Genomic DNA, 59960 nt, shown 5'->3' on the forward strand with positions numbered 1-59960 from the left:
TTTTACACACAAGAATCCCATAGTCTAAAAATAGCACAGGGTGCTGCGAAAAGCAGCTCTGAACTTCTCAGGATCATCTTTATGAAAACCATAAAATTAACAAATAATCAGTCAAGAAATAAAATATTTGTTAAATCTTGCTATAAAACAAAATCCAATAATTGTCTTGCCTCAACTTTAAGAACCATTAACGTTAATGGCTGGATTTTGGGACGCTGAATAATGAAAAAACAGATAAACTAAGTATTATTTCCTGTAACCTGGCTAGAAACTGTACCAGGCTGTTTTGAGTTAAAAACTGGTAGTTATTTTCCTAAAATAAAAATAGATAAATAAAAAATGAAAGGAGGGATCTTGCATTTGGGATAGATTGTGCCTAACGTTTAAAACCTGTGTAGAACTGATTTGATGATTCAGAACAAATTGTGCATAGGAAGTAGTCTAGATTTACCTTTGGGTCAATAAAGTCGACTAATTATTAGAAACCATCGTTGATTTTGATTTGTAAAAAGATAAAGTTCTGTCATTTCAATCCAATCAACATATTTAAGGAAAACGTTTGCTGTGCATTGTGGTGGGCATGAACTTTACTGGGTGGGCCTGTCACAACCAGCTGCGAAGAATGTTTGGGTCTGACTTCTATACAAAGAGAACCTGGAAGCCCTCACCAAAAGCTGTGACTTATAACATCAAGACGGGGAGCACTACAGGATGGACAAAGAGGCAGAAACTTATTTGCCCTGCTGCTGATGAAACAAAGTACAAAAGGGGGAGCATGTGTGCTAACATGTGAACTTTAATCAATGACGGTGGTCATCCTGGACTTACAAAGAGAGGCTCAAAAGAGACTGTTTCCTGTGGTTACACCCAGTAAAAGAGTGCTTGCTGCAGTCAGGTAATGAACAAGGCTTTTTGGCAACAACCAGTTGAATTGATGAAATGTCAGAACTGTGGAAAATTTACTAAACTACTGTAGAACATAGTTAACTGAGAAAGTTAGCCTAAAAAAAGATAATAATAATATCAATAAATAAATAAATAATAGGATTAGTAACCTGGATTTCAGCCCAACTCACCATTGGACGTCAATATAATCTTTATTGTCCTAGGATTCTCAGCTGCAGCGGACATGCAGTAAAGCCTTATTTTCTTTTCAAAACGGAATACATCAGCGTCATCACTTATTTTCATTGGTTAAGGAAACGGTGTCTATTTATAAGTCTAGGAGAACGCTTTAGGCTTCAACAGTTTTCTCCTTCGAGCAAACATGCGCAAATTTCCGGACAGTTTATAGTAACGTTCCATCCCATTCCATTCATTGCATAAAAATAAACATTAAATGAATAATTTGGCATTCAGCTGACTAAATGATTCATGGAACATCTCATCCGAGACAACAGTGTTGTTTCAGCTCCGTTGAGTTTCCCAACAGATCTAGCCAAACCTAGCTGATCCTATATTTTTCTATCAGCTGTAAGTTCTAACGTAGAAAATAATGTTACAAAAATATTGAATAATGGTACCCCTCATTTGATAAAAATTATGTTCACATTTTTATTCTGTGAAATCTTTAACATAATATTTTTAATTGGCCTTTTTGACGACAATTGGCTAAAAAGTCTTTAAGATTATCATCACAGGATGGCATGATAAATAAGTAAATAACATAAATAAATAAATAGACAAAAATAAGAGAGAAAAAGCAAAATTAATTAAATGAAACGTAATAGTAATAAAACGTTAAATTGATCTAAAAGCTGTCATTCAGCGCCACTGGAAAAGGAAGAGGATAGGGGAGTATTTCTTAGCACAAATCACGTTATTGATTTAGCAATGCAGCTTAATTTCAGATGCTTTAAGGATGATACTAACTTGTGTTATAGATGGAGGAGTAGCACAGAAACACTTCTGGATGAGGAGATAAGGAAAAAACTGCTGATTACCAATACTATGCACAAACAAACCTGTAACTGCAGTTTCGTTATTTATGAATTAACCTTAAGTAGTGAATTAATTCTTAGGATTTCTTGTGCGAGTAGTGTTCTTAAAAAAGAAAGAAAGAAAGAAGGAAGGTAAGAAAGACAGGTAGTTTAGGTAAGGGACAACCTGAAACTATTTGGTTGAATTGACAGTAAAATTGGTTGTCCTAATTTCTAATTGGAGAGATCACACCGCAACATGAGTTTAGAACGGCAGTTATGGGAAGTTTTGTTGGATTAATTTGATTACACGCTTTAGGTCTTATTTTTTTCTTTCCACTGATTTAGCGTTAGGTTAAGTGTTTTCACACTTTCGCTTCAGTCTGACATTTGCTTGGTGTGTGAGGGCACAGAGACGTGTATGGACCGTGTGTTTGACTGTGTTTGTCTTGTTTGTTTGTTTATTTATCTATATAGGCGTGGCTGAGCCTTGAGAAACATCAACAAAGCCATTGGGCTATTCTGAGTAAATTGACCAATTCAAATTCAGGATCCTGAAACAATTTGGCTATAACCTCTAATTGATGAAGGACATCTTAAGAATTCATTGTACAAGGCTTCCTCTCCAGTGTTGCCAGAACTGTTATAAAACCCATGCATGGTTGTATATTTTAGTTTGATCATTTATACTCATTGAATTATTGTTGTTTGCTTTATGTTTTAATTTCTTTGTAATTTTTTCTCTGTGACACAGGTGGAGATGATGGTGGCGAAGTGGATCCCACTCGTTTCTTTCTCCCACACACATTCTTACTCTCTCCCTCTCTCTCTGTGTATGTGCATGTGTATGTGTTTGTGTGTCTGTGTGTGTCCATGTCGTGATGTCACTGTACCTTTAATTGCGCTTGCTGTTCGTAACTGTATGTGTCTGATGTTGAAGGTATCAGAGGCTAGGGTCAGTAAGAGCTAGGACATTTTTGTGCATAACCTTTAATCCCTAGGCGATCGGTTCGGGGAACTTCTGGTCCGGCCGGAGTGTGAATCTTCCTACCAACTATCTGCCGAGATCAATTGGACTGCACAAGCCGAGAAAGCCTTCATTGGACCAAAACCACACATGAAGATACTTCGCCTTCGGTGCCAGGCGTCGTCTGGGTCCTGCTGAAGGTCACCAAAAGAAAGTGGACGGAACCAAGGTGGACCGGGCCATACAGGATCACGGAGAGGACGTCACACGCTGTCCGACAGGACGGGAGGATCCTAACCTGGAAGAGAAGCAGCCGACATCTGCCTGACCAGAAAAAGTACCCAAGGATCAGGACGAGAAGCAGCTGACATCTGCCTAACTAAAAAAAAGGATCACAGACTTAAACCAGGAAGAGAAGTAGCTGACTACAGTAGCGTGCCCAGCTACCAATTCTGCGGGACGAGGTAGCATGCCAAGCTGCCACCACATCCTGCAGGACGAGAATTGTGATATCATCACCCCCTGCAGCTGCCTGGAGCCAGTGGAGGGACCTCAACAGGGGGAAGAAGTAACCACCATACGAACATTCTACAAGGGTTATATTTTACACCCTCATTTATTTTACAAGGATTGATCACCATTGCCATCTCTCCTCCACCTGCTGACCCAATTATCCAGATGCCCTTGTTACTAGCCAATCCTAACATCTATTTGGGAGGGGAACCCTCTGATGACAGTGATGACTCTCATGATGAAGAAGATGATGTTAGAGTGTGAGAATGTTCAGTGATTTATGTAACAATCCCTTCACCTGTTCATTTCTATGAGTTTTTTGATTGTGTTGTTTTTATTTTTTGATCATTGATGACCTAGGCATGCCCACTCTGTGCCAAAAGGCGATCGCTCCAAAATGGGGGGACATGGGGGAATTTTCCCTATTTGACGTACGATAATTAGGGTTTTTCGCCCTCATACGGTGAGCATGTGATCCATACATGTTGTAACATGTTCAGTTGAAAGTATGATCATGTTTTTTGTATCAGTTTACTGCTAGAAATATGAGTAAATGTAATCTGATTGGTTGTTTGTATTGGTGTTTTAAAACTCTGCTTATTATATTCTTTTTGATGAAATTTGGTGTTGTTGTTGTTTTGATTTCCTACATCTTTGTTGAACTCTTAACAGAGTTCAAAAGGGGGATTGAAAATATACGTATCCACATTATAAGCTTCTTTTATATATTTACCTTATAAAGCTCATTTGTATTACTCTGTGATATGTACACTTGCTCAGATACTCAAGGCCTCTACACAAAGATTTACAGCAGCATGTTCTGTTCTGCAACCTTGTAGGGAGCGAGTACATTCCAGCTCCTCTCTGTACCAGTGAATGTATCTTCTCCTGTCATGAATGTATCAGGATGTTCCTGGTAATCTCAAGCTGCTAACAAGGCTGTTATTCTTTACCTGTCATAATCATTGACGTATGTACATGGCAAACTACGTATGTAACATTCCTGTAATCTTCAATAAAAATCAGCCGTTTTCAGCAGAACGGCGGAGAGTCTGTCCAAAGCAGCTGGCAAGAGCAGGTCGCGGGACCTGCTGCAAAAGGGCTCTCCCCCTCTCGAGCGGTGAAACAGTGACTGGACTCCTCTGATCATTTGTCTCCTCATTTCTACCAACTCAAAAGGTGTTTAACTCCATCTTCTCCGTACCCGTGCTTGGTCTAACAGAAGAAAGGACCAACATAACACACGTTGTTCGTTTTTATTTCTACATGTTTTTTTACTCACAAAGATTGTCAAGAAAGCGTGTTTGTCATGTTCATGTCAAATTAAACTGATCTCAAAACACAGATTTACTTTCTTTATTTTGTTTTCCTCATCAAATCCCTGTGTGTCCCCCCTGCAGCACTCCCGAAGGATAACAGGCAAGACAAAAAAGTCTGACGTGTTGTGTAAAAACTGCTATTTTTACGATATTTTTAGGTCCGACGTGTTGCTACCAGACGTACAGTGTAAGCAGTCAGGTTGCATCCGAGAACTGGGTCATACAGTGTGAGCGCCTGGCTCGTGAGATCTGCCCTGCGACGAAGTCGTAGAGTTTGAGCTGAAGCTGAGTGCTACGAGTGAAAAAGTCACACAGTGTCCGCCCAGCTTAAGGCGAGAGGTCCAGACTTCCCTCTCCCCAGGCACTTGGGCCAGCTCCTCCAGGGGAATCCCAAGGTGTTCCCTGGCCAGGTGAGAGACATAGTCCCTCCACCATGTCCTGGGTCTACCTTTAGGGCTCCTCCCGGTTGGAGGTGCCCGGAAAACCTCACCAGGGAGGCGTCAAGGAGGCATCCTGACCAGATGCCCGAGCCACCTCCACTGGCTCCTCTTGATGTGGAGGAGCAGCAGGTCTACTCCGAGCCCCTCCCAAATGACCGAGCTTCTCACCCTATCGCTAAGGGAGAGCCCAGCCACTCTTTGGAGAAAACTCATTTCATCCGCTTGTGTCCGCGATCTCGTTCTTTCGGTCACTACCTAAAGCTCATGACCATAGGTGAGGGTAGGAACGTAGATCGACCGGTAAATTGAGAGCTTGGCCTTCTGACTCAGCTCTCTCTTCACCACGACAGACCGGTACAACGCCCCCATCACTGCAGATGCAGCACCAATCCGCCTATCGATCTCACGCTCCAGTTTTCCCTCATTCATGAACAAGACCCCGAGATACTTAAACTCCTCTACTTGGGGCAGGACCTCGTCCCTGACCCAGAGAAGGCATTTTACCCTTTTCCGAATCAAGACCATGGTCTCAGATTTACAGGCGCTGATTCTCATCCCAGCTGCTTCCCACTCGGCTGAGAACCGCTCCAGCAAAGCTGAAGATCACGTTCTGATGAAATCAACAGGACCACATCATCTGCAAAAAGCAGAGACCTGATCCTCAGGCCACCAAAATGGATACCTACCACACCTTAGCTGCGCCTAGAAATCCTGTCCATAAAGGTTATGAACAGAATCTGTGACAAAGGGCAGCCTTGGCGGAGTCCAAGTCTCACTGGGAACGAGCCCGACTTTCTGCCGGCAATGTGGACCAAGCTCTGACACCGGTCATACAGGGACCTAGCAGCCCGTATCCGAGGGCCTGGTACTCCATACTCCCGGAGTACCCGCCACAGGGCCCCCTGAGGGACGTGATCAAACACCTTCTCCAAATCAGCAAAACACATGTAGACTGGTTGGGCAAATTCCCACGCACCCGCCAGGATCCCCCTAAGGGTATAGAGCTGGTCCAGTGTTCCACGGCCAGGATGAAAACCACATTGCTCCTCCTGAATCTGAGGTTCAACAATCCGACAGAGTTGTTCCAGTGTCCCCCGTCTCCCCCGAAACATTTTGGGAGTTCTGTCGAAGGTGGGAATTGAATCTCCTTCTGACAGGAGACTCTGCCAGACGTTCCCAGCAGACCCTCGCGATACGTTTGGGCCTGCCTGGTCTGACCGGCATCCTCCCCCCCCCCACCTGAGCAAACTCACTACCAGGTAGTGGTCAGTTAACAGCTCCACCCCTCCCTTCACCCGAGTGTCCAAGACATTCGACCACAGGTCAGATGAAACAACAACAAAGTTGATCATCGAGCTGCAGCCTAAGGTATCATGATGCCAAGAGCACATATGGACACCTTTATTTCTGAACATGGTGTTCATTATGGACAATCCATGACTGGCACAGAAGTCCAATAACAAAATGTCACTCGAATTCAGATCGGGGGGCCGTTCCTCCCAACTGCACCTCTCCAGGTCTCACTGTCGTTGTCGACGTGAGCGTTAAACTCCCCCAGCAGATTGAGAGAGTCACCGGAAGGAACACTTTCCAGGACCTCCTCCAAGGTCTCCACAAAGGTGGGTAGTCTGTGTTGGATAAATTATGGACACATCATTTTATTATTTTTTAAACGAAAGCTTCATCCGGTTTATTTTCGAAAGCTTCATTCAGTCTATTTTACTCTGGCAACAGACAGGCGTTTGACCTTGCCTCTTTCCAGTCCTGGCTTATCAGTAAGAACGCCCTGTGCCCACACCCGTTGTCTCCCTGCTCTCTGAGAGTCTAAAGGAATGTCAAAGTGTGTGCGCCAATGTTTTAGTGTGCAAATGTGTGCACATTTTACCATTTTGTGTGTCATTAATAAATACTCTTGGAGGGCTTTGTCTGATGAGAGTGAACTGACAACCCTTGTGTGGTGTGTATTTGTTTTTGCTCTCCCTTTGCAAAGTGTAAATTGTTTGGTTGTTGGTCAGTTATATGTATGGGTCATTGATCAGCTTATGGGTTAATCGATCGGCTTATTAATATAACCCCTGCGTGTTGATCTTTCCCTCAGGTAACCCTGGATGGGAAAATTAAATTACCTAACAGTGAACTGTAGTTTGGTGCATAAGCACAGACCACAGTCAGAACCCATCCCCCCACACTTAGGCGGAGGGAGGCTCCCCTCTAATTCACTGGGGTAAACCCCAAGGTACAGGCACCAAGATCGGGGGCAACTAGTATGCCCACCACTGCTCGGCGCCTCTCAGTGGGAGCACCTCCAGAATGAAAGAAAGTCCAACCCCTCTCAAGGAAACTGGTTCCAGAGCCAGAGCCATGCGTTGAGGTGAGTCAGACTATATCGAGTCGGAACCTCTCAACCTCACACACCAACTCAGGCTCCTTCCCCACCAGAGAGGTGACATTCCATGTGCCAAGAGACAGCTTCTGTAGCCAAGGATCAGACTGCCAAGGTCCCCGCCCTCGACTACCACCCGTCACACACTGCACCCGACCCCTTTGGCCCCTCCCACGAGTGGTGAGCCCATGGGAAGGGAGACCCGTGTTTTCTCTTCGGGCTGTGCCCGGCCGGGCTCCATGGGTGAAAGCCCGGCCACCAGGCACTTGCCAACGTGCCCTGCTTCCAGGCCTGGCTCCAGAGGGGGGCCCCGGTGACCCACATCCGGGTGAGGGAACATGGTTTCCATTCATATAATTCATCAGAAGAGGTATTTGGGCTGCTCTTTGTCTGATCCCTCACCTAGGACCTGTTTGCCCTGGGTGACTCTACCAGAGGCAGAAAGCCTCAGACAACTTAGCTCCTAGGATCATTGAGACATTCAAACACCTCCACCATGGTAAGGTGGCAGGCCAGGGAGACAAGTAGACAATTGTGATTAAAAAATGTAAAGAAAGAGAGAGGGTAAATAGAAAATAGGGAAAGAGGGAAATCAGTGAATCCTGAGGAAGGTGGATAGGTAGGGAGAGCAGAATAAGGAGAGGGTGATGAAGGTCACACCAAAACCAGCTTGAACAAGTGAGTCTTCAGCTGCTTTGTAAAGGAGACCACCGAGTTCACTGATCTTAGGCTCAGGGGGAGAGAGCTCCAGAGTCTGGGGGCCACAGCAGCAAATGAAAGAGGTCATGTTGATCTACCAGCCACTAGAGGGCACCATTGTGGTGCCCTCTAGTGGCTGGTAGATGTGAACTAGTGGTTTTTTTTTTACCATTGTGGTAAAAAGTCCGCTCAGCAAGGCGAGGCTGGGATTGTGTGAAATGGCGGACTTGACAAGTCAAGCAGTTGATTCTGAGCCTAGAAGATGTTCTAACGGTAAATATGGTTGTAAAATAAACTTAGTAGAAATTAGTTCTTCTCTACGATTTATCTCTGAACATGGTGCTGGAACTTGTCAGCAGTGAACCAATATCCCAACGGCTGGAAAATTGGTCATGTTGTTTCAATACCACCTCTGAACAAAAGAGTCCACCAGATTATTCGTGTTCCATAGTCAACCTTTAAGTAATGCCCATTTATATTCACCTGTCTGCTGGACACCTCTTAACCCTCCCACTGTCCTAATGGGTGACCCCGCAAGGAAAGTTGACTATTGAGCAGCGTAGGGTTTGGTAAATTGAGTACTTTAAGAGCTCAATATCTATTACCTCTACTTATGACCAAGCTGTGATACTCTATCTAAATATAGAATATCAACCTGCTTGGTCTTTACTGTATTTAATGAGAAGATTCTAGGATTCTTTGTTTTATTAAGGGATTGTACACCCTTCGTTTTGATTCAGAAAAGAGTCAGGTTTGTAAAAGTAAGAATTTATTTTACAAACAATTAAAACATGACAGGTTAACTAACATTTACTGTGATGGATGGAACTAGATGTGATGTATGAAACCTATGTGTGAATGTCATGTTATCAGAACTTCCGTATCTAGGAGAGCTGAGTTCTGGATGTAAAAGAATTATGTTTGCGTTAAGCTATGAAGTTGATTATTATCAAAAACTCATCAGACGCAATCTGTCATGTCTACATACCCACTCGAAGACCCTCGTGATAGATCCGGAATGTCGAAGTCCTCGGACTTCCAGGCACTCTTAAGGAGTCGAACAATATCAGCTTGTTCTGCAGAAACTGTTTGCTGTATCAGCTTCGCAGGGGCAAAAAGATTTTGACGATGTGTCAAAAGCTTTGATGGGTTAAAGAGGTCTTGCTTCAGATGGCCGGTCTGAAGCTTTTCTCAAGAACTGATGACCACCAGTGTGATCCAGTTTTAATGTTCTCATGTTATTATTTGTGTAGCCAACCAGACATTGACAAGTTGAGAAATATTACCAAGACAACTCAGAAACATGCCTTCTTTGATCCGGATGCTCTGCTCTGGGGTAAAGGACTATCTATGTGTCACGCATTTAACTTAAATTTACTTTGTCCTGTGTGAGTGCAAATGGTGATGACCTTGTCATATAAACATGCAGAAACATATATCAATCAATGTAATCATAACATAACATTCATTTCAAACTTCAGTCATTGAGCACAGATTAATGAAAACATTTCCTTATACTATAATTATTATAAGTCGCAATAAACAAACGTTTATTTAATGATTATTTAACTTATAAGTTTTAAAAGTTCATATTTAATTTGAGAAACCATTCTTTGATTTAGCAACTAATCCGAGCTGCGAGTGTTCCTTATTCGGAGGTATGAAGAGTCCTGTAGGACGATAAGGGAAGCTTGAACTTTGAACCTTGAGGAGAGAACATTATTGTTGACAATTCATTATCACGTGTTCAGAGCTGCAGAGAGGCTCTGAGCTCCAGCTGATGGGATGACGGCAGGCTGATTTATAGGGAACACATGTAGGCTCGTGTCTCCGTTTTGACCAGATGTTGAATGGTGTAGCGTAATGGTTCTTGGCTCTTTTATGAAAGATGAACCATTCTACATAATAATCTGGAATATTAATTTTAACAAATTAATAACCAAATGTTATAGAGATAAGAAGACTCAAAGGTTGTTTTCATCGATAAACTGACGATCATATCTGTTTGTGTTTCAGTTCAATGAAAAGGCTAGTTTAAATTTCAAGAGATTTATTTCTTCAATTTAAACTAACGATTTGAAATGACAATCATAGGAAAAACAATCAACATTGGCAACCTTTTTGGACAATCTTTAACAGTTGATATTTTAAGCTTGCTCAAATAGACCTTGTGTTGGATGTGCTAAGATTGAGGATGATGGAATTATGAATGCGTGCATGAAGGTGTCTGAGATTGCTTCAGGGAGAGGGAAGGTGAACTGAGTGAAAAATGAGGTTTTGCAATTAAACTTTAGTTCTTATTAGAAAAACAGCATCAGAACGCTATCTGGTCGTGTTCTGCCTCACCGCACTTAGGACCCTCTTTTAGATCCGGACCTCAGGAGGGTGTGTTCCCCAGATGACACCTTGGCTGACAGAGAAGACAAAGGTGTGCGACGGTCCAGTCCAGAGTTGACCTCGGTACACATTGCTGAAGCGTTTCGGCAGATGCGCTTTCTCGTGTTTAAATTAACTCAGAAATCAAAAGACTCTGGGACGAGTCTGCATTAGCGGGTTGCATTTCAGCTATTCTGTCTGGCTTGACAGAAATAGCGTGGTGGGAGAACAGGAGCCTGCAGGGCTCCTTTCCCCGTGGCGTTCGTTCCGCACTTCAGCTCTCTTCCGTACTGCCTCCTTACCGAAAAACTTCTCTTCCCAAAGCAAACGTGCTGTGCGTCAGAGCAAATGTGTTTTGAAGTTACTGTGGATCCAGACCTGTATGAGCGGGTGTGAAGGTCATCGCTAAACATCTTCAAAAACATTATTTAATTAAGTATACTGATTCATTATAGTGTGGGCTTTTTCTGTTATTCTTAAAGAAAAGAGTCGGAGAGAGTTTTTCAGTCAAGAACAGCGTGGTCTTTTATTTATCTTCTCACATGTCAGGACAGCTGAAAAGACCCCGACAAAAGAGTGGTTCCCCTTTTTATAGCTCACATCTCTTCTGTGGAAACTGTGGGTGGAGACTTCTGTCTGGGACCCAGCAACACTTTTGGAATCACATCAAGTATTTAGCAAGTCAGATAAGCCTTGAGCAATTCTACTGGAAGCAAGCAGAGACCAAAACAGGAAATTCCTTTGGAGCTGATGTTGGAACAGCACACGAACTCTAGCCAGAAAACACTTTCAACCTAAGAACTCAGCTTTAACTCAATACATTCTGTAGATGACCTCTTGACCTTTTTGGCGCCAACAGTCCTCCCTTTGGTGGACTTGTCCACCACACATTACTATTGTAAACAAATTAGCAAGGTAGGGTATACCAATAAATGAATGCTTAACTAAGTAACAGAACAAATGAGCATCAAATAATGATAATGTAACAATATAACCGAGGATAGAGACAAAAGGGCATAACATATGACCTTGAATCAAAAAATGCATAAAGGAGAACCCATGCCAAAACACGAGATGATTTTCCAGACTAACACAGCAGCGTTAACACGTGTATGTAATGAACAATGATTAAGACACTGAAAAACAACCAATGGGTTCACAGCTGAGACAATGAAAAACTATGAAAGAATACATGAAACATGACATTAGCATTAACTGAACCCATTACTTCGCGGATGTATTGCATGCGCGCTCCGTATGGAGGCAAAAAACCCTGCCCGCTGTACTTTAACAAGGAAAATTCCTCCATGTCCCCCCCGACCCCAGGGGCGAACACCACGGCACAGAGCGTGCATGCGAGGGCATTGGTGACACATGTCCTCGTCAGTGATCAAAAGAAAAAAGCACACACATATCAACAAAAGCACATGAAGATAAACAGGTGACAAATATGATGAATAATGAACGATTAGCTTTAACGAAGACGTAATGAAACAGTAATAAGTCCGGTTTAAAACTTCATTCAAAAGAATAGAACGGAAAATACAAGTTCAGCATCCCTGTCGGCGTTGGAGGCCTTCTGCTGCAGGAGGGCTTTATGTGGACAAGTGTCCTTTATTTGTCAGGAAAGCAAAGGCATAAGTCCTTGGCTCAGTCCTCCCTTTGTCCATCTTCGTGCAGCGCGGTGGTGCCGACTCCATCCTCCCCACAGCGAGCAAAACACAACATGTCAACAAGAAAAACTTGAATTAGCACGCCAATTGCCTATAAACCCATTACCACAAAAACTTCCTAAATATTAGACCCATAGACAAAGCATCCATCCCCACATTCACACCCCCTTTCTATACTACTCACTATCCTAAATTAAAGAGCTAGTTTGCCAGCACGGCATGCAATGATTCACTCAAACATTTCCGGGCTAATGGTAAAAGCAAAACTCACCTGATTGTCTTGATAACTAGGAGTAATGTAAATGGCCGCTCGGTAAAACGACCAGAAATAAGTCCTTAAAACCAAATTTAAAAGTCATCCAGCCAATTCGACCTAAACTCAATCAGAATCACCTATTCTGATCCTCAACCTTCGACACCACTGTCAAACCCTTCATGCAACATCCACACACCCTCAAAAATGAGCACATGCTAACTCATCACTATAAGAAAACACTAGTCAAAACATGACATCCAGCACCCTCCAGAAGATCTGTCCCACCTGAAATGGAGTACTAACAGTCATGGTTATGTTATCACACTAAGTTAAAGAACTTAGACACAAACGGGAACAAAAATGATGTGAAACCTAAGAATATATGGTAAACTCATATGTTGGGTCACCTATCATCAGTAGTTCTGAATCCCCAGCATACGAGGAATTAATCCGCAGCATTATGACCTATACCAATGTCATTAATGTGCTCTAAGCACTTATCCAGAAACATGTTAGTTCTGGGCCCATTATTGGTAGTTTACCAGGAATACACACATGCTATATTCTGTCAGGATTCGTCTCTTTATTACCTCAGATCTGCCTGGCCCCTCCGGCCCATGCAAAAGCTTTACGTACACCTTAAACCCATAACCTCCCCTCGGACAAATAAAACAATCAAAGTTGTAAAACTGGAACAAAAGTAATTAGACATCAGCTAAGTGACGCCGTCATTGTATGGTTAGTGAGACTAGTCAAGTCCACGCATCTACAGATGTGACTATAATGACGTGAATGCAGGTATGGAAACCAGTCTAGGGTGTAGAGTAGTTGCATTTTACTCATCTTTCATTGTAAACAATTCCTCTATTGGTGTCGTGGTCGTCGGATGGCCTATAAAACGATGATACATTGTGGTGATGTCTTTGTCCTCTTGTTATGCTTGTCCATTGGTTATCCTCTTCACCTCCTCCAGCAGAAACCCCATTGTAATTAATCATGGATGGTTCCTAGCGGCATTCAAGACAAGAACCATACAAGTTCAGCAAACTTCTTCTTAATTTAGTTAAACTAGTCCCAGTAAAGTGAGAAGCGACACTATCCTTTAGCCTTCATCTCAGGTATCGACGTGAGTCCACGAGAGTCCAATCTTCATCTTTTTCCATCCTCACCCTTGGTCACCGTGCAACACCAGGAAGCCTTGCACTCCGGTCGGACCAGACGTCCCCCGAGCCGATCGCCTAGGGATTAATGGTTATGCACAAAAATGACCTAACTCTTACTGACCCTAGCCTCTGATAACTTCAACATCAGACACATACAGTTACAAACAGCAAGCGCAATTAAAGGTACAGTGACATCATGACATGGACACACACGGACACACAAACACATACACATGCACATACACACAGAGAGAGATAGAGAGAGAGCAAGAATGTGTGTGTGGAAGAAAAAAATAAGTGGGATCCACTTTGCCACCAGCATCTCCACCTGTGTCACAGAGAAAAATTGCAAAGAAATTAAAACATAAAGCAAACAACAATAATTCAATGAGTATAAATGATTCAACTAAAATATACAACCATGCATGGGTTTTAAAACAGTTCCAGTAACACTGGAGATGATGCCTTGTATAATGAATTCTTAAGATGGTCTTCACCAATTAGAGATTATAACCGAATTGTTTCAGGATCCTGAATTTGAATTTGAATTGGTTAATTTACTCAGAATAGTCCAGTGGCTTTGTTGATGTTTCTCAAGGCTCGGCCACGCCCATATAAATAAAGGAACAAACAAACAAAACAAACACAGTCAAGCACACGGTCCATACACGTCTCTGTGCCCTCACACACCAAGCAAATGTCAGACTTAAGCTAAAGTTTGAAATTCCTCATGCATGTTAGTAATCACATCCAGAGCTTCCTTACACTTCTTAAACACCTAGATTATTTCTGGAAAATGCTCAAACTGCAAGAGCGGGACACGCACAACTAAACTACTTATTCTCTCAAGTCTGTGTCTCCGCTTGGTTTAAATGAACCGAACACTAAATCAGTGGAAAGAAAAGAATAAGACCTGAAGCGTGTGATCAAATTAATCCAACAAAACTTCCCATAACTACTTTTCTGAACTCATGTTGCGGTGTGATCTCTCCAATTAAAAATTAGGACAACCACTTTACTATCAATTCAACAAAATAGTTTCAGGTTTTCCAATGTCCCTTACTATTCACCCCAATTATGCACCTCAAGGCAGAAAACGTGACGAGCAAATATTATTCCCTAACCAGGTTTGAATTCACAATCTCTAGGAGCCAAAACTATCTTTCTTTCTTACCTTCTTTCTTATTTTCATTCCTTTTTCCTTTAGCCAATTGTCGTCCCTTTCTCATCCCTCCTACAGCAGTTATACTCTGCTGCTGGCGCTGTCAGGCTGCACGTACGCAGCAGCTGGGCTGATAAGCAGAATGTCAGTTCGCACGTACACAGAACACTGCTTTTAGCTCCTACACTCCAATTCCCATGCAGCATGAATATAGCTTCGTTTACCTTCAGTGACACCTAATTTAAGTCAAACCAAAATTTCAGTTTAACCAATTTTCGGCTGTAGCCAAATCCAAATGTTCTCGCAACGCCATTCCCGCAAAAGGCCAATTAAAAATGTTATGTTAAAGATTTCACAAGATGAGAAAATGTGAGCATAAATATTATTGAATGAGAGGTACAATTATTCAATATTTTGTAACATTATTTTCTACGTTAGAACTTACAGCTGATAGAAAAATATAGGATCAGGTTTCTAATCCTATTTTTTTTTTTTTTTTAAGGATAACTTCCTCAGTTAACTATGTTCTGCAGTAGTTTAGTAAATTTTTCCCAATTCTGACCTTTCACCAAGTCAACTGATTGTTGCCAAAAAGCTTTTTCCATTACCTAACTGCAGCAAGCACTCCTTCACTGGGTGTAACCATAGGAGACAGTCTCTTTTGAGCCTCTCTTTGTAAGTCCAGGATGACCACCGTCATTGATTAAAGTTCACATGTTAACACATATACTCCTCCCCTTTGTCTTTGTTCCATCTGCAGCAGGGCAAACAAGCGTCTGTCTCATAGTGTCCATTTTACGGCACCTCCCCCATCTCGACGCAGACACACAGCTTGTGGTGGGGACTTCCTGCTCCATTTGTGTAGAGTCAGATCCAGGAAACTTTCATTTGCAGCCGGTTTCCGTCTTTTTGACAGGCCAACCCAGTAAAGTTCATGCCACCACAGTTCACAGAACATCTTCCTTAAATATGTTGATTGGGTTGAAATGACAGAACTTTCTGGTTTACAAATCAACGATGGCTTCTAATAAATAGTCGACTTTACTGACTCAAAGGTAAATCTAGACTACTTTCTGGGCACAATTGTTCCTTAATCATCAAATCAGTTCTACACAGGTTTTAATCATTAGGTGCAATCTAACCCAAAATGCAAGATCCCTCCTTTCTTTTTTTTTTTTTTTTTTTTTTTTTTTTTTTTTTTTTTTTTTTTTTTTTTTTTTTTTTACCTATTTATTTATCTTGTTTTGGGAAAATAACTACCAGTTTTTTAATCCAAAGCAGCCTGGTACAGTCTCTAGCCTGGTTACAGGAAATAAGAGTTAGTTTATCTGTTTTTTCCATTATTCAGCGTCTCAAAATCCAGCCACTAATGTTAATGGTTCTTAAAGTTGAGGCAAGACAATTATTGGGTTTTGTTTTACAGCAAGATTTACAGCAATAGTTTTACAAAACCTATACTAAATATTTATAAATGGATGTAACTGAACGTTCTAGAGCAAATACTTTATTTCCTGACTGATTGTTAATTTTAAGATTGGATCATATGATTCTAAGAGGTATGAGAGCTGCAGAATGCAGCACCCTGTGCTATTTATAAACTATGGGATTCTTGTGTGTAAATGTGGGTGGAGTCAGGCCCTCAGACAGAACTTTCAGTATCATTCTTCCCTGGCCGTTCAGGAGAACAGGTCTCACGGAGGCCAACCATGGACTAAGAACTAAGTCTGGACTAAGAAGGTATGCCCAAAACACCAAAAATATCTTTTCTAAAGTCACAAATTGCTTAAAACTGCATGTTACAGAAAGCAAGCAAGCCTTGTTTCAACCATGTGTGTTTGTGTATGCCGGCAGTAGAAAAAAGAGGAAGAGAGAGAGAGACTCAGTTACAACACGGCCCAAAAGCTGATAAAATACTTCCTTTGTATAAACACGACCATGCAGCTTTTATATTTTAAACGATTTCCTTGTCATCGTACTAACCACAAGTTCTTTTTCTATTGTTTTTCAGTCGGGCAAAGCTGGACTACGCCCTGCTCTCTCCAGCAGCCCCCCCCAAAAAAGAAACTGCGCCACTCAACAGAGCATCCAGCCAGAAGCAGCATCCACCTCTCATGCAAGAAACACTCACTCACAGAGGCACAGAGAACACTTTTTTTTTCTGTTTGTCACAGTCTTAAAAAAAATAATAAATAAGTCAGTCTGTCACTTATTTATTGTCTTTATATACATAAACGTCTGTTTTACCTTATCTTTTCTTAATCTCTTTGTTCCAGTTGGACTATTATTATTATGTTTCTCCTAGTTTAAATTTAACTGACCCAAATTGGCACTTACTTTTCCTACTTTACACCAAATTGACAGGACTTCCTTTAACGGCTGGTAATTTTCCGAACTTAATGCCTGCTTCTAAGCAAGTCCTATTCAACCATTAGAGCAAGTCAAATTGCAGTTTTTGAGAGCGCTCTGAGAAACAGTCCACATATTTATTTTCTACAGATCTGTTTCGATCTTACTGTTTAGCAGCTGCCTGACCTTCAATAAATGTATATCTGCTCCCTTTTACTCTCCAGGCCACTACACATATATATGTTACTTTAAACCCTTTTATTTATTCAAACATTAAATTTTTAGCACTGCAGTGAACTTTACATATGCGAGTTGCAACTTTTAGAGCTCTTATTTATCTTATTTATTTTCCTGGTACCGCATCAGGCCCTCACATTGTGGTTCTCACTATTCAAACCCCCACCTCCCCGATTCCGAGAAATGATGGGGCGCTACTTCCACCTCCTAATATGGTCAAAAGTAGTTGAGACTTACATAAGCTGGACAGATCAACATGTTTTTTGGAGCATGTAATCAGCAGCTGGGCTGCCTGATAAGAATTTGCACAGCACGTATGCGGCTGGAACTGATAAGCAAAACACGTCAACATGCACGTACACAAAAACACCGCCCTTATCTCCTACAACACATCCTCCAGCGCTGATCACCCACCCACGGAGCTCCCAGACCTCGGCTCTGCTTTTTTGCACTCTCCAAGTGCTCAAAACTGAGAGCCATACGCAGCCTCTCGCTGCAAACTCAAGACGTCTTCTCACAGGCCTCACTACTGCTTTGCAAACACTCTTAAATTTGTTACTCCTCGAGGACGAACCGAACTCAGCAAAGACTTCAACTTCTTATACAGGCCTCTTTTTCTCTTTTTCCTTTGCCACAAACTCTTATTAAATTTACCAAACCCCAGGGGAAAGACCGAATTACAGGCAAAGTTCATTTCTCACAACTTCAGCGCTTTTTCTTCAGGATCCCCGTCTTCTGCTCTTACCGAGTCAGGAGACTGGATTTCTCAAAACCTTGTCAGCTTTTCAGATTCTATTCCAATCTGCTGTCCCACCTTTCAATTTGACACTTAAAATTTGTCCGTCATCAAAATGACACAGCTGACTTCACACGGTGTGAATATTTTACCACTGTCCGACATGAATCCTCTCTCCAACTAATATTTATAGTATTATCAGAACAGGAGAACACCCCTGCCCAGTGACAGAGGCCACAAAAATGAACAAAAACATGCTCACCTGGGCCCTTAGTACGGACCTCAGCCACTGGACAGGAGCCAAGGGACGCCACGGGAAATCCTCGCTGTTCACCCATCTGGTGTGCCAAAATGTGGGCTTTTTCTGTTATTCTTAAAGAAAAGAGTCGGAGAGAGTTTTTCAGTCAAGAACAGCGTGGTCTTTTATTTATCTTCTCACATGTCAGGACAGCTGAAAAGACCCCGACAAAAGAGTGGTTCCCCTTTTTATAGCTCACATCTCTTCTGTGGAAACTGTGGGTGGAGACTTCTGTCTGGGACCCAGCAACACTTTTGGAATCACATCAAGTATTTAGCAAGTCAGATAAGCCTTGAGCAATTCTACTGGAAGCAAGCAGAGACCAAAACAGGAAATTCCTTTGGAGCTGATGTTGGAACAGCACACGAACTCTAGCCAGAAAACACTTTCAACCTAAGAACTCAGCTTTAACTCAATACATTCTGTAGATGACCTCTTGACCTTTTTGGCGCCAACAATAGTTCATTATGATTACCCAAAGCATAATAATCATTCATTTGATTAAAATACATTCATAATGAGCAAAGTGATCAAATGATTATTTAACATTAATAAAATAAAGAAAGCTTAAGACTCTGTTTTATTATGACTAGACTGTGTGTGAAGTCCTTCTTCTGGAGAGCAGGTGTTCGGATGTTGTGGAGTCCTTCAGACTTGCTGGCAGCTTAGGTCTTAATCTGTGGGTGAAGGTGCTGCATGACCCAGCTTTGACCCAGCCGGGCAAAAACGACCTTTGGCACAGAAGCCCATACTTCCTCATGTTACAATGGTCAAACTGTACTTAAAAAACTGACCATTGCTGGACGTTACATAACCTCCCTTTTCAAGGGCATGGGGTCCTGGCGGAAACCACGGGTCGTTGAACAATCCCAGAGGCCCTATGGACTCAGTCAAGGAAGCAAAGGTTAGTTCCCAGGCAAGCGCAACAGGAGTGAGGAAAGCAAACCCCCACACCAGAAAATAGTCTCCCAAAATTTTACTCTCAAACTTGAAAAGGTAAATCCACTTACAATCCTCAGGAAGGAAGCAGATGAGCAGGGACCGGAGCAGACCCCAGGCGAACCGTAGAACTCCAGCACCCACGGCAGGAACAACAGGACGGCTAGACCCAAGCGAAGTGGACCCTCAGGCAGCAGGCAGCCGAATCAGGGGATGATCTAGAGAGGTCCTCCCTGGAAGCGAGGACCACAGGCGAACCCAGGAAAGGAGAAGAGCACACATGCAGGGCACTTAAATGCAGACACGTATAGATTGCATCAGATGTAAAATAAATAATAAAAATCAACCTAGCACTATATGTACCTATATGTGCTATGTGAAGCAAATTATGTGAACGGAGTTCAGGTGAAAGAAATGAATGCAGGAAACTACGTGTACTGGAAAAGTGTTGCAAAAAAATTTCACATAACCCTATAATATATTTAAGGGAAAATCAATGATTTGGAGCAAAACATTTTATCAAAACAGAAGGGCAAAATAATCTGTAGCCCATAACTGGCAAAAATCAAAATAAAGTAGATCATAATAGAAATGACGAAAAGGAATCAGCTGTAATGAAATTATGTAGAAACGTATATCTGTGAATATATCTTTTAAAGAAGTAATAATATAATTACTAGTACTATAAAGAAGAAGAACCACTAAAATGTCAGTCAGTGAAGTTAGTAATCAAACCTATGTGTGAATATACTCCATAAGGAATTATACATTAGTACATAAGAATAAAAAATGAAATTTGGATAAACGCAACAGTTTGTGGAATACTTCCTCTAACTGTTAAGACTTAAAGGGGCATTATGGAAGTTTGACAGCCAAAACATGTATAGAAATAATCAAATCAAATCAAATCAACTTTATTTATAGAGCACTTTCACATGGCCAGAATGGACAAACAAAGCGCTGTACATCAATAAAATGCCACACAATAGGACAGAGATATGACCATTAAAATACATTAATAAATCCATTAAAATACACTAAAAAATCCCTGTAAAATACCGTAATAAATCCTATAAAAATACAATAAGAAATCCATTTTAAAATACAGTACAAAAACCTGAGTGCCAGTTCACAGTCCATATCCGGCCTACTTCCCCCAACTTCAACGTCCAAAAGCCAGCGAGAACAGATGTGTTTTCAGTCTTCCTTTAAAGGTTTCTAATGACTTGGCCTGTTTTACATCGGCTGGCAGCTCATTCCAGAGACTGGGTCCAAGTACTGAAAAAGCTCGACTACCACGAGACTTCAGGCTGTACCTAGGCACAGTTAGTAATCTCTGGTCAGCTGACCTAAGGGAACGCACCGGGACATGCTGGTGGATGACATCGGAAAGATATTTAGGAGCCCCTGTGTTTAACGCCTTGAACACAAACAGGAGGACCTTAAACCTGATGCGATAAAAAACAGGGAGCCAATGCAAGGCGCGTAGGACTGGTGTTATATGTTCAGACCTCCTGGTAGATGTTAACAACCGGGCTTCAGAGTTCTGAACCGCCTGGAGGCGTGCTACTGGAGCTTGTCTAAGCCCCGCATATAGCGAATTACAGTAATCCAGCCTGCAGGTAATAAAGGCATGGATTACAGTTTCCAAATGATTATGGGACAGAAATGGCTTAATTTTCGCAATGCGGCGTAGATGAAAAAAGCAAGATCTCACAACACTGTTCACCTGAGCATCAAATCTAAGATCTGCATCCAGTTTTACCCCTAAGTTAGAGACCACCGCCTTCTGATGCGGTGCCAGAGTGGCAAAATCAAGCCCTTGGGCACCTCCTGGGGTCTTTGGTGGCGTGAACAGAATAACTTCAGTCTTGTGTTCGTTGAAACACAAGAAGTTCTGAGCCATCCATTGCTTGATGTCCTCAAGGCAGTCCAACAGAGGTTGAATGGTGCATAAACCACCACGCTTAATTGGAAAAATGACCTGGCAATCATCAGCATAGAGATGGAATGACACATTGTGTTTACGAAATAGTTCACCCAGGGGTATGAGATATAAGGAGAAAAATAGTGTGGCCAAAATCGATCCCTGGGGAACTCCCCATGGCAGCTCAGCCAGATCGGAGGAACAGTCCCCCAACCTCACACAAAAACTCCCCCCAGTCAGGTACGATCGTATCCACTGAAGTGCCTGGCCCGTAATGCCAACAGACCGCTCCAGCCGTTTTACCAGGATGTTATGATCAACGGTATCAAAGGCTGATGACAGGTCCAAGAGCACCAGAACCACAGCATCACCAGAATCATTTGCCAATAAAATGTCATCAAGGACCTTAAGCAGCGCCGATTCAGTGCTATGAAAGGGTTTAAACCCAGATTGAAATACTTCTCCAATTTCCCGTTCCTGAAGAAAAGATGTCAGTTGGTTAAACACAGCCCTCTCTATGATCTTTGAGATGAAAGGGAGTGTAGATACAGGTCTGTAATTGGACAAGATTGTGGGGTCCAACCCTGATTTCTTAAGCAGAGGTCGTACCACCGCCTGTTTTAGGGGACTAGGGACTTCCCCAGATATCAAGCTGCTATTTACAATTTGCAGTACATGTTTACCCACTACAGAAAAAACTTCTGTCAGTAGCCTTGCCGGGAGAACATCAGTTACCGCCCCTGTCGGCTTAAGTCTCACGACCAGATCCTCAAGTTCTGCAAGAGTTAATGGTTGAAAACCCTCCAGTGCCTTAGGAACACATAGATCTGCATAGGGGGCGTGCTTAAGTGGTGGAATAGAGGCCCTTGTCACCCTTACCTTGTCTACAAAGAAGTCTAAAAAGTTGTTACATGACTCAGTGGAGTACTCAATCGCAAGGGGCTCATTGACATTTAAAATAGAGTCCACTGTCTTAAAAAGTATCCTAGCATTCTGAGAATTTAAGGAGATTATGTTTGCAAAGTACTTTCTCCTTGCATCCTTCACAGCCTTCTGATAGCCAATCCAAAGACTTCTCACTTGGTCAAGCGAGCTCTGGAGCCCATCCTTTTTCCACCTCCGCTCAGTCTTCCTGCACATCCTTTTTAGTGCTCGAGTACTCTCAGTTAACCATGGCTCCTTTGTAGCTTTAGGCTTCTTTACCCGTACTGGGGCAACCACATCAAGCGCCAAGGTGCATGCTGAGTCAAAATGTATAACAAGCTCATCTGTGGTCCAAGCTCCGTAGTCTTGCTCTGCACACCCCATAGAAAACACTGCGGCAAACTCAGCAGCTGTAGAGTCTTTTAACATCTGACAACGCTTCATCGGAGCATATTGTTGCACCCGTTTGTGAGTCCAAACCACATCAAACAATACTGGCCTGTGATCTGAAAAATAGGCCTCTTGGACCTGCATTTATTACATTTATTCATACATTCTCCTGCAATGCCCTGGTCCTGTAGAATGAGCCCTGGCATTTTTACTGTGATTGCCTGTTTTTCTGTAAAATCACAGAAAAAGAGAGCTGCTCGGGTCAAGCAGGCTGCTTCATGCGCGTTCACGCTCAGGCATAGCCCGTAGCGTTTGCTATCAGTATCTTTAGCAGCAGAGAGTGAGGTAATGCCAACTCAGCGACTTTGTCGCTGTTCCCAATGCCTAGTGATGAATCTAGCTACATTTCTGAGGACCCTTAGCTACTTTCTTATAGATATTTCCTGCAAATTAGCAACAAAATAGCCATTTTCACTCTGAACCGTTCTTTGAACATTGTTTCAGCTGTCATCAAGGATATAATTGTTACAGATACGAAAGACGTTACTGGCGATTCAGCTCAATTAGTAAGACGATGTACTCCTGTGCAGAAGACCCGGGTTTGATTCTCCAAGTGAATACGGTTTTGTCAGAGTATAGTTTTCACATTAATGGTATAGTTTTTTACAGTAAGATGCCCAAATTTTTATTTGAGACTCGCCAAACGGCATTGAATTCACAGATAAAAAAATATGTGGGTTCAATTTTTCAAGCAAGGGAAGGGAATGGTCTGAGCATGCAGGAAGACTGACCCATCATAAACCTTTGTCGGCTGTGCTGAAGAGAAACGAACCAAATTATTTAATTAATTAGCTGAGTGTTCTCCTGTACTCTGTCCTCCGGGCCACACACACACACACACACACACACACACACACACACACACACACACACACCCTCAGCTTCACAGAGCTTCGTCTCAGCTGTTATTTTCGTTAAGGAGTGTGCACGAGCCTACTATTAAAGCTGCCATTACGCTTTTGGCCTGAGGGGGGCAATCGCGAGCATAAAATTTCAAAACTCCGTAAAGTCCTTTTAACCATTACAGAACTCCAGGAAACCACAGCAAGGCCATCTCAAGTCACCCCAAGTCTGCACATCATGTATGGACAGGAATTACAACCATGCACACACACAAACAAACAAACTTGTGCAACCTGAAACAGGGAACTATGGGACAGACGAACCTGGACAATAGAGATCACCCCCTTTTTGAAGTTGAAGGCCTAACCGAAGGCCCAGGAGGTGCAGGCGGAGGCACAGGACCGGCCGGTGCAGGTGGAGGCACCTGTGCAGCCGGGGCTTCACGAACAACTGGTACGAGAGCTCAAGATAGGTGGCCACCGACGTTGCGGACCGAGTCCCTTAGAGAGGTCAACCGTGTGGAGAAGTGACGAACAGGAGCCATGACAACCCCAAAGACAAACAAAGGTGTAGGCATGCAGTGAATAACACGACAGAATCAGCGGAGGACCAGGAGTAAGACACTGGTTGGAACCTGAGACCAGGATCCGCCGACAACTCACGCAGCACCCTGTTAACCGCACCAACCCGAATCATGGTCGGACCATTGAATGTAACACGATCCACCGTAGCTGGAGAAAGAGCAAAGGAGATGTTATCATAAAAGGAGAAAACTCCACAACAGACTTATGCTCACTAGGATCCAAGTAATATAGGGAGATCTCACCTACGTGGACCACAGCACTACGTGGAACTGTCACCCATAGGGTTTGAGACGGAAGCGCAACACATGTGGACACACCATGATGCTCACAGAAAACATCCGCTTCACGAGCAGGGGTATTAACTAACCAACGTTCACCACCAACAACAACAGCAGTAGTTTGAACAACATGTGAACGTGAAGTCACAGTCACAGGACATTTAGAATCTCCTGACAACTCATGTATGCCAAACACACCAGTGGCACTGCCACACAGAAAAGGTGTGCCTGGACACAAGAAGTGTGGGCCACGTGTGAGCGAACGCACGTGCAGATCCGGAACCAACCGGACGTGTGGCGTGTCCTCATGGAACGCGACGACAGGAGGGGTATGTAACTTCACGTGAGTGTCGTCAACCCAATTACCTACATTTACCACATCTTTTAGTCTATAGATGTCATCTGGAGACACAATAGGTAAGTTGATGATGAAAGCGAGTTCTCCAGCATCTGGATTGACACATAACAGGATAGCACTGCCCAATGAGAAAGCCAAGTGAGTCTGAAGGGCCATCAGGTCCATCGATGTCACTCGAGCAATCGCAGACAGGACCATGGCCAGGGACACAAGGTACGAAGGAATCCTCCCCATGAGGAGAGTGTCAATCGAGGCACTCACGTCCTGACCATAATCGGACAGGCAAGTGGTCAGCATCTGTGTATGAGCATAATCTACATTCACAAAAGAACGCAATTTGTTCACAGCGGAAGTTGGTTTATGCAAAATGTCGCTATGAGTGTTGAGTACCACCATAGTCTCTTCAGACGTGCCCAGCTGTCTCAAAGCACCCCGTTGCTGCAGTACCTGCTTAAGCTCTTTTAAGCTTATCAATGTGTCGACGAACTGTATTAATCTTGATCAAGTTGACTGAAGAGAATCCGAAATTTAAAAGAGAGCCAATTGTACTAGCTACTGAGAAAAATCCTTCTAGAAAACGCTTCGGTCTAATGCTGGTACCTGAAAGATCACTGTTCGGAAATGTGAATTTAAGCTCCTGGACTAGTATGTGATGGACATCAACTTCGGAGTGCTGCATCAGGGTATTAGTCCAGTGGGTTCCAGTTTCCGAGAGGTTGCCAAAGGCATTCATCATCTAATCAGTACACGCCATAGCAGGGTCAAATTTAACAAAAATATTTTGCGTGAACAGGCGATAGTTCGTCATTAACAGACCTGGGCGGTCTCGGAGCATGATACCCGAAGAGGGCTCAGGTTCGTACAGACGTGTTAGGGGAGGCTGAGAATGAATCTCAGCTGCAGTCGACCTCAGACCGATGCACGCAACTAACAAAACATATTTTGTCAGACCTGGAAACAGAAACCAAGGACGTTTTGGACTGTAGACTGGCGCGACCTTGCAAGGGTTCGGCGCAGGTGAGAGCTCTGGAAGGTCCTTGGTCGATGCACAGGTGAGGTCAGAGAGATCAGGGTCAGCCAGTAGTGGTACAGGGTGCCATTCAACCCCCCATTTGGTAGGTCAGTTACCAACCTCAGGGCATGAGGTCACCAGTGCCAGCTATAGTGGAGTAGGGTCAGTGATGTCATCAGCCCCTCCTTCGGCAGGTGGGGTTCCCACCGCAAGGTGCTGGGCTTCAGCCAGAGCAGCCAGAGTCTCAGCGCCACCATCCCCCCCCCCCCCCCCCCCCCTTTGGCAGATGGTGTTCCCACCACAGGGTGCGGAGTCTCAGGTGGTGTGTCACTGCAACTGCCAACTCCCCCTAGGGTAGGTAGTTTTACCATCACAGGGTAAAGTGGTCCTGCTGTAGAGATGACGCAGACACTGTGGATGTCACTGACCTCAGAGGTACTGGATTGACTGGTCAGTCTGGCAGCGCCCTTGTAGTTAAAACACCTAAAGAGGGAATGAGGTCCTCAAGAGGCGCCATGGGTGTTGGTTGAGTCAGCCGAGTTCGGAATGTCCAATCACCGAAGGAAATGACAGCCTTAAAGCATTGGAGCAGGTCCTCCCCCAACAGGAAAGGAAAAACTTTGATGTCAGCTACAAACACTGGATGGCTCACTGGCATGTATCCCAATTAGAAGTTTAGGAACACCACATCCGACAAGGTCAATTGGCCTGAACAGTAAGGATGGATGTTCACGGCGCAGGACATGAGTTGTAAGACACGACCCTGTGCAGCTGCAGCCAAGTGGACATGCTCCCAGAGAGAAATGGACATGACTGTGAAATCTGAACCGGAGTCCAAGATTCCCTTACAGTCAAGTGCCCCCTCCAGGGTCACCGGAATGTGAGGTTTCTCATTAGGACCCTCACGGACGATATTGCAGAGAAACCTTAGGGGAAGTCTGACCGGTGAGGGTTTGGTGGCAGGTGCTTCGGATGCTAGAGGACCAGCGCTGACGGAAGCGACCACACCAGACCTCGCCGAGGTCAAAGGTGTCATCGGTTGTGCCGTTGTGGCAGGCTTCGCCTCTGCAGGACCTGCTTCTACGACCAAGTCACATGCTGGTTCAGGAGGTGGAGGAGGGTCTGCCAAAAAGATGGACAGAACCGACCCACATGCTGATGGATCTTTCAACAAGGCCCAAAGTGCAGAACTCAGTGTGGCGCGAGCCGTTCAAGGAGAATAGCTCCTAGAATCAGTTCTCGGCCTTGGGGCAGGACTGAAGTCTGTGCGACCACGAAGCGGTGAATACCGGTCAGAGGGAGATCAACGCTCGCCTGAGCGAGACGTCTCTCTCCTAGAGGAGTATGATGGACCCCCCTTTTCTCTAAAAGAAACACAATGTTTGTCACAACCAAGTTGTGGTGACTTAGGGTCCCATCACCAGCCGATGGGGGGCTCCGAGCTCTGGCAACTCAGAGCTCTGAGACCTGTTAGTAGGAAAGCCTTGCGTCTTGGAGTTGTTGTAGGACTTCTGGGCCTGTGATTTAGCACCAGGTCTGCGGTTATTACCTTTATGAGTCCGTGATGTAGTCCATTCGAGTCACAGCGTGGAGGGATCTGCCTCCACCGCCAGGACCGAAGGGTTGTCCTTACTTGACTCTTTGAACCGCCTGAAGCTATAACTTGCCATTCTCCTGAGACCGTCCATGGTTTTGACTCGAAGGTCTACCGCACACATATAGAGGCCATACTGAGGATGCAAATTGTCAAGGAAAAGCTCTTTAAAGCCTTTTTCATTTTCCATCCCCTTCTTACATTCCGAACCAAAGTACGCATCTAAGAGGCATTGGTAGAAAGCTTGTGGGTCTTCAGAAGGACCTTGTTTGACTGACAAAGCTAACTTTAAACCACCTTCTTTAGCATTGTAAGTATATTCTCTTCAAATTGCAGCTTCCAGCCGGTCATAATCATTTGCAATCACATCATGCTGGTGATCAATGAACAAACCCACTGCATCGGCGGTTACCCTTATCTAAAATATCTTGTCCTCAAGAGTCACTCAAGGAGATCTCTGAAAATAGTGGCGAAGGTCAAAAGATACGTATCAACTGGGTATGACCTGGTGTAACGTGAGGAAATATGGGTTTTCTGTCACAAAGGTGGTGTTGGACTCAGCTGGGTCAAAGCTGGGTCGCTGAGAACTTTCACCCACAGATTAAGACCTGAACGCCAGCGAGTCTGGGAGGAAACCATAATATCTGCCACCTGCAGTACCAGAAGAAGGAGTTCTCATGGACAAGTAGTCATAACAAGTCTTAAAACTTTGTTTCTTGATTTTAATGTTTAAGTAATCATTATCATTTTGCTCATTATAAATGTGTTTAATCAAATGAAGGATTCTTATGCTTTGGGTAATTATAATGGATTAATGAATCCACACTTAATTAGATAATGTTTGAGGATGTTTGTTACTGACCTTCACACACACACTCAAACACACCCACACACAGATTCTCACAGTAAACTCCAAAACACATTTGCTGACGCACACGTTTGCTTTGAAAAGAGAAAGGCTTTTGGTAATTTTCAGTCTTATGATTTCAGTTCGTTCTTGACAACGAAAGAGAGAGGACCTGAATAAACGCTAAAAGGGGGGAGCCGGTTGGCTCATTTCTCCCCCCCCTCACGCTGTTCCTGTCAGCCAGACAGGACAGCTGAATCGCAACTTCTAATGCAGACTCATACCGAGTCTTTTGATTTCTGAGTGAACTAAACTTAACAAGCGCATCGACAAAACGCTTTACCATCAACGTGTACCGAGGGCAACTCTGGAATGGTTCCGTTCGACACCTACGTCTCCCCTGTCAGCCGCTGGTGTCATCTGGATGAACCATCACCATCCTCCACGGCCCGGATCCGAAAGAGGGTCCACAAGAGTTCGGTGAGACAGAACACGGTGTTTAGCGTTTGATGCAGTTCTCTGATAAGACCTAAGTTTATCCAAACCATCACTTCACTCAGACACCTGTTTCTTCCTGAAGCAAAATCAGACTCACACACGCATTCATATCACAACATTCTCAATCTTCATAAATTCACCACAAGGTCTATTTGATCATATCAACTGTTAAAGATTGTCCCACAAGTTGCCAATGTTGATTGTTATTTCCTGTTTGTCAATTTCAAAATCATTAGTTTAATTTGAAGAATTTAAACTTTTAATTGTCAAACTGGTTTCCTCATTGAACTGAAACACAGACACACAGATATTATCGTCAGTTTATCGATGAAAACAACCTTTGAGTCTTCTTAACAATATAAAATTTGGTTATTGATTTATTAAAAATTAATATTCCGAATTAATACGTAGCATGGTTCCTCTTTCATAAAAGAGCATAAAACCACAACGCTACAATATGGCTGAGCCAAGCCAGTTTCTCCTACACCTGGGTATTACCTGGTCAAGGATTGAATCTCTTGACACTATGAGACATCCTATAGATGTCAGCCATGGTCACAGGTGAGTGTTGTTGGGCTGGCTGGAAATCTGGCGCTGACATTGCAGCAGCAGGTGGATAATGTTGAGCTGGTGGTGGGTAATGTTGCTGAGCAGCAGGAAGGTATTGTTGAGCTGGCTGGAGAGCTGGTTCAGCCACACCACCAGATGGGGGCAGTGGTGCTGGAGGAGGTGGGTGTGGTTCAGTCGGCTGGAGAGCCGGCACAACCACAGCAGCTACGACGGCAGTGGGAGGAGCAGCAGGTGGAACCGGGAGGGTTGAAGGAGTCCCCCTTCTTTCTACAGTGAGCTCAGAAATCTGTGATTTTAAATCAGCAATTTCAATATTCCGCTCTCATATGTCATTCCTCATTTCTAAAAGATCACCCTTCAGAGCATTTTTCTCATCCTCCAAAACAGCAAATTGACTTTCTGCTCTCAAATGTTTATCCAACAACACTGCATTCTCCCGTAGAGCTACATTCAGCTCCTTCTTGCTAGACTCATCGTCAGAGAGCCGCTGGCTCCACCTCTCTCTCTGCTCAGAAAGTGTGCACATCGCACCTTGTGTAGCCACATGATTCTCAACTTCCTTATCCCAGAGGTGAGCTAGAAGAACAGCAAACTGCCCCAGGTTCTCCGTGCGGGTTGCTGCTTTGACTCCCTCACCCTCGCCGGGTAAGGCAGCTGCGTGCTCCTGCAGCTTCTTTAATAGGTCACCTGGTGTAAGATGCTCGAAGGACTTGTAGCCACAAGCATCGAGTTTTGCAGAGCCTATACACATCAAAACAGCATCAATGATTTCTTTCCCCACAGTTGAAAAGCCAAACGCTAATTTGGTGATATTCTAAAAAGCTATTCTTGTCCATTCCAAATTGGGAGACTATTTGATTAAATGGGATGAAGTCCAATCCTTCATATATGTGTTCCAGGTATAGGATTCCTTTATTTTTCCAGTCCGGAAGGTTCATCATTTTGTTGTTTTGCAAAATGTCAGGATTGTTCCAGATAGGCGTGCGTCTGCATGGTACTAGTGAAGACTCTGTCATTTTAAGATACTCCCACCATGCTGTCAGAGAAGTGCTGATACTAATACTTTTGAAGCTTTCATGTTTTCTTATGCTTGAGCTAATAAATGGTAAGTCTGAAAGCTCTATCGCAGGGATCAGCAATCCCCGGACTCCGGTCCAAATCCGGACCCCGAGAGGGTTTTGTCCGGACCTCAAAGCATTTTCTTATTTACCTTGCTTCCTATCGGCTGCAGTGGCTGTCAGCGCCAGGCTGCTATGCAGATCAGCGACAGCAGGTGGCAGTAATGCGCCACTCACCACACACCGCACACGGGGAAAAACAACGTAGAAGTTTCAAGTTATTTGCTCAGTAACTAGCTTGGATGCTCACACTTGCTAATAAAACGAGGATGACGTGCAAACACGAGTGAGTAAATGAAGATGGCTTTGTCAAAAATACGTAAAGTGGACTATGAAAATCGGACATTTAAAGATGAAGGGATTGAAGCTTATGCCTTTATTTTACCTCCATCGGGTGTACGGCCAGTCTGCCTTATATGTTCTGAAACAGGCGGACTAATAAAAAGTGGAAATCTGAAGAGACATTATGAAACCAAACATAAGCACTTCCACCAGAACTTTCCACCTGGGTCTGAGGTTAGGACACGGAGAATAAATGAACTGCGGGGACAGTACCAGAGAGCTACGCGGTTAATAACTCAGTCTCTTACCGCACAACAGCGAGCATATGAGTGTTCACTGCAAGTACAGTGGATTTTAGGAAAACATAAAAAGCCTTTCACGGATTCAGAAATGGTCAAGGAGTGCATGGAAGCCGTGGCAGAAACACTTCTGGATGGAAAAGAAGGACAACAACTGAAAGAAAAGGTCAGACAAATTCCCATGTCGGCCTCAAGCACAACAAGGAGAGCAGAAGTTTTATCCCAAGATGTACAGACCCAGCTTGACTGTGCTATTCAGAGTGCTCCATGCATATCGTTAGCAGCTGATGAATCAACAGATGTGAAGGACAATGCCCAGCTTCTGGTATATGTCAGATTCTATCATGAGGACAGTAAAGCTTTTGTGGAGGATCTTTTAGGCATCACAGCACTAAAAACACACACCATAGGGGAGGATATTTACTCAGCAATTAAAGAAATGTTGACTGAAAGAGGGATTAATCTGAAAGATGTTGTCTCTGTTACTACTGATGGGGCACCTCAAATGATAGGACGAGAAAAAGGAGCAGTTAGTCGACTAAAAGAGGACAAACCGGACCTGTTGTCATATCACTGTATTATTCATATGTCTGTTCTGTGTTCCTCCCTCTCAGAGGAATATGGTGAGGTAATGAACACAGTCACTAAACTTGTTAACTTTCTCCGTGCTTCTTCATCTCATCAGCATCGTCTGCTTCGTGAATTTTTAGCAGAGGTGAATGCAGAGGCCAATGACTTACTCTTGCATTCCGATTGTAGCATTATGAAACGCATGCTCCAATTTTATTGGTTTAGAGCAGTACGCCCTCCACACGTAGGAGGGCGCTGCTGCTATAAAAGGGGAGCTCTTCCGGTAAGGAAGTAGGTTCGAGAAACAGCTGGTGCCATTATGCCGCTGCGTTTTGGTACTGCCAGCCCGTGTCCTCAGGCTGCGTTTATGGTGCGATCGGCTCTGCTTCAACCGTGTTTGGGCATTTGGGTCAGTGTCGGGTGTGATGTCATCGCTTGCCTGCTGAATCCTCGTTGCTTCTGGGCAGAGAGTTCCCTTCTGTTCAGGCGTTACTAGCGGGAGGACCGATTCCTCCGTGGTCCGGCCGGAGGCGCCGCTGTTTCGTCTTGTTTCTCTTTACCACACTTTAAATCAGCTGGTTGAAGGAAGTTCCCCTGGCTCCTGGCTGGAGTCCAGGAGGCAGAACAGCTGATCAACGTCGTACAGATTTTATACAGTTCTCTTTTAATTTTGTTTTCTTTGTGCAGGCTGAGGCAGGAGGTGGGAGGTGTGGCCTCGGAGGTGGTGGTCCCGTGTGCGAGTGTGATGGTGCTGGGTTCTCACGTTGGTATGAATGCTCACTGCCGGGGGTGAATCCCTGATATTTATTTTTATTTCTTGCTGGTTGGGGCTTCGCTGCCCCGAGTCACCTGCCTCCATCACTAGCCTCAGTCCTGCTTGTCAACATATTTTTGTTTGGGTTAAATTCATTTGGTTTTGTCCTTGTTGTCATTAATTTTAGCATTTTTATATTTTACATGGCAGTTTTTAAAATGTCTTTTAAACTGTTTTTTTAAATAAAATAAATTCATTGTAACTTCTGAAACCACATCTGCTGTCAAGTGGAATGAATCTACGAGCTTTAATTCCTTGGGTGAAATTCCCAAGGTGGCGTTGTTAACTAAATTGCACTCGAGCAGGTACAATTGCCATCCTTGGCGTCCACAGGTCATAGACCACTCCCGTATTGCCACACAATGTTAGGTGGTTAAGCAAAGGCAGAGTGCTTGCACGCTTCTGGGGTCTACGACACGAAATACAACAGTTCTTGTCACAACAACAAAGTCACAAGGCCAGCGTTTTTTTTGCAGTTTCTGGAGGATGAGAAAAACATGGACAAAATAGCTTTTCTTGTTGACATCACAGGGCATCTCAATGATCTGAATTTGAGATTACAAGGAAAGAACAACTCTGTGTGTGACTTGATAACAACTGTCTGGTCATTTCAGAGAAAACTCGACATTCTAAAACAGGATCTCCAGCAGGACTGTACACATTTTCCATCAGTGAAAGTGATCCAGGGTGCCAACATCACCTCACATGCTGCATTTGTACAAAAACTGATTGAAAACTTTAAGGATCGCTTTGATGGCTTTGTTTTGGAAGATCAGCTCCAACTTTTCATAAAGAATCCTTTTCTGGTGAAAGATGTCATTGCATTCTCACAGGAGGCTGCACGTATCTACAAATGGGTGGAAATAAGTTCTCTTCAAATGGAACTTGTGGATTTACAAGCAGACGTACTGTTAAAAGGGAAATGTGAAGCATCTGATCATACTTCCTTCTGGCTGCAGGCTGCCAAAGACTACGTTTCCTGGACTTTTTAAAGTGGCGGTGCATACCTTAACCATGTTTGGATCCACATACAGTTGTGAATCAGCCTTCTCCACTGTTAACATGATTAAAAACAAACTTCGCTCACAGCTGACTAATGAACATTTGCATGCATGCTTAAGAATGGCAGTAACCCCATTCCACCCAAAGTTTAAAACGTTAGCCGCAAATGCCCATGCAAACTTCTCCCACTGAAGTAAGAGCCAGTGATGTTTTGCAATATGGTGTGAGTTACATTGTTTTGTGGGTCAAAAATATTTTCTGCACAGTTTAAAGCAGTTCCTATTTTTTCTGAATATTGTTTCATTTTTAGGTGAATTGTTTGCACCTGAAAAATGATTTATCTGTAAAGAAATGTCGTCATTTCAATGTCAAATAGTTTTTTTTTCCTTTAATGTTAATACCTCAACTGAATTGCACTTTTCTACTCAGCAGATAATTAATTGGGCATCAACAATTATTTACACTGTGATTGTCAAGAATATTTTCTGCACAATTTAAAACACTTGACTTTTTTCAGGAAATACTTTGATTTTTAGGTGACTTGGTTGCATCTTTAATGTTGGTTAAGGTACGATGGATATCGCTATTTCATTTTCTAATAGTTTTTCTCTTTATTGTTAGAACTTCAACTAGACAGCACTTTTCTGCTCTGCAGATGATTAGGTTAACATATGGAAAATTGATGATACACTGTGGTGTTTTTCAAAATTTTTTCTGTGCAATTTAAACGACTTAGTTTTCCAAACTGTACTAATTAGGTTTTAGGTGAATTGTTTGCACCTTAATGTTGATTTGTGTGTAATATAATTTCAATGTCACCTGTTTTTTTCCTCATCAGTACTTCCAGTAGATGGTATTTTCAGCTGGCCAGATGATTTAATGAGCATATGAATAATTGTTCTAAGTTGAGACAAAAATCTATATTGTTAATCACATGTTAAATAAAATTGAAAGAAAAAAAAAGTTTGTCGATTGATTTTAAATCTTCGGATCCAGGATAAATTTGGTGATGGAGGTAGTGGACCTCTTGCTGTTTTAGTTGGGGACCCTGCTCTATCGTATTGCAAAGTGTCTGTTCTATATCTAACCAGGACTCATCTAATGGGTTATCTTGCAACCATCTTGGTATATATTGCAGCCTGTTGGCTAAGAAATAATAATAAAAGTTGGGTAAATCCAGTCCTCCTCTGTCTTTGGTCTTCTGAAGCGTTTTTAAGCTAATTCGTGGAGGTTTATCCTGCCAAAGGAATTTAGTAATTGAGGAGTCCAGAGATTTAAACCAGTCAACTGGAGGTTTGTTTGGGATCATCGAGAATAAGTAATTTATTCTGGGTAAGACCATCATTTTAATTGTAGCAACTCTCCCCATGGGTGATATTGGTAAGGATTTCCATCTTGCAAGATCATCTTCCACTTTCCTTAAAAGTGGGATGTAGTTTACTTTGGTTAGATCTGCTAACTTGGGAGAGATATTAATTCCCAGGTATGTGATATTCCCTGACTCCAATTGTGTATTAAGCAAATTGACAAATGAGAAATTAATTGGTAGAACTGTGGATTTTAACCAGTTTATAGAGTAATCTGAAACTCTTGAAAAAGAGTTTATCAGTTCTATTGCTTGGGAGGGAGAGGATTGAGAAATCTGGAGAAAGAGTAAAACATCATCTGCATAAAGACTGATCTTATGTTCTATTTTCTTACACTTTATCCCTTTAATATCTGTTGTTTGCCTAATTGCTGCTGCTAGTGGTTCAATAAAGATAGCAAATAGTGAGGGGGAGAGTGGTCATCCCTGCCTGGTCCCCCTCTGAAGACAGAAGCTAGCTGATATTTGGTCGTTCCTCCTGACACGTGCTGTTGGTGAACTGTATAATGTTTGTAGCCAGTTTATGAAGAAGTTCCCAAAACCAAATTTATGTTAAGTTGCTAATAAGAACTGCCAGTTAACTCTATCAAAAGCTTTTTCTGCATCTAGAGATAATATACTAGTTTCTATGTTTCTACTGTAAGAGAAATCTATCAAATTAAGTAATCTACGTGAGTTTGTGGATGACTGTCTACCCTTAATGAAACCAGTTTGGTCAGGGTGTATTATGAAGGGGGTTACCTTCTCTAATCTTTTGGCCAGGGCTTTACAAATTATTTTGAGATCAACATTAATAAGGGAAATTGGGCGATAGCTGGTAGGAAATGCCGGGTCTTTGCCTGGTTTTAACAAGAGACTAATATTGACTGAATTCATGTTTGGCTGTAATCTGCCGCTCTCTTCGATTTCCCTCACCATTCTGAAAAATGTTGGAGCCAGAATGATCCAGAATTCTTTGTAGAATTTTACTGGGAACCCGTCTGGACCTGGAGCTTTCCTATTAGTCATGGATTTAAGGGCTTCCTGGAGCTCCGCTGATGTTAGTAGCGAGTCCAGGACTGTAACTTGGCTGTCTGATAATTTAGGAAGTGTTATCCTGTCAAGGAACTCATTGATCTCATTATCTGATGGGTTTATCTGTGGTGAGTACAAAGTTTGGTAAAAGTCTCTGAAAGTGTTGTTTATTCTTTCAGGATCATATACTATATTCCCGGTTGAGTCTTTAACAGCAGATATGGTAGTTTTCTCTTTATTTATTTTTAATTGGCTAGCTAAGAATTTACCTGATTTATTACTATGTTCAAAGTTTTCTATTCGTAGTCTTTGTGCTAAAAATTGTGTCTTTTTGTCAATAATTCCATGAAGTTCTAATTTAGCTTTACGTAATTTGCTCATTGACTCTTCTTCTGTGGACGCCTCTAAAGACTTGATGATTTCTTGTAACTTCTGAATACGTTTGTTTTCCGTTTTTTTCTTATGTGATGAGAAAGAGATTATTTTACATCTCATCACTGCCTTTCCTGCCTCCCAAAGAATAGGTGCTGATGTTCCAGGCAGGTCATTATGTTCTAAATATAAAGCCCACTCCTTTTTAAAAAATTATATAAAACCTTCATCTTTAAGCAGTGATGTATTAAACCTCCAGTTTTTGCTGGGTGGGATTGTCTTTTTATTTACCAGAGTTAAAGAAACCGGAGCATGGTCGCTGACAGCTATGGGGTGTATCTCAGTGTCTGAAATGTCAGCCAACAATGAGCTGCTGACTAGAAAATAATCCAAACGTGAATGAGAATGATGGACGTGCGAAAATAAAGTATACTCTCTACGGTTAGGATGAAGAGATCGCCATGCATCACAAAGCCCATAATCACTCATGTACTGTTTAACTATGTTAGTGGATTGCCAATTGCGCTGAGTCCCAGCTGTACTGAGCCAGTCTGTTAAGGAATTCCTCCAAAAATTAAAATCACCTCCAAGTATAAGTGGACAGTCCAAGTGTCCGGAGAGTACAGAGAAAAAATTATGAAAGAATGGAGGGTCATCAATATTTAGACAGTATATGCTGACGATACATAAGCGTTGGTTCTGTACAGATATTTTTAACATTATAAATCTACCCTCTGGATCAGAAACTGTGTCCAATACTGTGAAATTGATGTTTTTGTGTATTAAAATAGCTACACCTCTTTGCCTAGAGTTATAGCAGGCAGAGAACATGCTGGGAAACTCAGGTGTTTTAAGTTCATCTGCAGATGTGGCAGATCTATGAGTCTCTTGTAACAATATTACGTCTGCTTGCACTCTCTTTAGCTGATCAAAAATTTTTAATCTCTTCCCTCTAGAGCCAGCTCCATGTACGTTCCATGAGACAACCTTAGTGCACCCATAGATGTGTATGTGAGTAGCTATAATATGATGCCTTCATGTGTATGAGATAAGATAAGTAATTAAACGCATATATTAATCTTATAGTAAATAATAATAATAAGGGTATTGTTATAATCATTATTATCATTTGCAACATTAAATATAATAATAATAGTAGTAAAAAAACAATAATTAAAAAAACAACTTTAATATAAAAATATTATTAATGAAAAACAATTGTAGTAGTAATAATAATAATAATAATAACAACAACAACAAGACAAGCCCAACAGTGTTTTGATTGTGCAATGAAACGCCTTAGGCCACTTATCTGTGTGACTGCGTATGGAATCTATGTGTGTGTGTCTGCGTATGGAGTCTGTGTGTGTGTGTATGTGTGTGTGTGTGTGTGTGTGTGTGTGTGTGTGTGTGTGTGTGTGTGTGTGTGTGTGTGTGTGTGTGTGTGTGTGTGTGTGTGTGTGACTGCGTATGGAGTCTCTGTGTGTGTAAGTGTGTGTGACTGCGTATGGAGTCTCTGTGTGTGTAAGTGTGTGTGACTGCGTATGGAGTCAGTGTGTATGTGTGTGTGTGTGTATGTGTGCGTGTGTGTGTGTGTGTGTGCGCGCGCGCAAGTTGTGTGCTGCAGTGTGGAAAGAGAAGAAAAAAAATTGTGCCATGCAGATGTAAAAATCCAGAAGCAGATTAAAAAAAGGGAAAGAAAGGAATGATAAAGGTTTAAAGGAGAAAAAAAGAAGAAAGAAAAGAAAAAGTGTTGTGGTTGTGAGGTGATGAGGGAATAGGTGAACATTTCTAAACGGATCTAGCAGCTATAAATCCTGACATGTTCAAGTGAGTGCTTTTAATAACAATAAAGTTGTACCTGAAGTGTGTCTAATAAAGCCAGTCTGTTACTCCTCGTTCTTTGTAGATCTTACCGTCAACAAACAGTTTATCCACGGAGATCACAGCCCGCTTCCCATCCTGGATAAACTTCGTGCGCAGCGGGAAGAGAACTCGGCGGCGATCCAGAATTTCTTTAGCAAACTGATCGTTAACGCTGTAATCTTTACCTTTAAGCTCTCTCCCGCGGCTTTTAACAAGATCTTTCTGCTTAAAGTGCTCAAATTTAGCCACGATGGGACGAGGTCTTCTGCTGTCTGTTCTCCTGACTCCAAGGCGATGTACCCGATGAAAGGTGATGTTCCTCACCGTTTCCTCCGGTATCTTCATGTGAGTGTGGAGAAAGTTCTTGATCCTCTGCTTCTCCTCCGGTCTGCTCTGGGAGGCCTGCGAACACCAGGTTATCTCTCATGCTGCGTGATTGGAGATCCAGAACCGTCTCCTTTAGAGCTTTATTGTCCAGGGACATCCGATCTAATCCTGCAGTTAAGGAGGAAAGCGATTCCCGCAGAGATGTGTTCTCAGCCGCGAGTCGCTCCACCTGCTCCTGGCTAAACTCCAGAGATGTTCGGCAGTCCTGGAACTCCTTGTGAAGCATCTCAAGCAGGTGGAGTCGTCCCTCAAATCCCAGAAGCCGTTTATCTATGGATTGTAGTAAATCTAAGACATCCTTGTGGGGAGATGAGGCCTCGGGCGAGTCCTGGGGACGGCTCCTCTTGGTCAACGGCGTTTCCGCCTCAGCTGCTGCTGCTTTCTTCGGTCCCATGACAAAAAACTCAAAAACCTCGTCAATATATGTTTGCAAATTTTCCAGATTTTCTCCACTTACCTCCAGATTGAGTATGTTATATTTACCAGATTTATTAATTTTTTTGCGTTGTCAGTGAGTAAATTAGGCGAAAATCTGTCTTAATTGTTTGTGGAAGTTGATTAACAAGCTGCCATCTGCTTCAAGACGCCGCCGTGTGTCCGGTGATCGGGCTGTCAGCGCATGCGCATACTCACCAGTCCTCAGCTCATCATCCTCCTCAGCTCATCATCCTCCTCGGCGGGGGTGGTCGCCCCTGGGTCCCGGGTCGCTGGGTCCCAGGCTCGGCCGGCTAGGGGGTGGGAGGCTGCGGGCAGGCCTGTGTGCTTGCCGCTGATATCTCCAGGGACTCTGCCGGCTGCTGGCTGTGGCCCCCCGGGGTGATCCTCTGTGCCTCTCGAGGGGGGCGGGGGCCTTCCTGGTTGCAGTCTCCTTGGGGTTCCTGCGTTCTGGGGCAGCGCCTGGATCTCTGGGACTTGGAGCTTCCCCTGTCTCCTGCGCATCTTTGGGGGGCGGATCTGTGGTCCCTCACACTCTCTGTTGGACGCTCCTATAGAGAAACCTTAAATAAACAAGCGTGTGTACACACACAGGTGCTCACATGGTGCTCTCAAAAGTATGGGCTTGGGCACTTTAAACACAGGTCTTAAGACTATGGTGGTCACTTAATGCATTGTGATTTATTATCGTGATTCTTCAGTTAAGCAATGTTGATTATATATATATATTTTTTTTCATCAAGTTGACGCAGTGATAGGTAGATCTTGTTGTATTGTTGTTGTGTCCCTTTTTTGTGTCCTTTTTTTTGTGTGTGTCTTTTTCTACAGGTCTAGAAGCAGACTCTTGTTCATTATTGTTTATTTTTGTGGAGCCCCCCCCCCCCCCCCCCCCCCCTCTCTCCTCACCTTTTCTTTTCCTTTCTCTGTCACCTCTGTCTCTGTGTCTGGTCAGAATTACAAAGCATTCAACAACAATAACAATAAAGTTTCAAGTATCAGGCGTGACATTAAAAGCAGACGCTTTGATGCTCCACCTGAGAATAAATCTGTAAGGCTTGTCACCAGCATTCAGACATCAATTCTGCTTGCTTCACAGCCAGACAGGACACGGTAAAAAAATAAAAAAAAAATAATAAAATAAATAAATAAAAGAAAAGCCAAACGCTTCCTCAGATATTGTTTATCACAATTTGAGTGTAATGTACGAGAGGTGCCACAAGATGAGCCTAGAGCGCTAGGCAACAGTGCGGGAGGGGTAGTGTGCGTCACTCACAGTGACGCGGTCCAAAATGGTGGACGGGCCGGGTGGAGATCGCTTTCTCACAATAAAAGTAAAAAATATGCCCAAAACTGCTAAAAACATGCGGGAGCTTGTTTTGTAGAGTATAGCGAGTTATGACAAAGGCAAATGCTGCGTCGAACAGTTGACAGCCCCGTCGGATTTGTGTCCGTGGGCGTTGTCAGGCCTTGCTAATATTTAGCTTGCTAATATTTAGCTTACCAAGCTACAGGCTTGGAGGTCTTTGTGAGGCGTCTCTCTCTCTCGGCTTAATTCTCATGGGAATCAGCCCTTCGACCGGCGGAACACCGTGGGATCTTGCGCTATTTTGTCGGTATAGCGTGTAATTTGTGGTATGTATCCGCTATGCTCTTCCGCATAGGGCTTAAGATTAGCTTTCTTGCTAACCAAGCATTGGGAAATAAAACACTTTTTCTGACTTGTTAACCAGCTTCAGGCGTCCCTATTTAATTTCGATATAAGTACAGAATTAATGTTCGGTATTCTCGTCGGAAAACCTTTACTAATTCGCGATTGATCAGATCAGAATCAGAGGTAGCTTAATGCTAAGTGGAGATCAGTGTTTCCTGTCCCATGTAATACAAGCTTTACCAACAGTGACAAAATCACTTAAAGGACATGACAAACTCACACAAATAAATGCATTTACCTTTCAAAATAAACAAACAGTTAATCTCTTGCAGTTTTAGCTGTTGCTGTTTATAGACACATAGACTTTGAGTGACAAGGGACAGTAGCGCCCCTGGTGGTGGGGATGGGGGTCTCCCCATTTGTGAGATAGGTTGGGACAGCGTCCCCAGGTGGCGAATAACGAGATCGCCCTGTGTTTCCACCCAGACAGAAAATAATAGTTTTTATTTTATTTGAAGAGTTAATTAATGAATCAGAAACAACACAAATTGAACAATTCTAATAAAGTCTGGCTGGCACGCTAATATGTAAGGTTTGGTAATTTGAGTACTTTAAGAGCTCAATATATGTTACCTCTACTTATGACCAATAAGCTGTGATACTGCAGGAACTGTGCTGTTACAGCTTCGCAGGGGCAAAAAGATTGTGACGACGTGTCAAAAGCTTTGATGGGTTAAAGAGGTCTTGCTTCAGATGGCCGGTCTGAAGCTTTTCTCAAGAACTGATGAATCACCAGAGTGATCCAGTTTTAATGTTCTCATGTTATGATTTGTGTAGCCAACCAGAGGTTGACAAGTTGAGGAATATTACCAAGACAACTCAGAAACACGCCTTCTATGATCCAGATGCTCTGATCTGGGGTGAAGGGCTATCTATGTGTCACAAGGTTAACTTAACTTTACTTTGTCCTTGTGAGTGCAAATGACCTTGTCATATAAACATGCTGAAACATAGATCAATCAATGTAATCATAACATAACATTCATTTCAAACATCAATCATTGAGCATGGATTAATGAAAACATTTCATTATACTATAATTATAAGTCGCAATAAACAAATGTTTATTTAATGATTATTTAACTTATACATTTTAAAAGTTCATATTTAATTTAAGAAATCATTCTTTGATTTAGCAACTAATCCGAGCTGAGAGTGTTCCTCATTTGGAGGCATGAAGAGTCCTGTAGGACGACAAGCAAAGCTTGGACCTTGAGGAGAGAACATTATTTTTGGCAATTCGTTATCACGTGTTCAGAGCTACAGAGAGTCTCTGAGCTCCAGCTGATGGGATGAAGGCAGGTCGATTTAAAGGGAACACATGCAGTCTCGTGTCTCCATTTTGACCAGATGTTGAATGGTCAAACTGTACCTAAAACTGACCATTGCTGGACATTACAGCAGGATTGATGGTTTATGCCTTGAGGTCCATGTGGCAGGGGTGAGGTGGTGCTCACTCCTCATCCCTGCCACTTGCACCTCAAGAGATAAACCATCCATCCTTCTCAATGGTCAACTTTCCTCGTGGGGTCACACCCATTAGGACAGTGGGAGGGTTAAATGAATCATTAAACTCATCTATGGTTTGATGCCTGTTAATACGAATTTTGTAGTCTTAAGTGTGGCTTTTCTCCTAAGAACATAATTGGGGTGTGCTCAGTTTTGCAACATGGGCTTGACGAGGGAGCTGAGCCAGAAGGCGAAGATCTCGATTTACTGGTTGATCTACCTTCCCACCGTCACCTCACCTGCTACCCCCGCAACCCGACTCTGGATAAGTGGAAGAAAATGGATGGATGGGCTTGAATGAATTTGTTAGGAAAACCACTTTTTTGTGTGTGCAAAGTAAAAAATCTTGTTTCCAAACAGTGGCCGACATTTATGGGAGTATTTTTCAGTATGGTCTCTAATAGAAAAGGTTTATTCTGAAAAGAAACTGAAGGTTTTCTGACAAATATAGTGGGGTGTACTCATTTATGCTGAGCACTGTATTTACATGTTTATCTCACTGAGCATTCCACAGGTCCTGCAGTTTGTATATTGTAAGTGTGAATGATTGATTTCCTGTTTTGAGGCAGAAATGTTACCGTTGTTGTGAAGCCACATCCACCCAGTTAACAAACCTAAACTTTTTACAATCTTTAATGTCATAGTGTGTGAGAGAGCTCACAGACTGTGTCCCCTTGATAATTGGAACTATTTTGGAAGAAAATGTTTCAACATAATGCAATAAATCCAAAATGGCCAACTTTCTCAGGGCTGTCATGAGAGGTTACCTTTGTGCTTTACACACCTCAGTAAAAGCAAAAGGCAGGGCTGGAATTTGAATGTCTTTAGGAGGTTCTGATGAGCCACACCTACATAATGCATGCATGTAAACAATGATCATGGCTGAAATAACATAATAGGACTGCGTGATTATTGTTGTACCACCAGTCTCTGAGGGTCCAGACAGCTGCCTCTCTCTCCTGAAGAACCTCCCTGTTGACCCAGCTTCAGTGGTTCCTGCTCTTGATGGACCAGATAATACAGACACTAGAGCTGGCTTCATCTCACACTAGTGGGGTGCCAGAGCTCATTTTTTAAAGTCAAAGTCACGTAACTGGATTTACCTTCATGTGTCGACACTTCAAAACACTTCAATGTTAATGGATCCCCAAACAAACCTCTCCAGTGGTCCTTTCACTATGGACCAGTGTTTGTCTGCTCAAGCAGACATTTTTAAACATAAAAATCAACGTTGAACACAGAATAAACATTTCATTTCTATACCATTCATAAATAATGTAGCTTTTATTACCTCACTTGACCACACCACAGTTATTAGACTCACAGAATGCATGTGAAACACACCCTCATCACTGACAAAACTATAGCAGTACACTGAAGGGTTGGTTCATAAAGGTTGGGGCCACTGTTGGGAAAGTTACTTTTAAAAAGTAATTAGTTATAGTTACTAATTACTTTGTCAAAAAAGTAACTCAGTTACTAACTGAGTTAAGAGATTATAAAAGTAACTAATTACCAAGAAAATTAACTACATAGTTACTTTTTTCATTAAAGAATGCAAGAAAAATGGGTTAATTTAACTTACTTCATTTACTATAAATTACTACAATAGTGAAATATAAATGACTAATGACTGGAACATAATAAAATATATGTCCAAATGTTTTTTATAAACCTGAATAATTTAAATGAATAAGCACTTAACAGGAGGAACTACTAACAGGAACATTACACTTATCTTCGTCTTCGTCTTCGTCTTCCTCCGCTTATCCGGGTCCGGGTCGCGGGGGCAGCATCCCAATTAGGGAGCTCCAGGCCGTCCTCTCCCCGGCCTTGTCCACCAGCTCCTCCGGCAGGACCCCAAGGCGTTCCCGGACCAGATTGGAGATGTAACCTCTCCAACGTGTCCTGGGTCGACCCAGGGGCCTTCTGCCGGCAGGACATGCCCGAAACACCTCCCCAGGGAGGCGTCCAGGAGGCATCCTGACCAGATGCCCAAACCACCTCAACTGGCTCCTTTCGATCCGGAGGAGCAGCGGTTCTACTCCGAGTCCCTCCCGAATGTCCGAGCTCCTCACCCTATCTCTAAGGCTGAGCCCGGCCACCCTACGGAGGAAACTCATTTCGGCCGCTTGTATCCGCGATCTCGTTCTTTCGGTCATTACCCAAAGCTCATGACCATAGGTGAGGATTGGGACGTAGATCGACCGGTAAATCGAGAGCCTGGCTTTCTGGCTCAGCTCCCGCTTCCCCACGACAGATCGGCTCAGCGTCCGCATCACTGCAGACGCCGAACCAATCCGCCTGTCGATCTCCCGATCCCTCCTACCCTCACTCGTGAACAAGACCCCGAGATACTTAAACTCCTCCACTTGAGGTAGGACCTCTCCCCCGACCCGGAGGTGGCAAGCCACCCTTTTCCGGTCGAGAACCATGGTCTCAGATTTGGAGGTGCTGATCCTCATCCCAGCCGCTTCACATTCGGCCGCGAACCTACCCAGCAAGAGCTGAAGGTCAGAGCTGGATGAAGCTAGGAGGACCACATCATCCGCAAAAAGCAGAGACGAGATTCTCCTGCCACCAAACTCGACACACTCCACACCACGGCTGCATCTAGAAATTCTGTCCATAAAAGTGATGAACAGAACCGGTGACAAAGGGCAGCCCTGGCGGAGTCCAACCCTCACTGGGAACAGGTCCGACTTACTACCGGCTATGCGGACCAAACTCACGCTCCTCTGGTAAAGGGACTGAATGGCCCTTAACAGAAAGCCACCCACCCCATACTCCTGGAGCGTCCCCCACAGGGTGCCCCTGGGGACACGGTCATAAGCCTTCTCCAAATCCACAAAGCACATGTGGATTGGTTGGGCAAACTCCCATGCCCCCTCCATCACCCTTGCAAGGGTATAGAGCTGGTCCACAGTTCCACGGCCAGGACGAAAACCACATTGCTCCTCCTCTATCTGAGATTCAACTATCGATCGGACTCTCCTCTCCAGTACCTTGGAGTAGACCTTTCCAGGGAGGCTGAGGAGTGTGATCCCCCTATAGTTGGAACACACCCTCAGGTCACCCTTCTTAAAGATGGGGACCACCACCCCGGTCTGCCACTCCCTAGGAACTGCCCCCGATGACCACGCAATGTTGTAGAGACGTGTCAACCATGACAGCCCTACAACATCCATAGCCTTAAGATACCCAGGACGAACCTCATCCGCCCCCGGGGCTCCGCCGCTGTGTAGTTGTTTGACTACCTCAGCAACTTCTGCCCCCGAGATCGGACAGTCCATCCCCAGGCCTCCCAGCTCTGGTTCCTCCTCGGAATGCGCATTGGTGGGATTGAGGAGCTCCTCAAAGTATTCCTTCCACCGTCCGACTATAGCCTCAGTTGACGTCAGCAGCTCCCCATCCCCACTGTAAACAGTGTGAGCGAGTTGCTGCCTTCCTCTCCTGAGGCGCCGGACAGTTTGCCAGAACCTCTTTGGAGCCGATCGATAGTCTTTCTCCATGGCCTCACCAAACTCCTCCCACGCCCGAGATTTTGCCTCGGCAACTGCCACTGCTGCACCCCGCTTGGCTATCCGGTACCTGTCTGCTGCCTCCGGAGACCCACAGACCAGCCACGCCCTGTAGGCCTCCTTCTTCAGCCTGACGGCTCCCCGAACCTCTGGTGTCCACCAGCGGGTACGGGGGTTGCCACCACGACTGGCACCGGCCACCTTACGACCACAGCTAGCAACAGCCGCCTCGACAATCGCAGAGTGGAACAAGGCCCACTCGGACTCAATGTCCCCCACTGCTCTCGGGACGTGGTCAAAGCTCTGCCGGAGGTGGGAGTTGAAGACCGTCTTGACAGGTTCTTCTGCCAGGCGTTCCCAGCAGACCCTCACTATGCGTTTGGGTCTGCCAGGTCTACGCGGCATGTTCCCTTGCCATCTGATCCAACTCACCACCAGGTGGTGATCAGTTGACAGCTCCGCCCCTCTCTTCACTCGGGTGTCCAAAACATACGGCCGCAGGTCAGATGATACGACTACAAAATCTATCATCGACCTGTGACCTAGGCTGCCCTGGTACCAAGTGTACCGGTGGGCATCCTTATGTTCGAACATGGTGTTCGTTATGGCCAAACTGCGGCTTGCACAGAAGTCCAATAACAAAACACCGCTCGAGTTCAGATTAGGTGGGCCGTTCCTCCCAATCACACCCCTCCAGGTCAAGCTGTCATTGCCCACGTGAGCATTGAAGTCCCCCAGCAGGACAATGGAGTCCCCTGATGGAGCACTATCTAGCACTCGTCCCAGGGACTCCAAAAAGGGTGGGTACTCTGAACTGATATTTGGCCCATAAGCACAAACAACAGTCAGGACCCGTTCCCCGACCCGAAGGCGCAAGGAAGCTACCCTCTTGTCCCCCGGGGTAAACCCCAGCACACAGGCAGAGAGTCTCGGGGCTAACAAAAAGCCAACCCCAGCCCTCCGCCTCTCACCCGGAGCAACTCCAGCAAAGTAGAGTGTCCAACCCCTCTCCAGGTCTCGGGTTCCAGAGCCAATGCAATGTGTCGAGGTGAGTCCGACTATATCTAGCCGGTACCGCTCAACCTCTGCCACAAGCTCCGGCTCCTTCCCCGCCAGCGAGGTGACGTTCCATGTCCCAAAAACTAGTTTTCTTGTCCGGGGATTGGACCGCCAAGGCTCCCGCCTTGGTCTGCCACCCGATTCGCATTGCACCGGACCCTTCATGTTCCTCCTGCGGGTGGTGGGTCCACAGTTGGACGAGCCCATGTATCCGGTTCGGGCTGGGCCCGGCCGGGCCCCATGGGCGAAAGCCCGGCCACCAGGCGCTCGCTCACGGGCCCCAACCCCAGGCCTGGCTCCAGGGTGGGACCCCGGTAACCCTCCGGGCCGGGTACTCCGACTCTTCGTTTTAACCGCCATGAAAGATCCTTCGAACCGTTCTTTGTCTCACCCTTCACCTAAGACCAATTTGTCATGGGAGACCCTACCAGGGGCACTAAGTGCCCCAGACAACATAGCTCCTAGGATCATTAGGGCACTCAAACTCCTCCACCACGATAAGGTGACGGTTCACTTATCTACACTATTAAAATGTCACTGTGTGATATTAAACAAGACCCCAATCAGCTAAAATTTAAAATTGCAAATAGAAACACCTGTAAAGGTTCCTTAGCCTGTAAATGGTCTCTCAGTCTAGTTAAATTACAGAAATGAATAGAATTTTGCACAGTGTTTTAATTTTTCCAGCTTCACATAATTGTGCGTTATTGGTAGCATTTCTGTTGCTGGTAATCTAGTAATGGTTAAATAAATAAATTAAATCCTTTAAAATGACACTAGAAGAGGCACACGCCTGATGGAGGGCTTACATTTACTAACCTGGGTCAGACCCAAACACAGAAGAGCTGAAGCTGGGTGGTAAACACACACAGGTAGTTCTAATAACACCTGAGGTCCATGACATCTGAGACTGATGCATCAGTGTTACAGCGGGACTAAAGACATGATCAGAAACAGGTTACAGCTGGATGATCTAGGAAGGTAGAAGATCAGGACGTCTGAGTGGTGAACAGGTGAGCGGACCTTCAGGACGTCCCGCTGTCACGTTAAGAAGGTCACGGCTGCAGATCCACACCTGCAGCCGTAGATTATTCATCACGTCTTCCTCGTTCTTCACGGGCCGTGATGCGCTTGGATGAAAACACCCGCCTCTTTAGCTCCTGATCAGCTGATGACAGCTTCAACACACCGTGCAGCTTATCGCACGCATTTTCTTATCAGTAACAGCAACGAGGTTTTGTTAAAAGAAGACGGTTGCCCCCCTCTGGAGGTGCTTGGGTTGCCTCGGGGGGTGGACTGCTGGCGGTTGTGAGTGGGGCCCCTTGGGGATCTTGGTGGCAACCATGGGTCACTGCCTGGCAGCTGCATTGCCCCTGGGCGGGTCTGGGTGGGGACCTGGGGGTTCGGTGTTTGGGGGTGGCCGGCCCCGTGTGGGGATCTGGGCGGGGTTTTGGGGGTCGGGTCCTGACATGTATGCTGCCGGGAAGAAGGCAGGAACATGCAGCAGTGCCTGGCCCGGGTTCGGGGGCCTCAGGTAGACCTTGGCTCCTCTGCCGTTCCATCAAAGGGGAGGGGGAGGTCCAGGAGGAGGAGGACCCAACCTTACCTGGATGTCCCATGTCTTACATATTCTGGAAGTTGTGCAAATGCAGGGATGGGCATAGACATTCTGCTGGGGTGGGGCTGGGTTGGTGCCCTCGGACTCCGTGAGGCTCTGTAATGCTGCTGATTTGGGCCCTGGCAGGATGGGCTGGGGTCTCCACGCCCTGGGTGGCAGTTTGACAACAGAGGTGCCTATTGGGGCCAGTAGGGGAGCTGGCTCCCTGGAGGGCTAAGCCCAACCAGCCATTCCTCCCCATCCCCGCATATTTCTCTCCTCCTGCTCCCTCACATCATCACACAAACATACACATAGGACCTTGGGGGGGTGGGCAAGTCAGGGAGTGCGGGTATGGACCCCATTTCCGCATTCCTGTGGCAACCTGCCCCCCAATTTTATTTGCACCTTATACACTTCCACTGACGGCATTCCACACAAACACACACTTAAGGCCTTGGGAGTGAGCACATCCAACGGCATTTGGCAGGGGGATATCTCAGCCTCCTCCCGGGTGCCGGTGCCCACTTCCAATTTTAAACCGCACTGAGACACCGAGGGCTGAGGGTGTAAGTGGGGTGGTGCGGTGGCATCAGCTGGCATAGGCCGGATGATGCCCGCACTGCCCGCTCACCACAGCCATGGAATACACCTCATGATCTCACAACACTATATTGGAGCAGGCCGAGGGAGACTAGGGGTCTTAGCCACCTCTGTTGTTGCTTGGCTTCCTGGGGCTGGAGGCTAGGAGGGAGATCTGGCCGTCTGGTTAGGGTCTGGGGTGGTAGGTTGCTGTGCTCAGCGTTGGGCGGGGCAGCCTGCTCATCAGCACCCCAGCAGAAAGGGTTAAACTCTGGTTACCAGTGATGGTTGTACCCAATGTGCAGCAGTACCGGGACCAGAGTGAATAGGGTGTGTATGGGGAGCATGAGTGGGTGTCTGGCGTGCATTTTTGTAAGTCTTGGGTTGTATGTGCATGTGTGAGCATGAGGAAGGGAGTGTGTGACTGTGTTTGTGTATGACTGTATATGTCAGGTGGGGCCTTTGACTCCTCCCCTCTCCTGGAACTTATTTTGATGATATAGATCTTCGTCCCCCCTCCCCCTGCCACACCTGGTGTGAGGGGTTGTGCCTTGGTCTGCCTGAGTGTTCGTGGCAACCGGGTCTGGGGGTTTAAGATTTTGGCATCTGCCTGATAGATCCCGGTGGCTGCCTGGTGGGGTCTGGATCCCTGGGCTCTGCTGGGTCCCTGGCGGGGGTGGTCGCCCCTGGGTCCCGGGTCGCTGGGTCCCGGGCTCTGCCGCCTAGGGGGTGGGAGGCTGCGGGCGGGCCTGTGGGCTTGCTGCTGATGTCTCCCGGGACTCTGCCGGCTGCTGGTTGTGGCCCCCCAGGGTGATCCTCTGTGCCTCTCGAGGGGGGCGGGGGCCTTTATGGTTGCAGTCTCCTTGGGGTTCCTGTGTTCTGGGTCAGCGCCTGGATCTCTGGGACTTGGAGTTCCCCCCGTCTCCTGCGCATCTTTGGGGGGCGGATCTGTGGTCCCTCACACTCTCTGTTGGACGCTCCTATAGAGAAACCTTACATAAACAAGCACGTGCACACACACAGGTGCTCACATGCTGCTCTCAAAAGTATGGGCTTGGGCACATTAAACACAGGTCTTAAGACTATGGTGGGCACTTAATGCACTGTGATTTATGATCGTGATTCTTCAGTTAAGCAATGTTGATTATATATTTCTTCATCAAGTTGACGCAGTGATAGCTTAATCTTGTTGTATTGTTGTTGTGTCTGGTCGGAATTACAAAGCATTCAAAAACAATAACCATAAAGTTTTAAGCATCAGGCGTGACATTAAAAGCAGACGCTTTGATGCTCCACCTGAGAGTAAATCTGTAAGGCTTGTTACCAGCATTCAGACATCAATTCTGTTTGCTTCACAGCCAGACAGGACACGGTGAAAAAAAAAGAAAAAAAAGAAGGCGGTAATTCATTAGATTGCTCGTTACTGAAAGAAATATTTTTTTAGTAACTAACACGGTTATTTTAAACGGCATTATTCCCATCACTGCTCTGTTATGTCTACAGCATGCAGTGACTGAGACCGTGAGGGTCTCCGCCCACCCGGCCAATCATCATCGTGTTTTTAAGTGCTTTACAGACACCTCGGTCCCTGGCTGCAGCTGAAGTGTGGCGGTCAGAAAGCCTCACACTGTTGCTCAACGTTCGACAAGCACATAGTAACGCACAACCTTACGTCCCTAGTAACGGTAACGGCGTTGCAACAGTGGGAAAAGTAATTAATTAGATTATTCCATTACCCAAAGAAAGAATGCCGTTAGTAACGCCGTTATTTTTAACGGAGTTATTCCCATCACTGGTTGTGGCAGATCAACTGATTACTTTTCTGGAACTACACAACAGTTTTGATAAATTCCAGTCTGATTTTCGTAAACAGCATTCAACAGAAACAGCTTTGCTTAAAGTTTCCAGTGACATCATGATGGCTGCAGACAACGGGGAATTGTCAGTGTTAATATTGTTAGATTTTTCTGCAGCTTTTGACACGGTTGATCACAGCACCTTAATTAACAGACTTCTTGACTCGGTGGGGATCTCTGGAACTGTTCTAGACTGGTTTAGGTCGTACCTTTCTAACATATGTTACAGTGTTTGTATTGTCAGGTTCGGTGGGCTGAGCTGGAGTGGTTATGAGACCCAGGCGCGGAGAGAGTGGTGGATGGAGACTGATATGTGGCAGCGTGGGAAGTTCTCTTCCCGTATGGTTTGTAGAGTTAGTGTCTTAGGTCTTAGAATGGCTTGGCGTCTATCGTTAGATGATGACTGAGTGCCGGCTCCGCTGTGACAGGTCCTTAAATAGGCTCAGCGGGATGACGTCACCGGGAAGCGTCGGTGACAGGCATGCTGGGAACTGGAGTGCAGCGCCAGCCCGGCCCGCAGAGGAGGTTAAGAGGAGGAGTTCATGACAGGACCCCCCCCCCGCGAGGGACGGCTCCAGAAGGCCCAGGGCGACGAGACCAGAAATCAGCCAACAGGGAAGGATCCAGAAACGAGCGGGCAGGCTCCCAGCTACGTTCCTCCGGACCGTAACCCTGCCAGTCCACCAAATACTGCCATCCACGGCCCCGGCGGCGGGCGTCCAGAATCTTGCGGACGGTGTAGACGGGGTCCCCATCGACATCTCGGGGCGTCGGCACCCGGGCCGGAGGCGGATGGAGAGGAGAAGACACCACCGGCTTGAGCTGTGAGACGTGGAATACCGGGTGCACCTTAAGAGTGGAAGGGAGGCGCAGCCGGTAAGCGACCGGACCGAGGACATCTCGGACTGGGAAGGGCCCCAAAAAGCGAGGCGACAGCTTCCTGGAACCAGCCGGAAACCAGAGGTTTGCTGTAGAGAGCCAAACCCGGTCACCAGGCTGGAACACAGGGCCGGGCCGGTGGCGGCGGCGGTGTTGTCGGGAGTACTCCGTATTAGCCCGGGTGATGGCGGCGCGAGCCCTGATCCAAGCGAGATGGCAGCGGCGGACCATATCCTGAGCCGCCGGAACCTCCACCTCCGGCACCTGATGGTCAAAAAGAGGGGGCTTGTATCCGTAGCAGGTCTCGAAGGGCGATAGACCCGTGGCGGAGGACGTCTGGAGGTTGTGAGAGAGCTCCGCCCATAGGAGGTAACGAGGCCAGGTGGACGGTTGAGACGAGGCGAAGCAGCGTAAGTAACGCCCAAGCTGCTGGTTTGCTCTCTCCGTCTGACCATTAGTCTGGGGATGATAGCCTGACGACAGACTGGCAGAAGCGCCCACCAACCGACAGAAAGCCTTCCAGAAACGTGAGATGAACTGAGGCCCTCTGTCAGACACCACGTCCTGGGGGAATCCGTGGAGCCTCACCACATGATCGAGGAGGAGCTCCGCCGTCTTCTTAGCCGTGGGGAGCCCTGCCATAGCCACTAAATGCACAGCCTTCGAAAAGCGGTCGGTGATGGTGAGGATGGTGTCCAGGTGGTCGGCAACGGGAAGCCCCGTGACAAAGTCCACACCTATGTGCGACCACGGCCTTTTAGGCACAGGGAGCGGTTGCAATTCCCCGGCTCCAGGTTGGGTGGTGGACTTAGACCGGGCGCAAGTGTCACATGCAGCGGTGTATTCACGCACGTCCTTTCTCATAGAGGGCCACCACAGGGCCCGGCGGAGGAACTGGAAGGTACGAGCCTGGCCTTGGTGTCCCGCGAGCCGTGAACTATGCCCCCACCTCAAGGCCTCCTGTCGACACACGGCCGGAACGTAAAGGCGGTTAGGAGGCGTCTCTGGGGGCGCCGGGTCCGCCGGGAGAGCCGCCCGGATGGAGGCTTCCAGGGGCCATTGCAGGGCGGCCAAGAACCGTTCGGTCGGGAGGATGGACCTCGGTTCAGGAGGCCTTGGATCCTGGGTGTGTTGACGGGACAGGGCGTCCGCCTTGAGGTTCTTTGAGCCGGGGCGGTAGGCGATGTGAAAGTTATAAGGTTCGAAAAAGAGGGCCCACCGGGCCTGACGAGGGTTGAGTTGGCGAGCGGTCTGAATATGGATGAGGTTCTGATGATCAGTCCAGATTAGAAAAGGAGTGGGGGTACCCAGGAGCCACTGTCGCCACTCCTCCAGGGCCCACTTTATCGCCAACAATTCCCGGTCCCCGACCCCATAGTTCTGCTGGGTAGGAGAGAACTTCCGGGAAAAGAATGCGCAGGGATGGAGTTTGGAGTCCTGGCCACGTTGTGACAGTACGGCTCCCGCGCCCGTCTCAGAGGCGTCCACCTCCACAACGAAAGGCCGGGTTAGGTCCGGGTGGAGGAGGATGGGCTCGCTTACAAAGCGGCGGACCAGCTCATGGAAGGCAGCAACAGCCTCCGGGGAGAGGCGGAAAGGGCGAGGCTGATTGGTTGTTTTCGTCAGGGAAGTTAATGGTGACGCCAGGGTGCTGAAGTTGCGGATAAACCGGCGGTAGAAGTTGCAGAACCCCAGGAAACTCTGCAACTGCTTCAGGGTCTTGGGTAGTGGCCACTGCGCGACCGCCTGAACCTTCTGTGGGTCCATGCGCAGGCTCTGGGAGGAGATGATGAATCCCAGAAACGAGGTGGACTCCTGGTGAAAAGCACACTTCTCCAGTTTACAGAATAAGTCGTGCTCCAGGAGGCGTGACAGAACGGCTCGAACATGCTGGGTGTGTTCCTCGGCCGTGCGGGAGTAGATGAGGATGTCGTCCAAATAAACAAAAACCCAACGACCCAGCATGTCACGGAGGACATCAGTGATGAAACGCTGGAAAACGGCAGGGCTGTTGCAGAGGCCGAAGGGCATGACCAGGTACTCATAATGTCCAGTGGGTGTAATGAAAGTGGTTTTCCACTCCTCTCCTTCCTTTATGCGGATGAGGTTGTATGCACTGCGGAGGTCCAGCTTGGTAAACAGTGTGGCTTGGGCAGTGGCGTCCAGAGCCGTGCTCATTAAGGGAAGAGGATGGCGGTCCCTGATGGTGATTTTATTCAATCCACGATAGTCTATACAGGGCCGGAGGTCACCTTCCTTCTTCTTCACAAAGAAGAACCCTGCCGCCCCAGGAGACGTGGAATGTCGGATAAACCCCTTCTGGAGAGCCTCATTGATGTAAGCGTCCATCGCCTGGGTCTCTGCCGGGGAGAGCGAGAACAGCCGACCCCGAGGCGGGGTGGTTCCGGGCTGAAGCCTGATCTCCAGATCGTAGGGGCGATGAGGAGGCAGCTTGGTGGTAGGCTCCTTTGCAAAGACCCGAGCCAGATCGTGGTATTGGGGTGGAAGGAGTGTTAAATCCACGTCCTTGGGTGGTGTCTCCCTAGGCTGTGATCCTGGAAGGAGTGTTAAATCCACATCCTTGGGTGGTGTCTCCCTAGGCTGTGATCCTGGAGACGGATGATGAAGGCGACAGTTAACACCCCATGCCATGACTTTACTGGTGGACCAGGAGATGTGAGGGTCGTGGAGGCGGAACCAGGAATGACCCAGAATGAGAGGAGTCGTAGGGGCGTGAATGACCAAGAAATGAAGGGTCTCTACGTGTTCTCCGATGGTCATCCGGAGGTTCTGGGTTCGGTGCGTGATCGGATATGGCATGAGAGGGCGCCCGTCCACTGAGGTGACGGGAACGGGATGATCGAGGAGGGTGAGTGGAATCTTGAGCCGGTTGACCAACCCCTGATCGATAAAGCTTTCTGCAGCTCCGGTGTTGAGGAGGGCCACCAGGGGGACCGGTCCTTGGCTCAGCTGGAAGGAGACCGAGAGGGTGGTGTGATGAGGAGCTGCATGAGTGGAAACTCCGAGTGAGGCAGCTCCTACACCGACCCGGAGGGACCGTTTCCCGGGCGTATGGGGCATGTTGCACGGGGATGACCCAGAGCCCCACAATAGGCGCATCGTCCCTCCTGAAAACGGCGCGCCCGTTCCTCGGGGGGCAAATGACCCAGTTGCATGGGTTCCTCCATGGGTTGGTTCTCCTGACGGCGGGGGAAAGTTCGGGATTGTACGGGAACCGCCCTCACTCCTGGTCTGGTGAGGAGGCAGCGGTCCAGCTGGAGAGCCAGGTCCACCGCCTGGTCCAGGGTGGTTGGAGCCTCGTGACCAATCATGCCCTCACGGATGCGGGGTGACAATCCCTCCAAGTACACAGCCTTCACCGCGGCATCACCCCAGGTTAGACGGGCAGCGGTGGTCCGGAAGCGTGAGGTGAATTCGGCCACGGGCTGAGAGCCTTGTCGAAGCTGGAGCAGGCGTGTCTCATCTGCGACCTCGCTGCTGGGATGAACGAATGCCTTCTTCAGTTCTTTCACGAAGGCTTCATAGTCGTTGCAGACTGTGGACTTCTGATGGTACAGAGCAGCCGCCCATTCACCGGCTCGCCCAGTCAGCAGGGAGGTTAACAGAGCCACGCGAGAGCAGGAAGTCGGGTAGCGTGCCGGCTGACACTCAAAAGTCATTGACAGAACGGCCAACATGCTCTCCGGGGATCCTTTAATCCCATCCCATTTCTCTGGGAGACTTAGATACGGCTCCACCACGTTAGGAGTGGCAGATGACTGTCGTTGGAGGGCTGAGGAGAGTTGGACTACCAGTTCGGTGACGGAATCGAGTTTGGATGCGAGGCGATCAGTAACAGCACGCAGCTGATTGTTCTCCACACGGAGTTGGGCGTTGTCCGCCTCCTGGCGTTCTACTCGGCTGAGCAGCTGCGCTACCTCAGCTCGCAGCTGTGCGATCTCCGCTGGGTCTACTCGGGACTCAGTCATCCTGTCAGGTTCGGTGGGCTGAGCTGGAGTGGTTATGAGACCCAGGCGCGGAGAGAGTGGTGGATGGAGACTGATATGTGGCAGCGTGGGAAGTTCTCTTCCCGTATGGTTTGTAGAGTTAGTGTCTTAGGTCTTAGAATGGCTTGGCGTCTATCGTTAGATGATGACTGAGTGCCGGCTCCGCTGTGACAGGTCCTTAAATAGGCTCAGCGGGATGACGTCACCGGGAAGCGTCGGTGACAGGCATGCTGGGAACTGGAGTGCAGCGCCAGCCCGGCCCGCAGAGGAGGTTAAGAGGAGGAGTTCATGACATGTATAAACCAAATCATGGCAGATTCTACCCTTCTGTTCTGTGGGGTACCCCAAGGCTCTGTTTTGGGTCCACTCTTGTTTCTACTGTACATACACCCTCTTGGACAGATAATTGATTCTTTTCATAACGTCTCTTATCACCTATATGCAGATGACATTCAGCTGTACTGCTCCTTTAAGGATTCTGAGTTCTAAAAACCATCTTAATTACTAGAGTGTCTACCAGATATCACCAGCTGGCTAGAAGAACACTTCCTTCAGTTAAACTCTGAAAAGACTGAATGTCTGATCATTGCCCTTGAGAGCATGGTTCCCCTGATTAGTCAAAAATGTGGTCATTTATCCTCTGCCGTCAAGAAAACTTGAGCAATTTGGGTGTTTTTGACCAATCAATGTCTCTTGAAGGTCACTCAAAAACATTGGTCCCAGACTGTTTTTATCACTTAAGAAATATCTCCAAACTGCAAAGTTTGGAGTCAAAACATGAACTTGAAATGGTTATGCATGCCTTTATCTCCTCCTGTCTAGATTACTGTAACACACTCTTCACATGTTTTAACAAAAAAGCCCTTGACCGCCTTCAGGTGTTCCAGAACTCACCAGCGAGGCTCCTAACTGGAGCAAACAGAAGAGCACACATCACTCCTATTCTAATATCTCTGCACTGGTTACCCATTAACTTTACAGTTCATTTTAGAATCCTCACTATAACTTTCAGGGCTCTACATGGTCAAGCTCTTCCCTATATTACTGAACTGTTTAACTGACGGTTCCTGGGAATTCCAGTGTTAACAGCTGTCATGCAGGCTGACCATGACGTTGTGGAGCAAAACGGTTCAAGTGCATTATTAATGAACTCTTTATGGATGTGTGAACCTAGTAAAATGGTGCAAAAGTATAATTTTAATCCAAACCTTGACAAGAAGTCTCTCCATTGTTCGCAGGGTGACCGACACTCTTCTCAGTGGGTGGGGTCCCAGATCGTCCATCACATTGCTGTCAGAGTCTCTGTCACTTCCTACTGACCAGTTTTCATCAGCTCTCCCCTCTCCGCCTGAAGCAGACTCATTTCTCATGCTTGTTTCACTGAGAATGTTCTTCTAAAAGCTGTTTCAGCCACTATTTCACATGCAGTATGAATGGAGAGGGAGCCCGCGCGAGCTGGAAAGTTGGTTGCTTAGCAACAAAGACACTGTCTGTTATCCGTGGGAAAACGTTACCATGTAAACAATAGAGCCGTCAAATTGACGACTTGTGGGAGACAAAGACAAAAACAGCTACAGTACATTTATTTTTTGATACATTATTTTATGGAAATTATGAAACAAAAATAAAGGACACAAAAATAGGACAAGCCAGGACAACATGAAATCCATCTAACTATAGTTATTACATATGAAAATATGAAAACGGTCAAAATGAGTGTCTTGGGAGTTCTAGTGTTAAAGCCTTATGCTCCAGCCCGAGTCCTCAGATCCACACACCAGAACATTCTGGAAGTTCTATTTCTTCTATTTCTCTTTTTGAGGTCATTATGATTTTATGACTTTATGTTTTATTTTGTTTTGATCAATGCAAAGTGTGATACCCTTATAAGGGTTAATCACATTATAGGTTTAAAGATATATATTTTATTTAAGCAAGAAGGTCCCGTCTCCAATTATAAAACACTTGGTTTCCAGTTTTGGGGTAACTGCAGTTTTTATAGTTCACCAGTAGAGGGTGTTCTTCCCAAGGTGAGTCCAGGGTGTGGTTGTCTGCTCGGAGCTCAGACAAGAACCTGCCTGCCGACAGACAACATCTCATGAGTCTTTCTTTTGGTTCTCTAATCAAATACAGGTCAGTATCATGAGTATTTTAGACTCTGCTGCACTCACACGGTTTTCAAAACTTCTTTTAAGTTGTTTGTGGTAATTTGTATGTACAGAAATATAAGTTTGAGGTTGTAAAAGAACATGGATTGTGTGCTGCATAATTGAAGGAAATTTAGCATGAGTGTGTATTGGGTAAAGATGGCGGACCTCCGTGTATTTAATTTAGTTACAACGTGGCTCCAGGATCAGTGTTACTTTAATAATTAGATCTTTATTGAAAGTATTATATGTTGATAGGGTTCTGTGTGTTTTTCAAATGTGTCCTTTTAGAAAGTGGTTATTAACATAGATGCTGTAACGAGATGTTATGTGTTTTTGGAATATTGTTTAATTGTTGAATGAGCAGGTAAAATAGCATTTGATGTGCTTCATGTGTAGCTTGTGTTCAGAGCTACAAAAGAACAGAGTTAAGTGAATTACTCTAGTCTAAAAGAAAAATGAAAGGAATTTATCAGGAGACATTTTATTTTCTTTAGAAAAACAAGTGTTGGGATATTAACATTGGAATGGTTGTGTGTTTAGGAAGGAAAATTGTGAAATGGAACAAAATGGAAAATTAGTGATTTTCTGTTAATAAACAGACAAGAACCTGCCTGCCGACAGACAACATCTCATCAGTCTTTCTTTTGGTTCTCTAATCAAATACAGATCCTTCAAAGGCCTGTAACAAAAGCACTTTGTGATTCTGTGTCTGTGATAAATGCTATATAAATAAAATGTACTTACTTACACACTAACTACCGTTACTCATATCCCCCAATAACATGTTGTCACACCAACTTAGAAGATGGTAAAACATAAAGCAGGTGGGTCTGGATCCAACAGGGAGCCTTTGGGATTAGAGAAGACTACTGAGACCTTCATCGCTGCAGATTGGGTGTTTCATAGACAAAGTGGTTCATGGAGCAAATGATGGAAGTGGCAGAAAAGAAGGAAGTGAACGAGTCTACATTCCTGCAGCCCACTGCCAACCAGCCCCCCATCAAGGTGGAACTGTGGAAGAACATCCCTCAGATGGGGTCATCAGTCAGCTGTCAGAGACGTTAAACAGGTTGTTTTAGCAGCTGCAGACCTTTTTTTATTTATTTTGTTGAATCACAAATCCAAACAGTCAGTCTGAAGTTATTTTAGGGACCGTTGTGTTTGTTTAAACAAATCTGTTTAAACCACGTGTGTTTATAGTAATAACACACGTTTCCTGTCAGGCCTGTCTTGAGTTCTTTTTTTTTCACTTTAATTAAAGTTTAAAATATCTGATAATGAGCAGAAATGTTTGAATGTCTCAGCTCAGAGAAACTATGAACGCAGCACAATTAGATGCCTGGATGAATGTACTCTGAGCTGAAGTGTGAACGACTCGGTGACTTGTTAAGTATTTCATCTTAGTGAACAGGTGAGAAGCTGACTCCTGTCTGAATCACTAAAATAATCCCACAAGGACTTCCCAGGAAAATCCCCATGGGATTACCCAAGTGGTACAGCCAGGCTTGATCTTTGAGTTCTACCTGATTTCCTCTAGTTTCCTCTTCTCCATCTCTTGTGTTGTTTCCTCCTCCACCCAGACGGAGTTAGCGCCTGATGGTGGGAAACATTAAGTTTTATTTCCTCCCATGCACAGGGCACCATTAAGGAAAGACACCATCTTATGAATAAGCAACAACGACAACAAATAGATAGGAAGACAAAAAGAGAAAGAAATGAGAAAAACAACACAGGCGGTGGGGTGAGAGGCATAATAATTGTGTGATTTATCCTGACTGAACTACTGCAGTCATAGCATAATTAAACATGAAAAGCTAAACGTATCGCAGCGCGCTCAGCCTCCTCATTAATTTAAAGCTGAGACATCCAGAGAGAAGGCCTTCTCTAATCCACCTACTGTGTTGTCTTCCCTCCCTCCTTGCCCTCCTCCCATTATGGAGCATTAAAATGTATATTACTCGCAGAGCTCTATCATCATAAACCACAGGGTCCACGGGGGGAGAGAAACTCTAAGAGGGGAGGCATCTTGAGAGAAAAGCAGAGCGTTACTTAGTCTCATTAAGGATAAGAAAGCGTCTCATTAAGACAGAGCTGTCTTCGTCCATGTCCTGCATCATGGACACCCATTTGTTGCCTAACAGCAGCAGCCAATGCAAACTGGCGAGATCCGTCTCCCATGATGGGAAGAGGTGGAGGTGATGCCTCTCCTACCCAGAATGCTTATGCATCATTAACAATCACCTCCTCATCTGC

General features: G+C 45.4%; 1 protein-coding gene across 3 annotated transcripts; it reads right to left on the reverse strand.

The window, feature by feature from the left end:
* Window positions 1-11115: 11115 nt before the first annotated feature.
* On the reverse strand, window positions 11116-57002 carry LOC129161911 (uncharacterized). Of its 3 annotated transcripts, XM_070553037.1 has the most exons (4): window positions 56766-57002; window positions 39035-39387; window positions 19498-19659; window positions 11116-19365 (listed from the first exon to the last, which is right to left on the reverse strand). In XM_070553037.1, exons 1-2 carry the CDS (start codon window positions 56925-56927, stop codon window positions 39130-39132), a joined length of 420 nt encoding a protein of 139 aa, XP_070409138.1. In that variant the 5' UTR covers window positions 56928-57002; the 3' UTR covers window positions 11116-19365; window positions 19498-19659; window positions 39035-39129. The 3 variants fall into 3 exon arrangements, 2 of the variants coding, with proteins under 2 accessions (XP_070409138.1, XP_070409137.1); XM_070553036.1 differs by having other exon boundaries at window positions 11116-19659; XR_011521054.1 differs by lacking the exon at window positions 39035-39387 and having other exon boundaries at window positions 11116-19659.
* Between the last annotated feature and the right edge of the window lie 2958 nt (window positions 57003-59960).

The sequence above is a fragment of the Nothobranchius furzeri genome, chromosome 7 (assembly GCF_043380555.1).
Source record: "Nothobranchius furzeri strain GRZ-AD chromosome 7, NfurGRZ-RIMD1, whole genome shotgun sequence".
Taxonomy (NCBI): Eukaryota; Metazoa; Chordata; class Actinopteri; order Cyprinodontiformes; family Nothobranchiidae; genus Nothobranchius; species Nothobranchius furzeri.

Bases quoted from the DNA above. Each gene is read 5' to 3' on its own strand.
- LOC129161911 (XM_070553037.1), bottom strand. From the start codon at position 56,927: ATGAGAAATGAGTCTGCTTCAGGCGGAGAGGGGAGAGCTGATGAAAAC. The intron at 39,388-56,765 runs GTTTGGATTAAA...GTTTCTCTATAG, and splicing joins TGGAGAGACTTCTTGTCAAG to GAGCGTCCAACAGAGAGTGT.